The sequence below is a fragment of the Arvicola amphibius genome, chromosome 14 (genome assembly GCF_903992535.2).
Source record: "Arvicola amphibius chromosome 14, mArvAmp1.2, whole genome shotgun sequence".
NCBI classification, from domain to species: domain Eukaryota; kingdom Metazoa; phylum Chordata; class Mammalia; order Rodentia; family Cricetidae; genus Arvicola; species Arvicola amphibius.
The window spans coordinates 15,185,169-15,256,644 of NC_052060.1; the positions used below are offsets into that span (position 1 = coordinate 15,185,169).

The following is a 71,476-nucleotide window of genomic DNA, read 5'->3' on the forward strand; positions in this document are numbered from 1 at the left end:
ACCTGACATAAACTATCTAAAAGGGGGAAAGATATAGTTTGGGCTATAGTTTCAGAGGTCTCAGTCCATGGTGTCTTGACTGGTCACCATGGGCTTATGTTGAGACAGAACATTGTGGCAGAGAGCCCACGGCAGAGGAAAGCTGCTTGCCTCATGGGAGGCATAAAGTAGAGAGACAAAGAGGAAGAGTCAGAGACAAGAGATATCCTTCATAGACATATACTCAGTGGCTTACTTCCTCCATGTAGGTTTTATCTCCTAATAGCCCATTCAGCTACAAACTCATCAATAGATAAAGGCACCCTCATGATCCAACCACCAAGGTGGAAACCAAGCCTTTGAAACATGACTTGCAATGGAGGTGTCATATCTAAATTATAACAAAAATAAGTAAAACTTTGCTGGGCAACAACTTGAGGGAGATGAGGGAGCCATATGAGTGCCTGTCTGAAAAGAACACTCTAGAAAGAGAACAGGTGACGTGAAGGCTGCTTCCCACACTGGGGTAACTGCAAAGTTAGTAGGTGAAGGTGGCAAATCACATGGGCCATGCAGAACACTCAAGGAACTGTGACTTTTACTCTGAGTAAAAAAAACCTTTGGAGAATTTAAACAGAGAGCTAGTGTGATCTGATGCAAGTCATGCCCACTGCAGGGCCAGGACTGTATGTTTGTGGAGCAGAGAGGAGCAAGGGAGGAGCAGGAGGAATGCTCAGGAGGCTCCTGCAGTGGCTCAGAGAAGACACAAAGGTTTCCTGGACAAAGGTAGTGTGGAGGCGAGAAGGTGAAAAGTGGTAAGATTTAGGATTGTCGGCAGGCAGAGGTCACAGGATTTTCCAGCAGCGTGAGTGGAAAGGGAAAGAAAAGAGAAAGGACTAAATTCTGGCCTCATGACATGCACAAACTAATGTCGGCACTCAGGACGCAGAGGCGGATGTCTCTGTGAAATGGCAGCCAGCTTGGTTTACATAACAAGTTTGAGGTTAACAAGGATTACACAGTGAGACCCATCTAAAACAAAACTGTTATGTTATTTTTTTTTTGTGTGTGTGTGCTTTGACAAATAAAGCTTGCCATTAGAAGGTGGAGCTAGCCCCTAGTTAACCATAGAAGCCTAGAATATGGCAGACTTTTCTGTGAAGCAGGATATTGTCCTTATACTGCATATCTGTTTCTACTTTTGCTTAAAGTATTACCTATACAGCTCATACCTATAGAATTTGCTTAATTATGCAATATGAAGTTTTAGTCCTTAAAAGCTATTCAGGATAATAAAGAAATACAGGCTAATAGTCACCCATATATATCAAACTTATAGTCATGTTAGTTAGGTTTTCAAGGTAATACAGAGGTATATTTCAGTTAGATAGATAATCTTCAAACACTTCAAAGACCTACAGAATATGGCATTTAAAATGTTTTAATAACTTAGACTTTTCTGTACATGAGACGTATCTGCTCCTGGCAGCACCAATTACTTCAAAGATGATGATGGGCATTGAAGAAACTTGTTATGGAGTTTGCTTTCAATGTGGCACGGCTAGCCATCTGGGCAAGAAACTGCTCTTTCATGGACTGCTTGACAGAATGCTGTATAAACGACATACAGGACCCATAGAAAAGTGACTGTTAAACTTTGTAAAAACAAGGCAGGATGGTCCTTCAGGGTTCCTGTTTCACAAAAGAAACTGCCAAACATTCTGCAAGACACAGAGAAAAGAGACTGATGAACTTTATCAAAATAGGTGGGACAATCCTTCAAATTTCCTGATTCACTGGAAAAGTCTGCCAGATACTGTAGGCCTGTAGGCTGAAGATGGACGCCCCAATGTTACAGAAGAACTTTGGGTGACTGTCCAGGCAGCCAGTTGTTTTTGTCATTTCTAGAGTTTTAGAAGTTGCTTGCTTGCACTTCCTGTATACTCAGGTAATATATCTTTCGGAGGGTCTCTGATGGAGTTGAATACTGGATAATTATAGTTTTCCTTAGTTATGATAAAAGATAAGTTAGATATGAAACTTTAGACTCCTAAATATAGGAGAGTTGATAGAGTATTTTAATTTTGCCAAATACAAATAGACTAAATATTATAACTATAATTCTTGCTTGATAACTGTTTTGTTATATGTAATTTTAGTAAGTTAAAGTTAAAATTTTCCATTTTGATTAGATATAAAAGGGGAAATGCTGTGGAATGTCTTTCTGTATGCTGTGAATATGTGTTGCTCTCATTAGTTGATAAATAAAACTGCTATGGCCTATGGCAAGGCAGGATAGAGCCAGGTGGGAAATCCAAGCAAAGATACAGGAGAAGGGCAGAGTCTGGGATCCACCAGTCAGACACCAAGGAAGCAAGACATGTAGAAAATTAGGTAGCATCACAGACACATGGCAATGCATAGATTAATAGAAATGGGTTCATTTAAATATAAGAGCTAGCTAGTAGTAAGTCTGAGCCAGAAGTCAAACATTTACAATTAATATTAAGCCTCCGAATGGCTATTCAGGAACTGGTGGGTGGGAGAGAAACCCCCATTTACACAAAACCAAACCAAAACAAAACAAGACAAAACACCAACAACAACAGTTAATGAATTCTGGAATAGAAAGATGGCTCAATGGTTAAGAGCACTTGTTGCTCTTACAGAGGGCACAGGGTCAGTTCCCAAACCCACATGGCAGCTCACAATCATCTGAAACTCCAGTTCCAGGGGATCCAAAGCTCTCTACTGCTTCCCATCAGTCACCAAGTACATATGTAATACACATACACACATGCAGACAAAACACTTATCTTTTTACTTTTTTGAGAGAGGCTATCACTATATAGTCTGGCTGGCTTCAAATGCACAGAAATACTCCTGTCTCTGCCTCCTGAGTACTGGGGTTAAATTCATACACCACCATGCTTGGCCTAAAGTTAAAAAAATAATAATAATTTCTTTTAAAGTGAAATAAGAAATGGACCCCATTAGAGAAACATAATGGGATTTGTCAGCAGTGTGGAAGGTCATGTTAGTGTATGAGATCATGACATTAACTGGCCATGGTAGTATGCTTATAATCCCAGCACTCAAGGGGCTTAGGAAGGAGGATCATGAGTTTGCGACAAGCCTAAATTGCATAGTGAGATCCTTTATCAAGACACAAACAGAGGGAAAGAGAGATGGCTCAGTAGTTAAGAGCACTGGCTATTCTTCCAGAGGACTCAGGTTTGATTTCCAGCATCCACATGATAGCTCAAACCATGTGATATTCCATTTCCAGGAGATCCAAACCTTCCTCTGGCCTCTAAGGGCACCAGGTATATTTGGGGCATAGACATATGGGAAGGCAAAATACCTAAGCTAGCTATATTGGTGCCCACTTATAATGTCTCCACTTAGTAGCCTGAGGCAAGAGAACAGCAAGTTCAGGGCCAGCCTGGGCTTCATGGCAAGACTGGTGTGTGTGTGTGTGTGTGTGTGTGTGTGTGTGTACACGTGTGTGTATGTGTCTGTCCGTGTGTATACACAAACGTGGAGGACAGAGGTTGATGTCAGGTGTTTTTCTCAATTTCTTGCCATCTTATTTTTGAGACAGGATTTTCCACTGGATCTGGAGACTGGGCATCCAGCAAGCCTTGGGGATCTGCTTGCATCATCTCTCCAGCACTGGGGTTACAGGCACATGTTTTCACAGTCTACATGGCTTGGGTGCTGGAGTTCCGAACTCAGGTCTTCACGTTCTCATGTCAGGTACTTTCCTGACTAAGTCACCTTCCAAGATCTTGCTTTAAAATAAAATGAAAATAGCCTGGATGAGTCATTTCTCCAAAAAACATACAGCTGCTCCAATGAAGGCAGAATAGACAGTATGATTTATCCAGATGTGGGGTTTTTCAACACAAGACTGTTTTTGTAAGAGAGACTAAGGGAGTGGTATTATCTTGATGGATCATGGGGATACAGTCAAGTAAAGGCAGGAATTGAAGCTTACAGAATTATGAAAGCAAAACATTGGCCATGCAGGTACTTGAGCAAAGTCAACTGGGAGAAAGAATAACTTCGAGTTGAAATGCCAGGTGCAGCACAATTTCTGGTAATGACAGGGTGGCAAAGACAGAGATTAAAGCTTTAGAGATGAGAAGTCAAGGAACCTGGGCATCTGCAGCACTGACATCATCTAACAAGATGACAGAGTTATGAAGGAAAAGTTTTGAGTCAGTGACTCGGGTCTTAAACTGGGAGAGGCAAGGATGGTCTAGCCAGATGGCAGCCATTATCACAGGCAGAAAAAGGATAACAGGAAGCAGCAAGAGGAGCAAGGACCTCAACCTCACTTCCATACCTTAAGCACTGGGGAGAGAAAAGTGGCTTCTACAAGCAGGTCAGGCTGGCCTCAAACCTAGTGTGTGCAGAGTATGACCTTGAACTCTTGATCTATTGCATCCACCTCCTAAGAGCTGGAATTACAGGAATGTTCCATCAAGTCTGGCAAAGTAGCTTGTCTTAGGCTTGCCAGAAAGCACTGTGCTCAGAGGTCAACCTGTCTTCAATTTAGCAATGGGAGATAATGGAGACTGTAAGACACTAAAGACAGGAATTTGCTTATCACAGACTTAGACCTGAGAGCCTGGTGAAGGAAGGAAGAGATAGGTGAGGATAAGACCTTAAAGACTGAACTCCTGAGTGCCCGGGGTTAAAATTGAGCTGCAAAAGACAAAAGTATTCAATTCTGACATCCTTGGGATGAGCATGAGCAATCAGACTTTTTTCTGTTTCAAGGGTATTGCTTCATGGTGTCATGGCTTGGTACTCTAGATTTCTTCCTAGGGCTTCATATGTTGCAACCGTTTGAATCATAAAGGTTTGGAATAACCACCGAGGCATATGGAATAGGGATCAAGGACACATGGGAATGAAAAGCAGCTTTGAAGATACCACAGGCTAAAATTTGTGGTGAAACTCCTGTGTTCTTTTCCAGTGAGTGGTTCTACCTTCTTATGTAGGAGCTGAAAAGAAAGCCAGAACTGATTCAAAGCTAATGATTTATAAAGATGGCGTAGGACCAAAATCAGATCAAACAGATCACTAGCCCCACTTACCTTCAATATTCTAAAATGCTCGCCCCAGACTCCTCTGCTGTGTAACTAGATTTGGGCCCTCTGATCTACCACTTGTTCTTCTGTTGGCCCCTGGCCTTGTCTGAGAATTTTCCAGTTAAACTTACCATAACACTTAAAACTAACCATTCCATGCCAATCCTTTCCACTAGGACAAATGTATCCTTGGATGCTTTGGCTAACCGCCCTTCTGGTTATAATGACTAACCTAAACCCAGCCAGAAATTTTCTATGATTGAAAGGTGATTCATAAGCCATCTGTCTAGAAATAGAAACAAGGTCAAGATTTGGGGATATTCTTGTGATCTTGTGGGCTTCAGACAAGAAAGCGGGGGCTGGAGAGATGGTTCGGTTGTTATGAGCACTTGCTACTCTTTTCTAGAGGACCCCAGTTCATGTCCAGAGCCTATGTTCTGCAACCCACAGCTTCCTATAACTCCAGTTCTAGGGACTCCAGTGCCTCTGGCCTCTGTGGGCACACATACACACATACCCATGCACTGGCAAATAACATAATTTAAAATACAAAGGAAAATAAAGTTAAACACAAATAGTTAAAGTAGAGGGGCATCGTTAAAAAAACACGCTGTGGTCAAAAGAGAAACTGAACCATTCTGTGAATCCCTCGAGGGCAGTACAAACTGATGAGAAATGAGAGAAGCACCTCCAGTACAGGTATAGGTGGGATGTCCTGCGGAGGAGAAAGGGGAAGCACCTGAACCCTGATAGAAAGTTTCTGCTAGGGTTCTTTGGGAGGCAAAGTAGCAGCAAAAACGTGCGTGTGAATCCTCACACAGAACTTCTGCTTAAGAACTACTCAAGAACCGGGTGTGGTGGTACGCACCTTTAATCCCAGCACTGGGAGTGGGGGGCAGGCATATCTTTGAGTTTGAGGTCAGTCTGGTCTGTTCCCGAATAGCCAGGGCTACATAGAGAAACCCTGACTAGAAAAACAAAACAAAACAACCACTTCAAAAATGCAAAAAGAGATGCTGGAGAGTTGGCTCAATGATCAAGAGCACTTGCTGTTTGCAAAGGACCCAGGTTCAATTCCCAGCACCCACTAACTCAGGCACCAGGCACACATGTGGCACACTGACATATATGACATATGGCAAAACACTTATACACATAAAATGATACATTTTTAAAAATGCAGAAAGAACTGTCTCTCTTGAAGTTGCCTTGGAGAACCTAGGTCAGAGGCTCTTTCCTAAAAAAAAAAAAACACAAAAGCCAACTCACATGTCTCCTATTTCCCACCACGAAGGGCAATCTGGGTCAGTAGTGAGAGATGGTCCTTCAAAGCCTGCCAGGAAGATCCCCTTCCCCCACCCTATAAAGGGACTTGAGCCTGTGGAAAAATACAAGATCTCCACTGATCACGAAACAAGTCACTAATGAATCTCTAGGGAACTTTCCTCCAGGCACCTTTCAACCTAATTGAAAGACTGTCATATATTGGGGGTGTGGAGTGTCATGTTTAGATTCTAAAAATAAGGTCATTTTAATTGGTGGCTTACAGACAGATGGGACACTGTTACTACGTAAGAGTTCTGCGAAATCAAAGCAACTGCCCATCTCTATGATGTCGGAGATTTTTATCCAGTAAAACGGTATGGGGTCGTCTCATTATTAAAGCATAAACATACTGCCAAATGCTGAATTCCTCAAAGCTTTTCCTTCTGCTCTCAGCTGCGTTCACAGAAACACTTCAAGGAACATGTATGACACAGCATGTGCCGAAAGCAGGCAGGCCCCTTGCTGCTAGATGATAACAGCAATACGGTGGCCCTGATGCTAGAACCAGCTTTATCTCTTCCAGCCACCTGTGGGGGAAGGGCAGCACTAAGTGTCATTAAACTATTGCTACTAAACATTAATCAACACAAGAGGAATTGGCACATGCTAATGTGTCATTCTAGTAATTTCATCTGACCTTGCTATCATCTTCTGCAGAAATAATGGGAGGCTTTCCTGATGGGCAATTTGTCATAATCTATATCAAGAACAGAAAACAATAATTCTTTAATTATTATAAATTAATATAGATATAATACAAATACATAAAATATAGAATATAAATATATAAATAATATAAATATAAATAATATAAATATAATTAAATTAATATAAATTAACATGTCAAGATATATGCACAAGTATTTTCCTTGAGGGCTGGAAATGTGGCTCACTGGCAGAGCATTTGCCTAGCATGCTCAATGCCCTGAGTTTGATCCCCAGCATTGCCAGGAGAAAAGTTCATTGTAATATTCATAATTAAGAACAGTATAAAGGCGCTGGAGAAATGGCTCAGCAGTTAACATTTGTTGCTCTTGGAGAGGACCCCCATGTCCAGTTTCCAGCACCCATATGGTAACCCATAACCATCCATAAATCCAATTCTAGGAATTCAACACTCTATCCTGACTTCCATGGACACCGGGCATGTATGCAGTCCACATAACATTTACAAAACAAAACACTTACACATAACATAAATTATCTAAAGATTTTTTAAGGTATGTAAACGTTGAATAATTTGTTATAATTTCTAATAATTTAGGTTGAGAATGGCTTATTAACATATATCCACATGACATGACCCTATTAAAATAGGCTTTTTTTTTTTTGGTTTTCCGAGACAGGGTTTCTCTGCAGCTTTTGGAGTCTAGAACTAGCTCTTGTAGACCAAGCTGGCCTTGAACTCACAGAGATCCGCCTGCCTCTGCCCACTTCCCCCCACCCCCAGTGCTGCGATTAAAGGCGTGCGCCACCATCGCCCGGCAAAATAGGCTTTTTATATTGGCATTTTGAATCCCATTTAAAAAAAACACGGCATTTAAAGCCATATACAGTATTATTCTCAGCCCCCTACCCTGCCCTTAACTATTGTTTGTGTATAGGCATGCATGCCAGTCAGCTGGAGGGTAACTTTACAGACTCATTTCTCCTTTTCCACTTTGATGTGGGTTCTGGGGGTCGAACCCAGTTCACCAGTCTGTGTGGCAGGTGCCTTTATCCACCGTCATCCCCGTGGCCCCTTTCAAGTCTTTTTAAAAATTATTTTTATTTGTGTATTGTGCGAGGCTGTGCGAGTTTATATGCAGTTGTTTATGGAGGTCAGAGAGCATCAAACTCCCCCGAACCTGAGTTACTACAGGTGGTTATGACCCACCCCATGTGAGGGCTGGAGACTGAATCCAGGTTCTCAGGAGCAGTGAGATCTCTTAACATTGAACCATCTCTCCAACACCCTTTACGTTTTAAAAAAATTATCATTGTGTGTGTGCATGCATGCACATGTGTGAATTATCTTAATTCTGAAATGCATTTACATTTAACATACTTAAATCCTCAGAAAGACCAGAAAAGGACTCAGTCTACAAGGAAGAGTTTATTTTGCATTTTTTTGGGGGAGGGATGGTTCAAGAGCTCCACCGCTGCTTCTGTGATTAAAGGCATACACCACAACCACCTGGCTTACTTTGTATTTTTAGAGGTTGTTTTTTGAGACAGGATTTCTCTGTAACTTTGGTACCTGTACTGGAACTAGCAGAGAATTGTTTTGAAGACAAAAGAGAATCAAGACTTTGTTTCATTATTTTATTATTATTGGTGGCACTCAGAACAGAACTCAGGGTTTTAGCTTGCTAAACACACATCTTACTAGTGCTATACCTTTAGCTACAGAAACCAATATCTGACATACTGTCATGTCCCAGAGACAGAGCTAGGGAATTTCACCAATAATCTAATCTACATAGCAATCATGGGAGATAGGCATCTCAGCCCCCACTTTACAGCTGAGTAAGGCTCCTCTATTTAAACGATTTGCCAGGTGCCCTGGATTCCAGCCCAGACGATGTCCAGGTTTCCTGCTGAACCACATACCTCACCTGCTGCAGCTCCTACGGGCCCTTAGAGGTTATAGGAAGGTCACTGACAAGAACAGCACAGTACGGTGTGTTCACGAGCAAAGCCTTATTTCGCTCTCTAAATTTCACTTCTCCTTCCCAAGGGTAAGAGACCGCCATCTTCACTGCTAAGGCTCAAGGCTCCATGCTGAAACTGCTTATACTCCTATGCTCAGTTCCTCGCCTACGCCCTCCCTGAGCACATTCCTCGGGGCTGTGCTATCGGCTGCCTCGCTTACAGACTTGGCATTTTGTTAGGTTATGGGCAGAACAGGGTAAACTGCACATTCTGACCCATTCCAGCCAGCGGGCTCCTTGGTCTCTCCCCTAGATACTAAAACAAGCTCTGCACTCTGGCTTCCTAACTCAGATTGGTGTGTGTGGGGGGGGGGGGAGGGGGTGGTCCCAGCTATGTGAGCCATCAGAGGAATATCTGGCAGCATATTTTTCTTTTATAGCTTTAACAAAGTAGTGTCTCCAAGTATCCAGTAGCTCGGACATGTTCTAAGCCTTAATGTCAAGTTTATTCCGGTCCAGGTCCCTAACCCCCAAATGGCTCTGTTCCAGGTGGATTTCTCGTGACAGTTACTAACCGCCTTCATGAAAGAGGAAGGTGTTATTTTCTCAACAGTTTCAAGACCTCTTCATGGTTTCCTGTTCCCTCCCTGAGGCAGAGACAGGAAGTTACCTGGATAGGGTCACAGCAAGTCAGTGACACTCAGAATTAGAACATGCTGCCCAAGCTACCACTTTATTCTCAGCACCATGGTTTACAATTTGAAAATAAATAACCCAAGGACTTTTTATCTAGGAATAGAATGAAGGGGACTTGAGGAATATGACACATGGGACAAACCTGGTTCATTTTTTATTCAGATTCTACCTTTTCCACTAAAACAAACAAACAAACAAACAAAAACCCTGCATGTTGATAAAAGTTTAAGAAAAACTCGGTTAAACCAAGTTGAACAGATTAAGTAGCTATGGGACTAAGAACTTTTAATGTGCTTATGAACACTGGATATTTTATAATAAAGACGTTAAATATAATAAAACTAATATAAATAATAATTATCAGCTATAAAGCTAGGGTTTTCATAGGCACCAGGACTCCATCACAACCTTTGGAAGAGTCACCCCAGGGTGTAAAGGAAGACACCCAGCTTTTGCCACTGGCCATCACCCACTGTTCAGCACCGCAGTGATCCATCAGGACTGTCACACTGAACTCTTCTGGTACTTTTCCACTTGCTGGTCAAAGTTCCTAGAAGAGAAGCCTGCTCGAAAGAAATTCACTGGGGTAAGAAGGTATTTTAGCGCCAGGCCCCAGGACTCGGCAGCTGGATGAGTGTCTTTGCTAATGTGAGACAGGGGAGAGACTCTTTGGTTCCCTCGAGCTGGTGAGCCATTGTCTCCCCTAGGTATCAAGGGGGACCCTAAGTCAATGTCCCCCCTGGTTTCTGCAGAGATAAACTCATCTACAGGCTGCAATTGCGCTGAAAATTCCAAAGTCGCTGACTTTTTGGAGTCACAAAGAAGGAGCAGCTCTTCACACTCTTTCCTGGAGAAGTCTGGGAACAAATGCTTCCTGGCCTGCAGAGGGTGCGGGCAGAGCTTCTCAGGGTCCCCAGGCCAGGGAGAGAGGTTTTCTTTCTTGTGCTTCTTTGAGTCTCTGTCAACTTTTGCCTGGTCAGCTTTTTCCTCAGGGGATTCAAACACAACACCCTGCATTCTTGGCCTCTTTAGTCTCCTTTCTAACTGCCAAAGCACGTCTGTTTTCCCAGGGGAGGAACACATGTATTGCTGCACCGAGTGTGGAATCAGGGGTACAGAGAGCCTAGGACTCAAGCTGTCCTCAAAGAACTCTCCACAAGGCTGCTGACGGACAATGGGCACCACCTGGCAGGGCCGCAGAGCCGCCACGAAAGCCCGCAGCTCAGAGTAAGACGAATGGTCCGAGTAAGGGATGGTGTAGATGCCTGGATGAGTGCTCCGTATTTGCCGGCTTGTGGGAAGAATAGCAATGGTAGGGTGAGTCTGGTTCCACTGGAGCATGGCAGAACGGCAGATCTCCGTATGGTCTACAGCATGGATGCGCCCAGCTTCTTCCTCAACTGTGAACACATCGGCAAGGCCCAGCAGCTGTACCAACTCCAGACGTCGAGGATTCAATACCACCCAGGTCCGAAACTCAAGGGCGAGTTGCTCCAACAGTGATTCCTTTCCTAGGCTATAGAGTCCTAAATTACGTTCAAAGGGTATGGAGAAGAGAAGATAATGAAGGTATTAAAGACTCCTGATCTACCAGAGGCTTAGCAAAAATATGCAAAATCTACGCGGTAATCCAGGAAGTGTATCAAGAAGGAAATGCATTTAGGATATATAGCAGACGCAGGCAGGGCGGTGGTGGCACACACCTTTAATCCCAGCACTCAAGAGGCAGGTAGATCTCTGAGTTCAAAGTCAGCCTGGTCTACGAAGTGAGTACCAGGATAGCCAGAACTGCTACACAAAGAAACCGTCTTGGGAAAAAAAAAAATTAGCAAATGTGGGTATGGAGCACACAAAAATCCATTTATTCTTTCAGTTCAACAGGACAAAGTGTCTACCAAGCATTGGGCACTGTGAGAACAGACAGATTAGGAAGGTTCCAGGAGTACCATCCACCTGCAGACTCAGACACAATGCAAAGAAAGGCAATGGCACGCACAAGCATACAGTGTTATAAAGGCACGGAGCTGATGAAATTAAGAAAAGCATCTATAAAGTGACAGATGACAATTGAGCCAGGTCCATTTTTTTGGTAGGTGATGGAAATTTTAAGTGTTTCTTTGGGGGAGAAAACAGCATACTTAATTAAAAACAAAACAACTCACTTGTGCTCACTGCGGCAGCACATATACTAAAACTGGAATGATACAGAGAAGATTAGCACGGCCTCTGCACAAGGGTGACATATAAATTCTTGAAGCATTCTATTTTAAAAAACAACAAAAACCTTGCTTGTATGATCTAGAGCCGATTTGTTTACTGACCTGTTCTATATGTCCTTTCACTCCATACAGTGCTCCATATGCTCAAAGTCCTCTTGGCAAGAACCTTATCTTTAACTTGCTTGTTTACAATGCCAAGAGCATTCAGGGTAATGCTAGTAATTGTAACATTTCCTTTTTGAACAGAACCCATTCTCTTGATGTTAATAATATCCACCTGACTGAACATTCACATATATGCAGCCAAAGGAATATCTCCATGTTTTCCAAAAGGCTTAGAGACTATACATCAGGTAAATTTCCTCTTCTCCTTTGTGCTTGTCATTTTGGCAAATTAATGGAAGATGATCGTTCTGGCTCAAAGGAAACTGAGTTATATCTTAAAGGATAGATCAAGGTTAACCAGCAAGGAAAGGGTATAGTGGAAAATATTTGAAGAGGACCCACCTCAGTGTCACTAAAGTGCAGATGGTTAGTGAGCTATGGCACTAGAAAGACAAGCCAATGTCATTTATTTTGGGTTGTGAGCCTAGCCATCTCTCCAGCCCAACCAATGACATTTATTAGTGGGCCTTCCAAGTACTGAAAAAGAGAACTGCCAGGCGGTGGTGGCGCATGCCTTTAATCCCAGAACTCGGGAGGCAGAGGCAGGCGGATCTCTGAGTTCGAGGCCAGCCTGGTCTTCAAGAGCTAGTTCCAGGACAGGCTCCAAAAGCTACAGAGAAACCCTGCCTCAAAAAACCAAGAGTGAGAACCTCATGCTATAGATGAAGAGGGGCTGTTGAGCAGTGTGAGGTAGAAAAGTATGAATTCTAATGATCAGAATACTACGATCAAAACATGACAGAGCTATTAAATGTGGAAGTTCCATTTGGAAGGCCAAAGGTATGCACACAGAAGAACTGCAGATGTGAATTTTAGCAATGGCTATGGTTAGAGATACATGAGAGGCTATTCAACCACTGTTCTCAGACTTTACAGCCTTACAACTAAACCATGAACTTAGAAGAAAGTTTGCTGTATATCTACTACCCTTGATTATGATCCAAATTTACCTTTGAGCAAAAGGTTTTCTGCTCTCTATACATCTTTTTCCTACTTTGTGTCCTTCCTTATAGACAGGAAGCCCTTACCGCCAGACACCATATTTTATTTAGATTTATATCCCCACTGCCTACTGTATATGTGGCATATTACAGGACTAATTATATTTTTTGGAAAATTAATCAAGCTCTACCACAGGCACTCTCCTAACCAGATGTATTTCTCTGAGAAAATTCTGCATGTCATACTTCAAGAATGGCCAGAGAGCATTTCTTCATGAATAGTTAAGTAATCCTGAGGGTGGGGGATATTTCTCAATCAGTTTGGTAGTTACTGTGGAAGGTATGTAATTTTTTTCATTATTTTTACTTGAGGCCATTTTGAATCTCCTCTCAGAGTTGGGGCATATGCTTTAAGATATATTCATCTTCCAGCCGGGTAGTGGTGGCACATGCCTTTAATCCCAGCACTCAGGGGGCAGAGGGGCAGAGGCAGGAGGATCTCTGTTAGTGTGAGGTCAACCTGGTCAACAAGAGCTAGTTCCAGGACAGCCAGGGCACCACAGAGAAACCCTGTCTCGAAAAACCAAAAAAGAGATATTCATTTTTCTCTTTTGAGGACCTATAATTTTAGGAGTAACCAAAGAACTTATTTAGAACAAAAGCTAGTTTTTTTTTTTTAAAGTTGATTTTTATAAGCTATTTCTCAAAAAGCAACTTTAAGAGTCCCCAAAATGGTCAGGCGGTGGTGGCACATGCCTTTAATCCCAGCACTCGGGAGGCAGAGGCAGGCAGATCTTTGTGAGTTCGAGGCCAACCTGGTCTACAAGAGCTGTTCCAGGATAGGCACCAAAGCTACAGAGAAACCTTATCTTGAAATCCCCCCCAAAAAAGAGTCCCCAAAATATTGTGTACTACTAGGGAGTCACCAGAACAATCAAACAGCTGTTTTCTCAATGCACCTATTTAAAGCACACCAACCTTCTTATTAACCCACATGGCAAATATTTATTGACTACCTCTTTCTCATTATGTAGGCACTTAGGATATAGCGACAAGAAGTAAAGAACCTTGTCATGGTAGAACCTACATTCTAGCAGAAGAAGCAGTAACAGTCAGAAGGACTACATGTAGAAACTATGGAATATATATCATGAGACAAGCGGAAAACTGCTTCTCTTTCACTTGAATCATTCAACAGCTCATCACTGAGTTGAGAATCAATTCAAAATGGCTAATACCGAGCCGGGCGGTGGTGGTGCACGCCTTTAATCCCTGCACTCGGGAGGCAGAGGCAGGCGGATCTCGGAGTTCGAGGCCAGCCTGGTCTACAAGAGCTAATTCCAGGATAGGCTCTAGAAACTACAGGGAAACCCTGTCTCAAAAAAAAAAAAAAAAAAAAAAAAAAAAAAAAAAAAAAAAAAAAATGGCTAATACCACTCCACCCCTCTTGCCTTCAGCCTCCTTGTATTACGTATCTGTCGCACTGCCTGCTGCCTCTCTGACACACAAAGCTTCCTCTTACATTTTTGGGGTTTCTTTTCTTTTTTTAAAAAATACCTATTTATTTACTTTATTCTATGTGTATGTATGTGAGCCTGAGTGTATGTCTGTCTGGGTATCATATGTGTGCAGAAGCCTTTAGAGGTGAGATGAGAAATTGGATCCCCTGGAACTGAAGTTATAGGCAGTTGTGAGCTGCCACGTGAGTGCTGGGAATTGGACCTGGGTCCTCTGAAAGAGTAGCCTGTGCTCTTAATCACTGAGCTGTCCCTCCAGCCCTCTTAAGGATTTCTTGAAGCACAAATAATAAAAACTCAGAGAAACTGGGGTTCAACCTAAAGATCCAAAAAGCAAAACAGCCAGCCACTGGCTCTTACCTCGACCTCAGTCTGAAATGGCGATTCTACCTCCAGGAATGTCAGAATGAGATTGTCTGAGAGCTGTCTCCTCCCGTTTTATAATCCTCTCTAGGGCTGGGATTAAAGGCATGCACCACCCAGTTTCTATGGCAACTAGTATGACTACTGGGATTAAAGGTGTGTGTTACCACTGCCTGGTCAGGAAGGCTGACCAGTGAGGCTGTTTTATTCAGCTCTTTAGGTAGCTTTATTTATTAAAATACAATTAAAATGCCACTACAATTTCTTTTCTTCCTTCCCCCTGCCAAGGGTTTCTGTGTAGTTTTGGCTGTCCTGGAACTCACTCTGCAGACCAGTCGGCCTCAAACTCTTCTAGCCTCAAACTCAGAAATCTGCCTGTCTCTGCATCTCAAGTACTGGGATTAAAAGTGAGCTACAGTTCACACTGGTGTGTGTGTGTGTGTGTGTGTGTGTATGTGTGCACTTTATCAGGGATACAAGCAACAGCACATTTAAATATGTGGGACGTGACGGGTACTATAAAAATGAGTAAGTTTGGGGCTAAAGATGTAGTTCAGTCGACAGAGTGCTTGCCTGGCAGGTACAAAACCCCTGGGTTCAATGCCAGCACTATACAAACTGGCTGTGTTAGTTTGTAATCTTAGCACTAAGAAGAAAAACATTTTAAAGAAGAGGGTTCAACGGTACAGTACTTGCCCAACATATGTGAGACCCTAGATTTAATACCAGAGCTGGGGGAAGGGTTGAGAATGATGGTGGGCAGGTTCAGTTGTTGTTTGCTTTTTAGACAGGGTCTTTCTTACTGGAACTCACTATGTACACCAGGCTGCTTCTGCCGCCTAAGTGCTGGGATTAAAGGTCTGAGCCACAAAGCAAACTGGGAGATTTAATTTTAAATTAGATTATCACAGTAGGTTTTACAAGGTGAGGCCTGCACAAAGGCTTGAAAACAACGAGAACCATCAAGGAAATTAGGTTCACTAAGCACGAACGAGAGAAAAAGGGAACCACTCACCAATCTTTATGTTATGTCGCGGGAACCGCCGAATGAGCTGGACAATCTGGCGGGTAGCTTCTTGTCGGGAAGGAAGAACCAGGGCTGGATTGCAATTGGTGTTGTCGAGATATAGAGTATCAATTTGTTTCCCCAGTGTCAGGGCAGGCTCCTTCAACATGGATGGTGTATATCGAAAATCACCTGGAAGCGCAACATAGGAGGTGGGAGAAGGGGGCAAAGACCAAAGGATAGAAGGCAAGCCCCTCCCACCTTCAGCAACAGATGGAAATTAGGTACTGGAATTTTATGTTTGTTTGTTTGTTTTTAAGATTTACTTATTATGTACACTGGGGTTTTCCCTATGCAAGAATGCCAAGCCGGGTGGTGGTGGCACACGCCTTTAATCCCAGCACTCGGGAGGCAGAGATAGGTGGATCTCTGTGAGGTCAGCCTGGTCTACAAGCAAGAGAGCTAGTTCCAGGACAGCTAGGGCTGTTACACAAAGAAATCAAAAACAAAACAAAACAAAAAAGTCAGATTCCAGTTGGATGGTGGTGGCACATGTCTTTAATCTCAGCACCTTGGAGGCAGAGGCTGCCGGGATGAGAGGCATGTACCACCACTACACTGAGCCTGCTCTTGTGTTTTTACTTGCATATTCTTTTTTTGTTTTTTTTAAAGATTTATTTATTATGTATACAACATTTGGTCTTTTTGTATACCTGCAGACCAGAAGAGGACACTGGATCTCATTACAGATGGTTGTGAACCACCATGTGGTTGCTGGGAACTGAACTCAGGACCTCTGGAAGAACAGTCAGTACTCTTAACCTCTGAACCATCTCTCCAGCCCCTACCTGCATATTCTTAACAAGGTTTAGATGGTCAAAGAGTAGGAAATCAGTTGGAAAGGGTCACTGTGACTATATGGGATGAAGCTACAAGGCCAATCTTAGTGAAGGCAGCTTCAGCTATGACACAGCTGGAAAGAGAGACTCTTGGGGGAGACTCACCTGTGTAGAGGATTGTTCCAAAGTATCCTTCAAAGAGAAACATGACAGAACCAGGACAGTGATTGGCATCTATAAGGGTTACAGTCATGGTTTCTTGCCCAATTTCGTCGAGAGGCAATACATGGCTCTCACCAATCTCCAGCGCTCGGATCCACTGCTTAGACACCTGAGGAAACAGTTGGCCACCCTATTAACCACAGACTCCACTCCTGGATCAGGAACTAACAGCCATGAAGGAAACCTGAACGACTCCTGAAACATTCTCATGTAAGCTGTAATAGGGGTTCCCAAAAGATCTGTCCTTCCTCTTCTGGCTCCCCACCCTTTGAATCGATTTAAACTCAGAATCTGAAAACAATCTAGATAAAGATTCTCAAACTTCTTCTATCATAATCCCAACAGGGGTGGGAGACAAGTGTCCGGGAAAATTCCAGTCAGGCTGTCAGGGCTCATACCGGCCATGCCTACTGAATCAGACAAGAACAGGAGAGGTTAGATAATATGATTTTTATCTAGCACAATAGATGAGTTACTGGGGATGGGCAGTGTTGGGGATCTAACTTAGGGTCTTGCACATGTGTATCCAATGCTCTAGCAATGAGCTACCTCCTCAGTCTGGTGGATTCTTAAAGAAAACCAGGGATGTACTGGCCTAGTGTCTATGAAACGATAGGAATAATTTCCTTGTCTAAATTTACAGCTAAAAATCTTCAGTTAGCTAGCTGGAGGCTAGCTTTATTCTGGGATCAACTCCCACATTTGTAAAAATTCAGTCTTCAAGGCGCCCACTCTGTGATCTCCAAACTGTGACAGGTCGTAAGTTCCCACCCAGATTCCTGAAAGAGGTCTCAGAGGCCAAATCTAGCCCCAATACCTGTAGGTGACGATGGAGGAGGTGGGCAGTGATTGGGGAGCAGTAGAGGGGCCGTGCCCACGTGCTAGACAAGCCCACCGTGTGGTCGGAGTGCATGTGGGATAAGAAGAAGAGCCGCGCGGTACCAGCACGGCGCAGGCTCCAAAAGTCCACAGCAATGGGCGTTTGGGGGATCACGACCCCGTTCATGGTGGCAGGGTTGGAAAGCCACCAGCGGGGTCTTCGCAGGAACAGCACTCCCGCGTGAGGCTTCCACGATTGCGGCCCGACGACATGCGAACGCAAGGACAAGGGAAAAGCAACCCAGGAGTGGACGAAGTCGAGAGTGAGCCAAAAGAAGGTGGCCGTGCTCGGCACGGCCAAAGTGAAAGAGCCCAACGCGGAAGAAGCCCCGGGAGCATCACTCACACCCGGGCGCGGGAACCCAGGGCCCACACTTTGACAAAATCCGCGCGGCGGCGAGGAGACAGACCCAAGTAGCCGATGGCCGATGGTCGGTCGCGGCTCCGGCACGGCAAGCTGCGCGCCGGCGCCGAGAGGTGTGTGCGTGGGGGCAGGGCGTCCTCAGGTCGGTCCCGCCTGCGCTCGGCGCTCGGCGCGTTGCAGGGCGAGGGGGCGGGATTTCCGCAGGAAGCTGGCTGGGGCGCTGAGTGATGGCCTCGGCGGCTGGGACTGGAGGGCAGGGGTGCGATAGATCTGCCATTCGCTGGTTTGGTAGCGAATGCCTAACCGGGCCTAGAGATAGTTGAGGACATCCGAGGGCAGAGCCAACAGCCTGCGGGGCTCCGGTCGGCGCCTGAAGGGCCGGGGCTCGCCAGAGGCCCGAGGGGTGACATTTGTGTTCCGCCCTGGGGAAGGCACTGCCAAGTGACACCTCGCCTTTAGGGTTTTCCCTGTCCACATTTCCTCTACTCAGGCTCCCACATCGGGACTAGAAGGAGTCCACGGATTCGCCACGGGTCTGTGGAAACGGTTCCGTGACTGTTGGCGAAGATGCCATACCTTGGCTCCGAGGAGGTGGTGAAGGAACTGAAGAAGGCTCTGTGTAACCCTCATATTCAGGCTGATAGGCTGCGCTACCGGAATGTCATCCAGCGAGTTATTAGGTATCACCGACCTTAGAATTCTTATTCCCACCCCCACCTTTCCCACCCTGCCCTACTTTTAATCCTCTTCCGGCACCCACTCTGAGAAAGTAAATGAACCTGCAAACACGGCAGTTGTCTCTTTTGGCCTTGAGACTGCATTTCTGGATTGTCAGTCACTTCAGTCTCCCTACCCAGCTGAGAGATATCCTTCACGTCACAGACTTCAGCAGTTATGCCCCTGGTGCCATGACTTAACCTAGTACAGTTTATTATTATTATTATTATTATTATTATTATTATTATTATTATTTAAGATGTAGACCTGTCCTGTTTATCCCTCTGCTTGCTTGGCATTCCCACCTGGATAGTTCTTCAAAGATATGACCAAATTAATACCAGCATTCTTCTCCTCGTCAGACCAGCTATTCTGCCTGTATTTGTGTTATGAATGTCACCAGGCATCCTACTAAACATGATAGTCAACTTTGTCGACACTGGTGTCAGATGGTTTGAAAAATTGTAAAAAATCCCCTCTTTGTTATCGAGACTGTAGTGTTGGCTGAGGCTGTCATAAGCCCAGCCTATGTGGTAACTTAGTAAGTGGCCTTGTCTCCCTCCCTTCATTTAGGACTTTTCTGCTGTATACATTTGAACACATAATTAATCTGTAGCTATAGCTCAGAAATGTTAGTAGGACACAAAAGTCCCTCGGGGTGCTTTTTAAAGAAGTGTGACCCAGGAAGTGACTCTGATTTCGTTAGGATGAGATAGAATCCAGGGACTGTATTTTTAAGAAACTTCTCAGCTGAGCCTATGTAGTAGTATGGTTCCATTTAGAAACCACCAGTGGTATGAAGTCCAAATTTTGTATCATGTCACCCAAGGAACAAAACAAAAGTTCAGTTCCTGTCCCCACTTTATAGCATGTATTATTAGCTGTATCCCATTTGCCTAGCAAACCGATTGTTTAGCCAGAGCATTCTGTGAGAAGTGTTTTCTGACTTCCATAGTAGCATGTGGATGTGGCTCTTCTTGGTCTGTGTTCTGTGCATCCATTCAAGTACTCACACCGGAGTTTTCAAATCAGTGATATTCTTGGCTGGCTTCTTAGTTGATCTTGAATTTCTAAACATCTGAGGCTACACCTGCCACCCGCTCTGTTTGGTTTTATTTTGCTTTGAGACAGCCTTGGCTGTTCTGGGAACTCACTATGTAGACCGGGCTGGCCTCAGACTCGCAGAGGTCCACCTGCCTCTGCCTAACAAGTGCTCAGATTACAGTTGTGCATCACCATGCCCAGCTTTCCATTTTTACTTTTATGTGTGTGAGCAATTTTCCTGCCTTGTAAGTAAGTGTACAACGTGTATGCCTGGTGCCTGTGTGTCACAAGGCTTCACATCCCCTGGAACTGTAGTTATGGATGGTTATAAGCTACCATGTTGGTGCTGGGAACTAAACTCAGCTTTTTTGCAAGAGCAACCAAATGCCAGTTACCCATTGTGCTCCCTCTCCAGCCTATACCTTCGAAAGATGTTGTCCCCTTATCATATCTCTGGAATGATAAAGTTGAATGTACCATCTCTGTGTCATTTCCTTGCAGGTGTTGAACACATAAGGCAACAGGTGCAGGCCCTTAATAGGAAGTTTTGTGTGTTGTAATAGACAAGGTAGACACAATTATAGCTCATTGAAAGATCATAATTTCGTTAGATAACCAGAACATATATAAATAAAATTCCTCTTACAGATTGGGGATTGTGTGTTTTACTTCTTTCTGTTCTATGTTTTACAGGCACATGACTCAGGGCTTGGACATGTCTGGTGTTTTCATGGAAATGGTGAAGGCCAGTGCCACTGTAGATATTGTTCAGAAAAAATTGGTTTATCTATATATGGGCACATACGCACCTTTGAAACCAGACCTGGCGCTCTTGGCTATCAATACACTATGCAAAGACTGCTCCGACCCCAACCCAATGGTGCGAGGACTGGCTCTACGGAGCATGTGTAGCCTCAGGTGAGCACTTTTATCCCTGCCTGGCCCTCAGTGGCTGATGGATTAGTAGATTTTTAATGAGGACAGCTCATTACTGTCCCTAATACTCCCTAATACTAAGGAAAGTACTGTTCTTCCTCAAACTCAGATTTTCAGCCATTACTTTGACCTTCTAAACTGTGTCTCATGGTTTTATTTAAAGGTGGTTTTCTTGGTAAAATAGTTCTGAGTTTCAGTTAAAGATGTTTAATAAGGCCAGGTGGGGGTGGTGCACGCCTTTAATCCTAGTACTCGGGAGGCAGAGGCAGACAGATTAGCTTGAGGCCAGCCTGGTCTATAAGAGCTAGTTCCAGGACAGGCTCTAAAGCTACAAAGAAAACCTGTCTCGAAAAACAAAAAACAAACAAACAAACAAAGATGTTTAATAAGCTATTACTGTAACAATTTGTGCTGCCTCCGAAGTAGTATTCCAAACAAAAAATCAAATTATAGCTTTTTAAATTTGATAGAGGCTTTCTCCAATTTCTTGTGATCTGACAGATATACGTTCAAATATGAATTATTAAATCATACTTAAATATGTCAAAGCTGGTATTTCAAGATCTGCCTGACTCTAGAATGCGTTTCAGGATGCCTGGTGTGCAGGAATATATTCAACAGCCTATTCTTAATGGTCTGCGGGATAAGGCTTCCTATGTCAGGAGAGTGGCAGTCCTTGGCTGTGCGAAGATGCATAATCTTCATGGAGACTCTGAAGTGGGTAAGGTCATCTGCCATGTTCCATATTTATTTGTGCCTCTATGGTGTGTATAATTTTGGAAGAAAAAAATTAATATTGCTTGGTAGAAGACGATAGTGTGTCTCATGACTGTGCATGTCTCTCTAAATCAGATGCTTGTTTTTATTCCAGCTCCTTTTCAGTCTTTGAAAGAAATTTTTCAATTTGTATGTCCTATCTGATACCCAAAATGATGTTATTTGTTGTTGCTTTTGGTTTTGGTTTTGGTTTTAGCAGAGATGTGGCTTTGTCTGCCCAGAGCCATTACTGTCCCTGTGACTCAAGTTTTTCTCTGTTTGTAATCTTTGGTCTTTGTTTTAGATGGTGCTCTAGTCAATGAGTTATACAGCCTCCTGCGTGACCAGGATCCAATTGTGGTTGTGAACTGTCTGAGGTCTCTAGAGGAAATTTTAAAACAGGAAGGAGGTGTTGTCATTAATAAGCCCATTGCCCACCATCTCTTAAATAGGTTTGGATGCTCTTTTTATTATGAAATATGAATCATGGTACGATCTTGTTGATGAATTAAGTTGTCTTATTATTGTGTATGATGGGGGTGGTGATGTGGGTTTGGTTATACGTGTGCTACAGCAAAAGCACGAAGGTCAGTCAACTCAGGCGTTGATTCTCTTCTTCCACTTTTATGTGGGTTCTAATAGAATTCAAATCATTAGGCTTACACAGCAAATGCTTTTACCCACTGAGCCATTTGCCAGCCCAAAAGTAACTTCAAGTTTATTGCAATTATTAATTTCCTCATATTTCACTGGGAGAATTTCTGATGTATTTGTCTTGATATGTAAAGACGGGAGAAACAAGCTATGGAGATAAATTCCTTCTTTAGTACCTATGATGTCCTCGAAACTAAGTCATTTATCTTAAAATTAGAAAATCTGGGCTCTTGTAGAGATGGCTAAGTAGCTAAGAGCACTGACTGTTCTTCCAGAGGACCCAGGTTCAATTCCCACCTTCCACATTTTTACTCACAACTGCCTATGAATCCAGTTTTAGGGGATCCAACACCCTCTTCTGACCTCCTAGAGGGTCGCATACAGTACACTTTAAATGTAGACAAAATACTCATACACAAAAACAAATAGACCTTGGGAAAAGTATAGCAAATTTGTCTGTGTTGTGGACTGTAAAGATTATGTTTTAGAATGTAAAAAGAATTTGATCATGGCATAATCTGTTTTAAGAATTCTCTCCCCCTTTTGTTATGATGAATCTCTACTTGGTTTATGGCAGTTATATGTAGAATATTCCATTTGTTATTTAAATAGTGCTTTTGTTTTCATTTTGGACAGAATGCCAAAACTGGATCAATGGGGCCAGGCTGAAGTATTGAACTTTCTGCTCCGCTACCAACCCCGCAGCGAGGAGGAACTGTTTGATATTCTCAATTTGTTGGACAGCTATCTCAAGAGCAGCAGCACAGGTGTGGTGATGGGAGCCACCAAGCTCTTTCTGACCATGGCAAAAGATTTCCCCCATGTACAAACTGATGTGCTTGTACGAGTCAAGGGGCCCCTGCTAGCTGCCTGTTCTTCAGAGAGTCGTGAGCTCTGCTTCGCTGCTCTCTGTCATGTCCGCCAAGTCTTGCATAGTTTGCCAGGTCACTTTAGCGGTCACTACAAAAAGTTCTTCTGCTCTTACTCGGAGCCCCACTACATCAAGCTTCAGAAGGTGGAGGTGCTGTGTGAGCTGGTGAACGACGAGAACGTGCAGCAGGTGCTAGAAGAGCTTCGAGGATACTGCACTGATGTGTCTGCCGACTTTGCTCAGGCCGCCATCTTTGCCATAGGTAAAGTACCTGTGCTTTTCTTTCTTGGGACCCATGTCAGCCAGCTAAAGACTGTAGTCAGGAACACCATGGAGGACAGTAGTAAATGAATCTTGTTTCAGAGACAAAGTATCATGTATTTTGGGTCAGTGATTACATGCAAGGGAAAAGAGTTGTTTTGCTTTAAATAAAGGCAGATGTTTCTCAAGGTAAACAGTATATGTAAGTCAAACAACAATACTTAAAATTTATACTGTCTTTATGTTATCGTATATCCAAAATGTTTATATATCAATCATCTTATGGTCTTGTAAGGCAGTCAAGAATAGTGGGTATTTTAAAGACAAAGAAAATTAGGTACAGAAAGGTTACTAAGTGGCCAAAAGATCTTATATTTTTCAAACTGAATGGAACACAACTCTTTTGACTAAAAGTCCTCTGCTGTAATGGGCTATATTATTTAGTATATAGTGCTAAGTGTAGACCAACAGAGTAATCCCTTAATTTTAGAGATGTTCTGACTGCTCAGTCTGGAATCTAAAAGGCTTGAAAGACTAAAAGAATGAAAACAGCTGACAAACTAGAGTTGAGAGGGCTAAAACTAGATGAGGATGAGGAGCCCTATGTTTGAAATAAAGTTTCTAGAGGCAAAAAGACACTAAAATCCTTAAACTAAAAGATTGATCTCACGTATCTCCAGCAGTAGTATTCCTATTCAGGTGTGTTGCATCCAGAAGGGTGCCTCAGTCAAATGTGGTATGTGCCTGTGATTCCAGCACTCAAGACCGAAGCAGGAGAGTCACAAGTTCAAGACCACCCTACGTGATACAGCAAGACCCTGTGTCAAACAAACAGACCAGAAACTGCTTCCCATCCTTCATTATTTGTGCTTTCAGCCTTGTGCTTGGGGACTTTTGTCTTTTCCATATGGTTTCTTTTGCTCATTTGAAAACAACTGAATTTATTTTAACCATAGTTCCCAGCACAGCAGACTTACTTCATTGTGATTAGTGATTTTATTTTCTTTTAAAGATGTCTTTGGTTATTATATTAGTTATTTTTCTTGTTTCTGTGACCCTAATACCTGATATGAAGCTAGTTGAGGAGATGTTGGCTTATAGTCTGAGGGGATACAGTCCAACATGACAGGAGTGTGAGGCAGCTGGTCTTACTGTATTTTCACTCAGGAAGTAGGGAAGAAAAAGTTTACTTCTTCCTGTTAATTCATTCTGAGATCCCAACCCACATGATGGTGCCTTCCACATTCAGGATGGGTCCCCTCTTTTCAGATAAACCTTTGTGGAGCACTCTTAGAGACATGCCTATAAGTGTGCTTCCATGATGGATATAAATCCAGTCAAGTTGACAGAGATTAACTGTCTTTTTTCTTTTTTTTTCATTTTTAAAACAGTCTTGCTGTGTAGTCCAGACTAGCATCTAATTTGTGGTCCTCCTGCTGCAGCCTCTGAACTGCTGGGATTACAGGTGTGCAACTTGTGTTCACCTCTGACTAATGGGAAATGGCTTTAGAATAACGTGCTAGAATTTCACCTTTCCATCCTCTGTAGGTAGCATTGCCAAGACTTACACAGACCAGTGTGTACAGATTCTAACAGAGTTGTTGGTGCTCCGACAAGAGCACATCACTACAGGTAATGCCTGACTTCCTAGAATTGTTTTCTTTCCTTTTTTTTTTTTTTTTTTAACCAAGTAGCTAGCTAACAGTAGTTGTTTAAAAAGTCTTTTCTTATTAACTGAATTTCAATTATATTGACTTAACCATGTCTTTGCGTCATTATCTGTTACCATCAGAGAAGATTAGCAGGGTAGCCTCTTCTGGCTGCCGGAGCGACAAGGCTGCTCTGTGGATAATGAAGGCACTAGGAAGAGCTCTCTTAGCTGTACCCTCTTTTCTCTTCATCCAGCTTCCAATGCTGGGCTGGAGTGAGGCAAGGAAGGCCTTATTCTCGGACTTATATAAGTGCCAGTCACATGTGTCCTTAAAGTTTGCAATTTAGGCACCTCATCTTCATGTCAAATTTATCTTTGTGTAAAATTCATGTGTCTCTTCTGTTTCTCAATGAATTAATAACTACCCCTCCAAACCCTGTTTTCCCGAAGTTCAGTGAGAAACCTAATCTAAACACACGCATCTACTTAGGACTTTTTCCTGCACGGACTCTAACCTGGCTCTTGTGTCCCCTCTGCTGTAGTGGTGGTACAGACTTTCCGAGACCTGGTGTGGCTGTGCCCTCAGTGCACTGAAGCTGTATGTCAGGCCCTGCCCGGCTGTGAGGAGAACATTCAAGATACTGAGGTAGAATGTAATTCTCTTTTCACTTGTAATCACAGAAGGGGTTATAGGACCTGTCTTCTGAAATGGCGTAGTGGTGTAGTATTTGTATTTGATAAATAAATCTTGCCTGAAGAGTAGAGGCAAAGCTAAAGCCACCAGAGGTCAGGTGATGGTGACACACACCCTTAGTCCCAGGATTTGGGAGACAGAGTCAGAGGGATCTCTGAATTCAAGGCCGCCCTGGGCTACACAAGATCAGTGCAGAAACAAACCCGGGTGGTGGTGGCTCACAGCTTTAATCCCAGCACTAGGGAGTCACACGCACCTATAATCCCAGCACTAGGGAGTCACACGCACCTATAATCCCAGCACTAGGGAGTCACACGCACCTATAATCCCAGCACTAGGGAGTCACACGCACCTATAATCCCAGCACTAGGGAGTATAACATGGACAGAGAGAGGTTTAGTCTGCTCAGTCTGCAGTCGCCCAGCCGTGCTAGAAGTAGCACTTTTCTTGTGGCGGGCTGCCTTCCTTTTCTCGTGGCGGGCTGCCTTCCTTTTCTCGTGGCGGGCTGCCTTCCTTTTCTGGTTTTCAGGTTGAACCCCAGTTTCTGTCTCTGGATTTTTATTATTCATGCTACAAAATGGAGTCTGTATCTGTTTGGTCTTGTGGTGCTGGGTATCAGACTCACACTAGGTATACACTTTTACCACTGAGAAAGTCTCTAGCCCTAAAATGGAAGCCAATTATTCTTTTTATCATCCTGTGTCCAAGTAGGACCTCAAGCTTGCTTATATCTCAGGTTATCTTTGGGACATATATAACACAAAAGTTATAAAAAGGAAGCTTATCTGTAGTTTTAATTACAAATTCTTTGATACCATTGTCCTCTTGAATAATTATGAGTCAGAGATTTAGACTATGGAATTTTTTGTTGTTGGTGGTGGTGGTAGTTTTTTTGTTTGTTTGTTTGTTAACACTTACATAGCCCTGGCTGGTATGGTACTTGGTGTGTAGACTAGACTTGCCTGCCTCCTGAGTGCTGGCATTAAAGATGTGCTCCACCATGTCTGGCCTGTGTGGTACTTTTTGTTTGAGATTTTTACAGAAATTTATTTCCTTCCTCCCCACAAAGTTTGCTGAGTTAAATATCTAGGGGTGGGGAGATCTAGAAAGATGGGCTTTTAAGAAACATCACAGATGATTCTGATGTATCTTCTAAGTTAGTAACTACTTTCATAAAAAGATTTCAAGAAATTCTTTGAGTAGTTTTTATTGAAACATGAAACCTCAGTACACACCTTTGGTTCCAGCACTTGGGAACAGAGGCTAGTGGATCTCTGAGTTTGAGACCAGTCTGGTCTGTATACTGAATCCACAACAGCCAGAGCTACATAGTAAAAAACAAACAAATAAACAAAAAACAACAACAAAAGAAACATTAAATGTAGCATGAATTCTAATTGTTCTTAATAATAAAAACCTGGAGTCAGGTATTGGGTTAAACCTGAAGGAACAGAGAAGCAGAATGGCCAGCCACTAGAATTCTTTCCTCTACCAGTGCTCAGACCAAAGGGTGATCCTGTCTGTACAAATCTTCAGACTTCTGCTCTCTATGAAACCTTAGACTGCATCCTCAGACTGCACCTATCTCTATGAATTCTCAGACTTAATCCTCAGACTGTATTTGAGCTCCTGTCTTTTCCTGCCTTCTATTCTTCTCTCTGCTCAGCCATATCACTCCTGTCTCCACCTCCCTAGTGCTGGGATTAAAGGTGTATGATCCCAAGTACTGAGATCACCTTTGTGTGAGTTCTGTTTCTCTTTTAGACAGATTCAATCTCATGTAGCCCAGAGTTGCCTTGACTCACAGAGATCCGTCTGCCTCTGTCTCCCAAGTGCTGGGATTAAAGGTGTGTGTCACCATTGCCTGGCCTGTGTGGCTGACTAGTGGTTTAGCTCTACACTCTGATCTTCAGACAAGCTTTATTTGTTAGATTACAAAGTATCACTACAATTAAACCTTAAATTAGGCAAAAGGCCCCAAACCAAGAAACCTTTATTTATTGCTTAGTCAGCATAGCTTACAAAAGTTTTGAGTTTCCATTTATACATTATAGTGTTTTTTCCTCTCTCTCTCTCTCTCTCTCTCTCTCTCTCTCTCTCTCTCTCTCTCTCTCATCTCACATATAGCCCAGGCTGTCGTCAAACTCACTGTGTAGCTGACTTTGACCTTGGACTCTAATCTCCCTGCCTCCATCAGCTGAGTGAGGAGTTATAGGTGTGATCCTCACACCTGACAGGGTTTCTCTGTGTAGCCCTGGCTATCCTGGAAATGGCTCTGTAGACCAGGCTAGCCTCAAACTCAGATCTACCTGCCTCTGCCTCCTAAATGCTGGGATTAAAGGCATGTGCCACTCCTGCCTGGCTTTTTTTTTTTTTTAAACCTCACACCCAGTTTTTTGATGCTGGGCATCAAACTCAGGGTCTTAAGCCTGCTGTGTCGGCATTTTGTCAACTGCACAGCATCCCTAACCCCAATCCCATTGCAGTAGAATTTCATTCTTGTTCATTTTCAAGAAGTAGTGGAGCAAGATGTACAGTGCACGTTGATACCAATGAAAGGGTATAGTTTATCTCTTGGCACTAGGGGAAAAGCTAAACCCATGACTGCCTTCTGTTTCCTTGTTTGGGCAGCCACATTTTAAACATCTATTATTTTCCCAATCCTAGGGGAAACAGGCACTTATTTGGTTACTTGGGGTCCATGGGGAAAAAATCCCCAATGCTCCTTATGTGTTGGAGGACTTTGTAGAAAATGTGAAGTCGGAGACATTTCCTGCTGTGAAGATGGAACTACTGACTGCACTAATGCGCCTTTTCCTCCTGCGCCCTGCGGAGTGCCAGGACATGCTGGGACGGCTGCTCCATTACTGCATAGGTAGGTTTCCTGCGGAGTGCCAGGACGTGCTGGGACGGCTGTTCCATTACTGCATAGGTAGGTTTCCCAGAGCACAGCACCTGCTGAGACTCAGCTAAAAGTCCTCACAGCCTTCATTGCTGGTAAATCATGTCTGGAACTTGGAAAGGAAATGATACTTTCTAAAGTTTCTTGCTTTTCTCCTCTTATGGTTGGCACAAAGGTTGGAGGAGAATAGGGTGTCTATTTATTTGTTTAACTCAATCCATTGTTTTCTCTCAGAGGAAGAAAAGGACATGGCTGTACGAGACCGAGGTCTCTTCTATTATCGCCTCCTGTTAGTTGGCATTGATAAAGTTAAGCAGATCCTGTGTAGTCCGAAGTCTGACCCTTCTCTGGGACTTTTGGAGGATCAGCCAGAACGACCTGTGAATAGCTGGGCTTCAGATTTCAACACACTGGTGCCAGTGTATGGCAAAGCCCACTGGGCAGCTATCTCTAAATGCCAGAAGGGAGAGCCTCATCGCCTTGAGCTGCCTCCCAATGCATCCTTGGCCACACCAGGTAAGAATAGTGTTTACCTTCTATCTTGTCCTGGTAAAGCTTTCCACCACCCCTTGTGGTGGAAGTAAAATACTGTAGCTAAATTTTAGACTCTTGTCTGAATTTGAATCCTTTGTGGGCATGAGGAGATTTCGTCATTGGCTATTTAACATCAGTGGGTATTTAACCATTTATCTGAAGACAACACTCACCGAGTATGTGTTTTGCTTTTGATGTTTATGAGCTACAATGGCCTTGAACTGGGTGTGTACCCAAGGCTTCCCTTTCAGCCTTGGTCCTCCTGCTTTCACCCCCACCCCAAGTACAGGGAGTACAAGTAGGTACCACCGTGCTTGGCAACACATTGGGTATTTTGGAATTGGGTATAAGATAAAAATGTTGCTGAGAACATCTCTTATAAAAGTCTTCTAACTGTTTTAGGTCACTTGATTTCTGAAGAGAACAAAGAAGGAATACAAGAATCTCCTGATCCTGAAGCTCTCGTGCTGGTCCCCAATCTCCAGCTTACTGCTGAGTATTTTGAGAAAACATGGCTTAGCCTCAAAGTTGCTCATCAACAGGTGTTTCCTTGGCAGGGAGAAGTCCAGCCTGACACTCTCCAAATGGCTCTAAGAGTAGTGAACATTCAGACCATCGCCATGAGCAGGGCTGGAGCAAAGCCCTGGAAAGCCTACCTCAGCGCTCAGGATGACACCGGCTGTCTCTTCTTAACTGAGCTGCTGCTGAAGCCTGAGAACTCAGAAGTGCAGACCTCTGTGAAGCAGAGCGTGGTGAGGACTGAAGCACTGCGTGGGTTCGTGTCTGTGTTAGAAACTGTGATTGGAACCGTCGGAGACATAAAATCTTAACACTGTCTCGCTGCCTGCCTTGGGGTGAGATGAGCACTTTCAGAGTTCCTTCACTTTCTTACAGAGCTGCTGTGAGTCCAGCATCAGATGCAGAAGACAGTGGGCAGTCTGGGAACCCCGGCTCTTATTTTTACCCGAAGTCTCTTCCCTTGTTCCCTTCCAGCCTGTCAGGGATTGGTCCCATTTTTAAAGGAGAGTGTTACACAGTAGTATTGGTAAGGGGTAAGGATAGGATGGGGTTGTTTCTCTGATCGTTTTAGAGATTATAATTATTAAATATACCTGGTGTCTGTGGAAATTGGTAGCTGTCACCATTTTTGAGGGTCTCTTTTTTCCTTTAGTAAACTGTTCTTGTATTTATTTCTAGGCTGCTTTTTAGGTTAGGATCCAGAAGTCCTTAATGTGGTCATAAGTACCTCTTCAGTGTCGTGAAACAACCTCTCTTCTGACACAGTGGTTTACCAAAGAAGAAAACAAAACACTGGTTTATTGTAATCTCTGAGTGCTCTTTTATCCCGGGCCTTAACATCTATTTTTTGCCTAGAGCAGTTCCTTGCTCTCACGTCTCAACACGCAGTGTGTCTTTCTTAATTATGGGCCTTTTTTGTGACACTCTCTGCCTTAATTAGGGCTCTGTACTCAAGCAGTCACAGCTGCCAGTCAGGAACAGAGGAGAAAGCTCAGGTGGTAGAGTACTCGATTAGCATGCACAGACCCCAAGTTCGAGCTATAGTACCATATAAAGTGGAGTATGGTGGTGCATGCCTGGAATCCCAGTGCTCAGGAGCTGGAAGCAGGAGGATTAGAAGTTCAAGGTCAGTGTCAGCTTCAGTAGGGTGCTTGAGGCCAGTTTGGGATACACCAGACACTGTCAGCAAAAAAAGGGGAGTCCTTGTGAGATGGCTCAGCAGGTGAGGTGCTTGCTACCAAGCTTGCAAACCTGAGTTGATACCCTTGGCCCACATTGTTGAAGGGGTGACACATATTTATTCTCTAACATCTACCCACACATAAGCTGTGGGACAAAGTATGCTCCACTACATTCAATAAATAATTTTTAATTTTAATTTTTCAAAAAACTATCTTCTCATTTTACACGCCAAATCCATTTCCCACTCAACAAATAAATTTTTAAAATGGAAAGGAAAATGGAAGGATCTCCCCTGCTCGTGGATTGGGAGGATCAACATAGTAAAAATGGCAATTCTACCAAAAGCAATCTATAGATTCAATGCAATCCCAATCAAGGTCCCATTAAAATTCTTCACAGAGATTGAGAGGACAATAATCAACTTTATATGGAAAAACAAGAAACCCAGGATAGCCAAAAAAATCTTATACAATAAAGGTACTTCTGGAGGCATTACCATCCCTGACTTCAAACTCTATTACAGAGCTACAGTATTGAAAACGGCTTGGTATTGGCATAAGAACAGAGAAGTTGACCAATGGAATCGTATAGAAGACCCGGATCTTAAACCACAAACCTATGAACACCTGATTTTTGATAAAGGAGCCAAAAGTACACAATGGAAAAAAGAGGGCATCTTCAACAAATGGTGCTGGCATAACTGGATGTCAACCTGTAGAAGAATGAAAGTAGATCCATATCTATCACCATGCACAAAACTCAAGTCCAAATGGATTAAAGACCTCAATATTAATTTGAACACATTGAGATTGATAGAGGAGAAAGTGGGAAGTACTCTACAACAAATGGGCACAGGGAACCGTTTCCTATGCATAACCCCAGCTGCACAGACTTTAAGGGCAACATTGAATAAATGGGACCTCCTGAAGTTGAGCAGCTTCTGTAAAGCAAAGGACATTGTCACTAAGACACAAAGGCAGCCTACTGACTGGGAAAAGATCTTCACCAACCCTGCAACTGACAAAGGTCTGATCTCTAAAATATATAAGGAACTCAAGAGACTAGACGGTAAAATGCCAATTAACCCAATTAAAAAATGGGGCGATGAACTGAACAGAGAATTCTCAACAGAAGAAGTTCGAATGGCCAAAAGACACTTAAGGTCATGCTCAACCTCCCTAGCTATCAGGGAAATGCAAATCAAAACAACTTTGAGATATCACCTTACACCTGTCAGATTGGCTAAAATCCAAAACACCAATAATAACCTTTGCTGGAGAGGTTGTGGGGTAAGGGGCACACTCATCCATTGCTGGTGGGAATGCAAACTTGTGCAACCACTTTGGAAAGCAGTGTGGCGGTTTCTCAGGAAATTCGGGATCAACCTACCCCAGGACCCAGCAATTCCACTATTGGGAATCTACCCAAGAGATGCCCAATCATACAACAAAAGCATATGCTCATCTATGTTCATAGCAGCATTATTTGTAATAGCCAGATCCTGGAGACAGCCTAGATGCCCTTCAGTGGAAGAATGGATGAAGAAACTGTGGAATATATACATGCTAGAATACTACTCAGCGGTAAAAAACAATGACATCTTGAATTTTGCAGGCAAATGGATGGAAATAGAAAACACTATTCTGAGTGAGGTAACCCAGACCCATAAAGATGAACATGGGATGTACTCACTCATATTCGGTTTCTAGCCATGATTAAAGGACATCGAGCCTATAAGTTTGGGATCCTTGAGAAGATAATAAGAAGAACCTTCACCTGACGATAGATGAAGAAAATGACAGAGCCCCACCTTGGAGCACCGGACTGAGCTCCCAAGGTCCTGATGAGGAGCAGAAGGAGAGAGAACATGAGAAAGAAAGTCAGGACCGTGAGGGAACCTCCAGCTGGCGACAGATGGGGAAGGTGACTGAGCCCCACATTGGAGCACTGGACTGAGCTCCCAAGGTCCCGATGAGGAGCAGAAGGAGCGAGAACATGAGGGAGAAAGTCAGGAACGAGAGGGGTGCGTTCACTCATGGAGACGGTGGGACAGAACTAATGGGAGATCACCAACTCCAGTTGGAATGGGACTGATGGATCATGCGACCAAACCCGTCTCTCTGAGTGTGGCCAACAGCGGGGGCTGACTGAGAAGCAAAGGACAATGGCTCTGGGCTCTGATTGTTCTTCATGGACGGGCTCTGTGGGAGCCTTCTCAGCTTGGTCGATCACCTTCCTGGACCTGGGGGGAGTTGGGAGGACCTTGGTCTTAGCATAGAGTGGGGAACCCTGATGGCTCCTTGGCCTTGAGAGGGAGGGAGGGGAGGTATGGGTGGAGGGGAGGGGAGGGAAGGGGGAGAAGGAGGGGAGAGAAAGGGGAGAAGGAGGGGAGGGAGGGGGGAGGAGGAGGGAAGGAGATGGAAATTTTTAAATATAAAAAAAATAAACCATGAGAAAAAAAAAAAAATTAAAAAAAATTTTAATGGGGGCTGGAGAGATGACTCAGCCGTTAAAGGCTAGGCTCATAACCAAAAATATGAGGGTTTGGTTCCCAGCACCCACAGCTGTCTCTCAAGCCACAAAAGTAAATAAATAAATAAATAAATAAATAAATAAATAAATAAATAAATAAATGGTCTGGTATGATGACTTAGTGTGTAAACTACCTGTCACCAAGCTTGATGACCTGAGATCAATCCCCAGGACCCACTGGCTCCCAAAGGTTGTTGTCTGACCTTCATTCATACACTATGTCATGTGTGTATGTGCCTCTCCCCCCAAATAAATAACTTAAAAATGTTTTAAGTTGACATTCATACTTCTAGCAGCTCTATTGCCATTGTTTCTTATTGTTTATGCTCAGTTTTTATTTTATTTATGCTTGACTGTATTTTATACAGTGATATCACTAACGCTGTAGATGCATCAGAATAACAGCAATCTGTGTTAAGACTCAGCTGTCCGGAAAGGAGAGAATGAAATATCAGTTAATCCCAGTGTGTTGGAGTGGGGAAATAGATGTTTACAGAGGATAGAACTGAGACATTAGCCTCAGATTTGGCTTTAAGAACAATTTGCGCTTTCTCCTCAACTGCTGCCGAGGTGCTCGGTCCCTCCAAGGAACCTGAGGCCACACTGGGGTGAGGCCCTCACTTCATCCAGCGACTAGCACTGTGCCAGCCATCCCCACCATGGCCTCCACCTCTGAGCTTGCCTGTATCTACTCTGCCCTCATCCTCCACAATGGCAAGGTGGTGGTCACGGAGGATAAGATCAATACCCTCATTAGTGCAGCTGGCATCAATGCTGATCCTTTCTGGCCTGGCTTGTTTATAAAGGGCCTAGCCAATGTCAACACTGGGAGTCTCATCTGCAAGGTAGGGGCTGAAGCCGCACCAGCAGGCGGTCCTGCCTTCACTGCTGCCCCAGCTGAGGAGAAGAAAGTGGAAGAAAAGAAGACTCCAAGGCTTCTGATGACGGCATGGGCTTTGGTGTTTTTCATTAAATATTTTGTTAATATGCCTAATAAAAAGATGAACTTGTAAAAAAATGATTTGGCAGTCAGAATGAAGGGAAGCATTTCTTTGTCATATTTTTTTCTTACTACATTGTGTGTGTGTGTGTGTGTGTGTGTGTGTGTGTGTAGATGTGCCATGGTACATGTGTGTGGAGGTCAGAGGACAATTTACCTTGTGGGTTCTGGGTATCTTCAAATTTTGTAGTAATCCTATTTGACCACTCGGCCATCTCTCCAGCTCTGCCATCAGATTTTAATTTGTGAGAGAAACGTGCATGTATTTCCGTGGGTGACATGAAGTGATAGGTCCGGGATCCTCACAGGAAGTTAGTAAAGAGTTTCATATGACATTTTCCTTATGGAAGCAGAGAGCATAACAAACTGAGTTCAAGGCACATCTCTGAGGGCTCATGGTAGCATTTCACCAACTCGCTTAGCTCAAGAATTTCTGTCTGGATATGAAAATTGCATGGTCGGCGTTATTTTTGTGTTTTTAAGACAGGGTCTTAATGTAAAGCCCTGGCTGGTCTGGAACTTGTTAAGTAGACTATTCTGGCCTGAAACTCATCAGAGACTCTCCTGCCTCTGCCTCCTAAGTGCTGGAATTAAAGACTCATGCCATCATGCCTGGTTAAATTATCTTAACAGATAATTTTTCACTCATGATTTCTCTAACTAGGTTCTTCATAGAGTGAATGGTAGGTAGTATTGACTTATTTAATAGGGAAGAGCCTATGATTTGGGAGCTGCTTATCAAGGAGTCTTCCCAGCTGAATAATTCTAAGGGCAGTGAAGGTCTTGTTACCCTTATGTCTACAATACATTCACCATAATATTTCTTAGTGAATATTTGAATGAATAGCTGTAAGGAATTAACAATGGTATTCTTTTTTTATTATTTATTTATTTATTATGTATACAATATTCTGTCTGTATGCCTGCAGGCCAGAAGAGGGTACCAGACCCCATTACAGATGGTTGTGAGCCACCATGTGGTTGCTGGGAATTGAACTCAGGGCCTTTGGAAGAGCAGACAATGCTCTTAACCTCTGAGCCATCTCTCCAGCTCCAACAATGGTATTCTTAAAATGTTTATTTTGTGCATGTATGTGTGGGGATGTGAGTGCCAGGGTGTATGTTTATAAGTCAGTACAACTTAATTTCTCATTCTGCTGTGTGGGTAACAGAAATTGAACTCAGGACATCGGGTCTAGCATCAGGCAGCTTTACTCATTGGGCCATCTTATTGGCCCCTAGACTAATCTGAGGTTGATGTCTGAAATATGTTTTATTATAGTCTATTAACTATACAGAAAGTAATGGAATTCCATTTAGACCAGAATTTCTTTTTTCTTTTATTTTTTCCTATTTGTTTTTGTTTCTTTTAGACTGGGTTACTATGTTGCTATGTAAACCAGACTGACCTTTAACCCAAAATCTCCTGCCTGCCTGTGCTTTTAGAGTGCTGGGATGATTTTGAACCACCATGTGGGTACTAGGACTCAGACCCAGGTACTCTGCAAGAACAAGTGCTCTTGACCTCTGAGCCATCTGCCCCACTCTGAGAAATTGCTTTTGGAAGATGTACTTTATTTAGTTCTTTGTCTCAGAGTCACAGGTCCTGGCTGTTATAGGTATGCATTACTACACCTGACCTGGGAGTGTACTTTAAATTTTTAAAAAGTTTAATTATTCTTAGTGGGGAGTGGTGGCAGGGAGTGGGAGGGGTGTGTATGTGCATCTCAAAGGATGCCGGTGGAGATGAGAAGACAGCGTTTGAGAGGAGGTGCTGTTCTTGCACTGAGTTCTGAGGATACAACTCAAGTCTTCAGGCTTGCTCAGCAAGTGCTTTTACCTGTTAAGCTGTCTTATCAGCCCCTGGAAAGTGTACTTTCCAGATGGTCTCAGGGTACTGATTTTTCCAGTTGCTTGGCTTTGCTAATTTGTAAACAACATGACCATGCTGTGTACCACGAACTTACTAATTCCTAGTATTTTTCACCTTAGGAGCTCTGTTTAACTTCTGTGAACAAGTGGCTTGATGATGTAATATAAATGGATGCTTGCTTTTCTTTTAAAATCCCAAGGGCACCTCATCCTGTCTTCTAAGAACAATGGCCCAGTCTCAGCCTCAGTTGATAGGTAAGCATTATGTAACCACGTAATGAGAACTTAAGAAAAACATTGCCAAGGCAGTCATTTATATCTTAACGGACCATAGTTTATCGCTATGAACTAGTAACATCTATCTGGATGTGGGTTTTGATTATTTTTTTTTCTTAGCTACTGGGTGTTTGGGGGAGAAAGGGAACATGACTTATTTTTTTAGAGGTTTCCATACTAAGAGAACTTACATCTGGGAGATTCACCCATATACACTTCGTGTTGCTGATGAAAGAACACAGGCTTTGGGCCAGGATCCTATAACGAGACAAGACTTTAAGGGGACTGATGTCTGCTGTTGTGGTTAGATGGTGGCAAAAACCCAACAACAACAACAACAACATGACTGTAAAGTATTATGGCCTTATCATTTCCCAGTAGAAAATAGGAACATGATGTTAGGACTGAAGGGAGGTGGGCTGCAGGGAAGAGATTGTTTAGGAAGGAACTGCATTGAAAGTCCAAAGAAGTAAATAAGGTGTGAAAATTTATTCCACAATATTCCTGGGGGCCTATACTCTGTTTATATAACCTTATTTATTATCAGTATGTTAATTATGCAAAATAATACAAAAGTTGAGACTACATTCCAAAAGATAACATTTGCCCATAAGCATATCAGTAGTGAAATGGTGGTTTACTATTATGAGAAAAACTTGTGTTTAAGGTAAGACAGACTTTTATTATTTTATTGTTAGTGTGTGTATATGTGTTTGTCGGTACATATGTTTGTGTATACCTGTTGAGGCCAGAGGTTAATATTAGATGTCTTCCACCTTACCTTTTAAAACAGTCTTTCACAGAACCTAGAGCTTGCTGCCAGCCAGCCACAGGAATCCCCTTTGTCTCTGCCTCTCCAGTGCTGAGGTGACAGCTACATGTCATGTCTCTGCAACTGCTCCCATTGGTTGCTGGATGGCACCACCGTGATGCCAGTTGGGCTAGGCACCAACCGGTGAGTATAGTGGAATACCTTTAGGATATTTTTAGGAATCATTTTGTTGACTTTTTTTTTTTTTTGCCAGTTATGTCTAGGTCTATCCTGGTTCTCTGGTATGTCTTCCCTCTGGTTCCTGGCCATCCAGGCAGTGTCAGGTGCTTGGGCTCCCTCTCACGGCATGGGTCTCAGGTTGGACCAGTCATCATTGGTAGGTCCCCAACACAAGTTCCGTATCACCATTGCCCTCGCATGTCCTGCAGGGAGAACAGATTGTAGGTCGAAGGTTTTATGGCTGGGTTGATGTCACAGTTGCACTGCTAGTAGCCTTGCCTGGTTATAGAAGATGGCCATTCCTAGAGTCACTCTCATAGATTCCAGGGAGTTTCCACTGCCCTGTTTCTACATCACCCTCCAAATACCCCCCTATTCCAGTAGTTTCTCCCAGTACTCTTTCCCTCTGTCTCTCCCCACCCTTCTGTCTGATTTCCTCCTGTTATCTTCCCTACCCAGCCCCAGTCCACCTGCAAAATCTATTCTATTTGCCTTTCCCAGGGATATCCACTTGAGCCTTCCTTGTTATTTAGCCTTTCTGGGTCTGTGGATTATGGTATGATTGTCTTTTCCTTTACAACTCATCTCCTCTTTGGAGTGTATGTATACCATGTTTGTTTTTTCATGAGGTCTGGGTTACCTCACTCAGGATGATCTTTTCTAGTTCTGTCTATTTGCCTGAAAATTTCATGATGTAATTCTTTTTAACAGCTGAGTAATACTCCATTGTGTAAATGTACCACATTTTCTTTATCCACTCTTCCATTGTGAGACATCTAGGTTGTTTCCAGTTTCTGGGTATTATGAATAAAACTGCAATAAACAAGGCTAAAAAGTGTCCTTGTGGTATGATGGAACATCCTTTGAGTATATGCCCAAGAGTGGTATAGTTGGGTCTTGATGTAGATTGATTCCCAGTTTCCTGAGGAACTACCACGTTGATATCCATAGTGGCTGTACTAGTTTGCACTCCCACCAGCAATGGAGGAGTGTTCCCCTTACTCCACATCTTTGCCAGCATGAGCTGTCACTTGTGGTTTTTAATTTTAGCCAATCTGATAGGTTTACGATGGTCTTTCAGAGTCATTTTGATTTGCATTTCCCTGATGACTAAGGACATTGAACATTTCTTTAAGTGCTTCTTGGCCATTTGAGATTCCTTTGTTGATAATTCTCTATTTAGATCTGTATCTCATTTTTAAATTGGATCATTTGGTATGTTGATATCTAGTTTCTTGAGTTCTTTACACATTTTGGGTATTAGCCCTCTGTCAGATGTGGAGTTGGTGTAGGCTGCTGTTTTGTCCTGGTGCCTGCACTATTGGTGCTCTGTTTAGGAAGTTGTTTCCTGTGCCAAAGTGTTCAAGGCTTTTCCTCACTTATCTTCTATTAAGTGTATCTGATCTTTGATCCATTTGGACTTGAATTTTGTGCAGGATGATAGATATGAGTCTGTTTGATGTAAGCAGAGACTGTTCTTTCATTCCTGGCCACCCAGACCCAAATAATCACACAAAACTGTATTAATTACAACACTGTTTGGCCAATGACTCACGTGTATTTCTTACTATCTCTTACATCTTAAATCACCCCATTTCTATTAATCTATATATCACCACGAGGCTGTGGCTTACTTGGTAAGGTTCTGTTCTGGCATCTTTCTCCTTTGACTACATGGCATCTCCTTGACTCCTCCTACTCTTTCTATATATCTCTGTTCAGATTTCCTGCCTGGCTTTACTCTGCTAAGCCATTGGCCAAGGCAGCTTCTTTATTAACTAATTGTAATAAAACATTCACAGCATACAGAGGGGAATCCCACACCATCTTCATTCTTCTGTCTAAATAAAAGGAAGGTTTTAACTTTAACATAGTAAAATTACATATAACAAAATAGGTATCAAGCAAGAATTACAGTTACAACTTATATACCTAATTTATCTTTTATCATAACTAAGGAAAATTGTAATTATAACTATCTGTTTTCAACTCCATCAAAGGCCCCAGAAGGATATAATATTGCCTAAGTAAACAGGAAGTGCATTGTAAGCAACTTCTAAAACACTAGAATTAAAATTGACAGGTACAACTCACTGCCTGGACAGTCACCCAAAGTTCTTCTGTAATGTTGGGGCATCAATATTGAGCCTACAGGCCCATAGTATCTGCCAGACTTTTCCATGAAGCAGGAAACTTGAAAGACTGTTTTGCCTATATTGGCAGTTTGTCAGTCACTTTCTTCTGTGTCCTTCAGAATGTTTGTCAGACTCTTTTATGAAGCAGGAGCCCTGAAGGACTGTCTCACCTTCTTTAGAAAAGTTCAGCAGTGATTTTTCTGTGGATCCTACATGTCCAGTTTATACAGCATACCATCAAAGCAGTACAGGAAAGATCAGTTTCTTGCCCAAATGATTAGCCCTTTCACATTGAAGGCAAATTTCATAGCAAGTTTCTTCAATGCCCATCGACCTCTCGGAAGTGTTTGGTGCTGCCAGCAGACATGTTTCACTGTTGAGAAAAGTCTAAATTCTAAATTTTAAATTTTAATTTTTAAATTTTAAATGCCATATTCTGTAGGTCTTTGAAAGGTTTGAAGAGTACCTGTCTATTTGAAATATATCTCTGTAAATATAGAAAACCTAACTAACATGATTACAAGTTTGACTGTTATAAATGACTATCTATTAATCTATACCTTTTAATTATACATTATATTTTTTATACCTTAAACAAGAGTAGAAATATACATATAACAAAATTGACCTTAAATTTAAATCAATAAACCAAGATCCATACCAGTGCAAAGTATTTATTTCTTTATTATATCTCCTTTATTTTTTTTTTATTTTTTTTTATTTTTTTGGTTTTTTGAGACAGGGTTTCTCTGCAGCTTTTTTTTTAGAGCCTGTCCTGGAACTAGCTCTTGTAGACCAGGCTGGCCTCGAACTCACCAGAGATCCGCCTGCCTCTGCCTCCCGAGTGCTGGGATTAAAGGCGTGCGCCACCACCGCCCGGCCTCATATCCCCTTTAAATGAAAACAAACATTTATAAATAATCATTTTGGGAATTTGGGCATTGTTTTCTCCAAACTGCTTCCTGATTTTTTTGTTGGGCAAAGTATTTTTAGGGTTCATGGAGGTCTTTCAGGGAGTCTTGTTCCATCAAACAACATTAACTTGGAAGGAATCCACAGGTTCTCATCTTCTGTGGAAACAAAAACAGAATCTCTTTTCCAAAGTAACATATTTATTACAACGTATATATTGGGCTGGAGAGATGGCTCAGCTGTTAATAGCACTGACTGCTCTTCCAGAGGTCCTGATTTCAATTCCCAGCAACCATGTGGTGGCTCACAACCATCTGTAATGAGATCTGGTGCCCTCTTCTGCCCTACAGGCAGAATACTGTATAAATAAATAAATCTAAAAAACAAAACAAAACAAAAGCAAAGTATATATTTAGACTCAGGGGTGGGGGTTGGCAGGGCCCACCTTTAAAAGGAAACGTAATACCTGAATGTGCACAGGAGGTGCTCTAGTGGCTGCAGCCGAGGACATCTCCTGTCCGAGCCCCAAGGGCAGTACAGATGTCTGAACACTAACAGGCAGGCTTGCTGTGAAGTGGCCACAGAACCATCCCACTGCCACCCTCCCCGTTATCATTTGTAGTGTTGATATAATTTCAGACTTATGAAGAAGTACAAGAAATTCCAAGAAACCTTTAGTCCACATGAAGCATTTTGGTCTGCCTTATGTCTTATGATCTCTTTTTCCCTATAGTATTTACACAAGTGCCATACATAGTCCTGTGTTTGTCTATTTTTTCTGAACTACTCGAGCTATGCTGGAGATACACTCTCCGCTGGTGTGGACAGTCTTCCTAAGAATGAAGACATATCCATGTACAGTTCCAGCACAGTTAGCAGACTCAGGGCCTTTAGTATTATTACAGTCCCATCCACAGGACACATCCCATCCCATCTCTTATCTGTGCTTACATATTTCCCTAGTCAGGATCTAATTTAGTTGTCATAGCTCATTAGCTTCTTTTATACTGCAATAGTTACTAACTCTCTCCGTATTGCTTGACATTAACTTTTAGCAGTGGGGCTTGGAATTGAAATTAAATTTAGGGCATGCTAGGCAAGAGCCATATATATCTCCACCCACCTACCCCCTTTCTTTAGATAATGTCTCGTGTCATTCAAACTGGTCATGAACTCATGCAGTCCTCCTGCATCAGTCTCCTGAGTTGATTATAAGCTCGAGTCATTATGCCTAGCTATCCACAGAGTGTGTAAAGGCTTCAGAAATTTTGGTTCAGAGCTAAAGAGGTGTTTCAGTTTGTAGATTGCTTGCCTAGCCTGCAGGCAGCTCAGGGTACTATCTTTAGCACTATGTAAAGCCAGGCATGGTAGCACATGCTTGTAATCCCAGACCTCAAAAGGTGGAACATAAAATGTTCAAGAAAACCCTTGGCTGTAAAGTGAATTAGAGGTCACCCTGTCTTCAAAATGTGAGAGTTTGCCAGTAAGAGGCTAGAGCTAATGGGCCAGGCAGTGTTTAAACGAATACAGTTTCTGTGATTATTTCGGGGGTAAGCTAGCCGGGATCCGGGCCGCTCCTATCACTACACCGTCTCAAAAGAGAAAAGAAGATAAGGTTTCTTTATATAGTCCATATTAAAAACCACACTTCAGGAGAGAATTTGATCACTCAATAGTGGCTAAATCTCAGGTGGTATAGGTATAGGTATATGGTATAGGTGGAATTCAGGAGCTGAATTCCAGATCTAATATTTGCTAGCCCTCATTAAAACAATAACAACAACAACAACAATAACCACACAAAGGCCTAGGACCTCCACAGCCAGTCTATTGAATGAGCACAATGATGCTGATGGTAACAGCACCCATAACATCTTTTGCTGGGTTCAAAACGTGTTACTCAAATAGGATACTCAGAGTCAGTGTTGTGGGTCATGCCTGTAATTCCAGCACACAGGTCAGCCTGGGGGAGGGGGCAGACTTAAAACAGTTTTGGGGACAAAAAAAAAATTGCTCAGTGTTAGCTACTATCACTTATGATTGAAAAAAAAAGTCCTAGTGAAACCAGAAGTGTATATATTACCCTGACCTGAGAAGACAATCAATGTTTTGCATCTTTTTGTTTGAGGTCCTTGTTTGCTGATAAAGTAATTGAGTAGGACTTAGGCACAACGATGTAAAAAAATACAGAACTGGGGAGATGAAGACCTGTGTTCCAGCTTTATATTAGTCTAGAAGTTTCTGTGTGATCTCTGAAAATTCCCTTGATGTCTCTGAGCCTCTATTTCCTCACATGAAGAATTATGCATACTGGGTACTAAGATTAACTAGGCTGGCTTTGGGGTCATGTAAAAACTGACCTTGGAACTAGAAAGATGGCTCAGCAGGTAACAGTACTTGCTGCTCTTTTGGAGGGCCTGGGTTTGACTTTCAGGGCCCAAGTGCAAAGACTTAATATCCACCTGTAACTCCTGCTTCAGGGGATCAAATGCCCTCTTCTGGCCTCTGTGTGCAGTGGGCCGGCATGGCATATACTCACACATAGAAATAAAGAAAAATAACATTTAAAATAATTAATAACTGGGTCTTAATTGTGACCTTTTCACTTAACGTACAAGCTCCTCACCTACCTCTTCTAAAGGTACAGACTCCCAGCCAGGTAGGGTGCTACACACCTGCAATCCCTGCACCCAGGGGAAGTTCTAGGCCAGTCTGGATAACTGGGGCCTTATCAGAAATCAACAAAAAGGCACAAATCCTATCATGTTCCCACTCTCACGACTGCATCTGAATCTAAATCTGCCTCCCAAAGACTCTTTTCAAAAAGTCCTCGAATTTATTCCATCTTTGATGTATGCCATTTGTAGAAATGCAAACATTTATTGCAGAAGGAATCCAAAGATGTGACTACTAGGACACCCACTGGGGGTCATTTGCAAAATGGCTGTCACAGGAAGAAATTGGATTTGACCTACGGTGATTGGACAGATGAGGGGACAGCCTCAATCTAGGCTGCTGGGCCAAGAGTTACATATTGCCAAGCGTTATTAAATGCTACCAAATCGTATTAAAGGCTGTTAGAATTGTTTGTTCTGAGCTTTTGTTGCATCTTTATTATAAACACCCTTTTAATGTTTCTGGGAATGGCTGGACAGCGGAGAGTTGGCTGTCTGTCAGGCCCTTCCCTCGTGCCCTGGTCAGAGAACTGTTACCTGAGCAGCTCCTCGGCTGGTACCTGGCTGGACTGCCCACATGGCAGCCTGGTTGTTTTGGGGACTTTTTGATACTCAGTGACCAAGGTCCATTCCCACCACAGCTGAACACGTGCTCCAGTCGTGACTGTTCTGGACAACACCAACTAAGAAAAAACGCTCTATGCAGTAGAGCAACCCCTGGAGAGCCAGGCGTGGTTGTGCAATCCTAGGACTCAAGAGATGCATAGGAGGGTCAGGAATTCAAGGTTAGCCTCTACTGTGATTTTAAGGTCATCTTGGGCTACATCAGCTCTATCTATAAAAAAGATCAGTCAATAATAAGATAAGTGTTGGTGAACTTGACACTATGCTGGTTACTCTTCAGCTGTCTCGTTTAGATCAGAGGGAAGGAAAGATCTCCATCGCAACCCCCACCTCCATTCCCTCACCTTTGCTCTGGCCCAGCAGAAAGACACGGGCTGTTGTAGGTGGTAACCCTTCATTTGCACGAAGAGCTGCATCATGACCGGTGCAGGCATCCCTGCCGCACACACCACCTGGTAATGGAACCAGACTTTCCAGCTCGCTATTCAAGTCAGCTGGGAGCTGCCTTCTCTGCTGCTCCCTGGAGTTAGAAAAGCATGAAGGCTCAATAAATGGAGTGTGGGGGTTTGAAAGAAAATTTGGCCCCCCCTAGGGAATGACACTATTAGGAGCTGTGGCCTTGTTGGAGGAAGTATGTCACTGTTGGGGTGGGCTTTGAGGTCTCCTATGCTCAGTGTCACGGTTTCCTTCTTGTTGCCTGCAGATGTAGAACTCTCAGCTCCTCCAGTACCATGTCTGCTGCATGCCGGCCGACATATGACGATAATGGACGAACCTAAGTTCAGCCCCAATTAAATGTTTTCCTGCATAAGAGTTGCTGTGATCATGGTGTCTCTTCACAGCAAGAGAAACCCTAAGTCAAATGGTCTCTCCCAAATTGTCTTTTCTTTCTTTCTGTCTATCTCTCTATCTCTCTTTCTATCTGTCTATCTCTCTCTATCTCTCTCTATCTCTCTATCTCTCTCTATCTTCTATCTATCTATCTATCTAGCTAGCTAGCTAGCTAGCTATCTCTCTCTCTATCTTCTATCTATCTATCTATCTCTCTCTCTATCTATCTCTCTATCTATCTCTCTATCTCTCTATCTCTCTATCTCTCTCTATCTCTCTATCTCTCATTTTAAGTCAGACTCTCACTATTTAGCCCTGAAAAATATGTAGACCAGGCTGGCCTTGAACTCACAGAGGCTCCCTAGCTTCTGCCTCCTGAGTGCTGAAACTGAACTTTGCTGATTTTTGATTTCTGTCACCTACAGGCCGAGCTGCTGAGAGGAAGAGAGACAGCAGAGGAGCTACCACAGCAGCAGCAGCGGTGAGAGAGCATCCAGAGTTCCCAGAGCAGAACACAGACAGCGAGCTGAAACAGGACTTGGAGATAGAGAAGACATTCTCCAAGGCCCTGGGGACTAGAAGAGCTCCAGGAAGCTGCTAAGCCTTAGGAGCTGAGGGTCCTTGTCCCTATGGCAGGAGAGATAGAAGATGTAGAGCATACAGCTGAGGTTTGGGAACTCCAACACTAGGTGATAGTTGCTGTTGCCGCTGCTGCTGCTGCGAGTCTGAGATTACATTGGCTGCTATTGAGAGCTGCGCACAGCCCAGAGAGAGATAAGCCTCTGACCTGAGCACCTACAGCCATAGGTCTTCGGACCCAAGAGCCTGGCACCATAAACCTTTAGTTCTCAGGACTTAAAGCTATAAGGTCCCAAGTCTGTCAGCACAGCCACAAGCCTTTGGCACTCAAGGGTCCCGGTCTACTAACATTAGACTAGCTACCTCTCTCTGAGGGTTTCCACATGAGAGGAGCAAAGGCACCCAGTCAGCTGACTAATAGCACAAGATGCCTCTTGATTAAAGACTGGCAAGATGGCTTAGGATGTAAGGTGCTTGCCCCAACCCTAAGGACCTGAGTTCAAGTTCTGGGGTCCACATGGTAGACAACCTGCTTTCTCAGGTTGTCCTCGGACCTCCACACCTCCCGTTAGGTACATAAGCACACACATGAAATACATATTAACAATTTTAAGTACAATCATAGCAATATGGAGCAGCATCATCCATTTTACCGTCATATAAGAGCGCAAAGATACTAATAAACATGGGAGAGGCAGATAAGGGGGAGAGAGATACTGCTACAAAAAATGCATGAGACAGGCATGGTGGTCCACACCCATAGTCCCAGCACTGGCAGGCTGAGGTGAGAGGACTGCCCCAAATTTGAGGCTGCGCTGAGCTACATGGTGACTTGGAGGCCAGAGACAGTGAGGGAACTGACATTATTCAGTCTTCCATACCAGTCTCAAGATGGGCTCGCTTTGCCTGCCACCCTGGATAAATAACAGTGACCTTTAGTCTTGGGAGAGTTGCAGTTTCTGGCTGAGGTTTTACCTGTGAGAAGGTGTGGGCACCAGCAGAACCAGCCTGGGAAGAGACCAGTTCTTCCCACAGGTGGACTGGAGCTTTGCTTGGCCCTCTGCCAGCCTGGGGACTGTGGAGACGAAGGGCTGTCAGAGATCACACCTGTCCCAGGGCCACTGCCCAGGGCCAGTGGGTGGTAGGGAATGGAAACTCATTTCTTAAAGCTACACCCTAGGACTCAACACCATGTTGTTTTCTTTATAAATCTTTCAGCATCATCAACTCGGAGAGGAGAGCTGACCAGTCTGTGTCTCTGTTGGACATGAATGCATCTAGTAAATCCGTACTGAATGCTTACTGTGTGTACTGGGAACACAGCCCTGCACACAGCACACAGCGCTCCATCCCCACGAGGGAAGGCAGTGGTGGGACCGGGCCTTAGGCAGGAAGTAATCTGACAGACTTAAACGGGGTGGGCAGACAGGAACTCACTGTGTTTGTGAGTGGCAGTCAGAGAAGACCTGGCTGCCTTCGAGCAGGGACCTGAGGATGTGGTGGGGACGGCAAATGGAAAGAGCCTGGGGCGGAGCTGGGCTTGGGGGCTCTCGAAAATAATCTCATTTTTTGTTTTGAGACAGAGTTTTTCTGCAGCTTTGGAGCCTGTCTTGGAACTTGCTACTTGACTTCAGGTAAGTTATTTAACTCCTCTGGGTCTCAGTTTACCTACCTGTAAAGTGGGGTTCATGTTAATTTATTGATTGTGAAAGGCAGCTCCTAAAATGATTCCTAATAGTTGTGTGTGTTCATACCTACCCCCCGTGAATGTGAACTGAAGTAGTGGTTCACTTCTAATTCATACAACCAAGGCTGGCTTGCTCATTTTCTACTGATGCTGTCACAAACCTCCATAGACGTGATGGCTTAAAGTAATCCGGTTTCCTATTCTGCAGCTCTGGGAGCCACTCATTTAAGTGGGTCTTGCTGAGCTACAGTCAAGGATCAGCAGGGCCCTCCCTCCCTCCATGCCTTCCTTCCTTTTCCTTCCTTCCTCTTTCTTTCTCCCCTTTTCAACCGCAGGGCCTTGCACATTCTGGGCACACACCCTACCCACTGTTTCTCCAGGTGTGTGGCTTCGTTCCTTCTGGAAGCTCCAGGGAAGAATCTGTTTCCTTGGCTTGTCCATTCAATCCAGAGACTGCTTGCGTGGCTTAGCTCATGGTCTCTTCCTCCATCTTCCAAGTGCATCGCTCCAAATTCCTGCCCATCACCCCACCTGTCACTCACTTTGACTCTCTTCCTGCTTAGAAGGATACCCATGACAAGACTGAGCTCACCTGTGCAGTCTAGAACGCTCTCCCCATCTCAAACTCCTTCAAAAGCGAAACCCCGAGCCATGGAAGCCGCTTTACGAATTGTGGCAGTTGTGTGAGGCACGTTTTGAGGGGGAGGATTGTGAATTCAGTCCGCCGCAGACAGATACATCACATTTGCGACTGGGCAAGGAAAAGACAGCGGCTTTTCTCTTGGGGGGGGGGGGTTCTGTCTCTAACTCATCATTTTGGGGAAAGCCAGATGCAGCAAGAGGCAGCTGCATGGAGGGATCCATTTAGCTAAGAACTGACGCTTCCACTAAAGGTCGGTCCCACACTGGGCTGCCAACCATCGTGAGTAAACCCTGAAATGGCTTCTGCACCCAGCCCTGGCCAACAGCTGGATCTCCGTCTCAGGGGCGAACCTGAGTGGCCATGCAGCTATGCACCCCCCCCCCCCCCGCCCCGATTCCAGACCGCAGAAATGGTGTGAGAGGAATTACCTGGAAGACGTTGCTAAGCTCGGGGTCATTTGTAATGTAATAAGGGACAGTTACATCCATTTAGTTTATATCTACCGAGTGCCTGTGGTGGTCTGAAAGAAAATGGCCCCCAAAGAGAGTGGCACTATGAGGAGCTGTGGCTTTGTTGGAGGAAGTGTGTCACTGTGGGGTGGGCTTTGGGGTCTCCTTTGCTCAAGCTTCCCTCAGTGTGACTGTCAGTTTCTTCCTGTTCCCTGCAAGATGCAGCACTCTTGGCTCCAGCACCACGTCTGTGCGCACGCTGCCATGCTCCCCACCAAGATGGACTGCACCTCTGAAGCTGTAAGCGAGCCACCCCTAACAAAGGTTTTCTTTATAAGAATTGCCGTGGTCTTGGTGTCCATTCATGGCTGTAGTAACCTGGACTAAGACAGGGACTATGCCACGTGTCAAGTTTTACTTGATGTATTGGGGAGTAGCCGTGAATGACGCTGAGAAACCCCGTTTCTCACAGATGTTAGACCAGCAGAGGAGACAGATGGGAACACAGTGTATGGGCCATAGGACATGTCACAAGCTGACAATATTTTGTAGGGTTTTTTGTTTTGTTTTGTTTTGTTTTGTTTTGTTTTGAGTCAAGGACTATGTTACCTTGGCTGGCCTTGAACTCACAGACATTCACCTCTCTATGCCTCCTAAGTGCCGGCATTAAAGGTGAATGCCACCATGCTTGGTAACACAGTAAAGGATGGGTTTACTGAAAAGCTGGTGTTTGAACAGAGACTTGAAGATGAGGGAGGAAACCATTCATTTTGAGGGAAGAATATTCTAGGTATAGAGAGTATCAAGTGCTAAGGACTTGTGGAGAGAGCCTCGCTCTTTTTATACTAGGGGGAAGATTTACTTGGCTCTTTATTCTGGGAACTGGGTCATTTCCTCTCAAGCGTAGACTGTAGGATGGAAGGTGGCTCATCTCATGAAGGGAGGAAAATTCCAGGATCATTAATAGGAGGGAATGGAGATAAGAAAACAAAACAAAACAAAACAAAAAATAAAATCCCTTAGGATGCAGGACAAGCTCTGTTCTTCCAGCTCAGCTCTTCGGGAGGAGCCCTCAGCAGTGCACCAGCGCCCCCTGGTGGTCACCAGGAAGACACATTTAGCTGCAGTCTGGCAGTGTGTGGAGGGCTCTGAGCAAGTTTTCCTGCCAGCCAGGACGTCCAATGTTGTACCCTGTTCAGTTGAGATCCATCAGCTTAATTACTCATTTTTTAGGGATTTTTGTTTGTTTTGTTTGAGCAATGCTGCCAGGCAGGCCTCAAGGTCACTACATAGTAGGAGAATGACTGGTGCTACCTCATCCTCGGCATCCTGGAATTACAGGTGTGTCCCACCATGCTTGTCCTAGCCCTGGGTACTTTAAAAAGTACTTTTCTGTTTGAGGCCCTGTGCTAAGTACTTTGCAGGGACCCTCATTAATCCTCTTAGTCAGCCCTGTTAGGTGGGGCTGTGGCAGCTCCCAGTTTACAGGATGAGGGTGGGAGGAGACAGCTAGCTAGTGTCCACTAACTCCAGGCCCTCCTGTTTCTGAAAGGACAAGAAGCATCTGAAAGTGCTGGCCATAGTCACATATCATGCAAGTGCTAGCCCACATGCATGGGGCTATTAATGTGTCCATTTGCTAGCAGGGGAAATTAATGTAGAGGGCTTAGGTATTTGCCAGAGATCATAGAGACAGCAAAGAGGACCAAGCAAGAACTGGGAACACGGGGACTGAAGAGAAATAGGAAAACATTGAGCAGCTTTGGCTTGTCCCTTTGTTCTGTTTCTAAATGCTAAGTGTTTGTCTAGGAGGTGCTGGTTCCTGTATGCAGCTCAGTGTGAGGCATGCAGAAAAGAGAGAGAGAGAGAGAGAGAGAGGCAGAGAGAGAGACACAGAGAGAGAGAGAGACAGAGAGAGAGAGAGAGAGAGAGAGAGAGAGAGAGAGAGAGAGTGAGAGCTCATCTACAAAATGATTTCCTGAACACAGGAGCTTTAAGGAGCACGGAATGGTTCAAACCCTGTCCCAAACAGAAGTAAATGTGAACAGGTGACCCTGCCAGGGAAAGGAAGGAAACACCTTAAGTGAACACAAACTTTTAACAGTGAGACTCAGCAGTTGTAGCACAGGAGGCCCCAATTTAAGGCTTAGCTGGAAAAACCACTTTCAAAGAAAGCAAGGTAGCTGCCGTTCTCCTGAGACATTTGGGAAGGAGTAACTCCAGGGAAGGGTATTGAAATCCCAGGTGTGAAGAGGAGTCTGGCAACTCAGTATAATTTTGAGGGGATGCCCAGCAACAGACATCTACTACCAGCTCTTCTTACTCCAAACCTCTGGCCTGGCTGTGCATCAGACTCCCAGGAGTGGCCATACAGGGTGATTGATCCCAGCCACCACACTGGCTAGGCTGTTCCCTCCCTCCGACACAGGCCCTGCAGACCACTGTCAGAGACTTGCTCTGCCTGTATGTTTGAGAAGCGGCAACCCAGGAGGCCCTGCATGGTGGGGTCTTCAAAGATGCCCTGCTGTGCCTGAGACTGTATCAGCACTGGAGGAACTCCATCGCACACTTCCTCCCCAGGATAGACTATTTTTTTTCAGCATCTATAGGTAAATCAGCTTTTGATTACTAATGCCTGAGATACTCATCTTTAAGGGAGAAAAGCTTATTTCTTTTAATTAAGAATTTTTTATAATACAATCTTTTCTCATTTTACATACCTACCCTCGTTCTCACTCTCTCCCGTCCTCCCTCTTCCTCCACTTCCCCCCCCCCCCCCCACCTCCCTATCTACTCCTCAGAAAGAGTAATGCTTCCCATGGGAGAGTCAACAAAGTCTGACACTTTCAGGCTGGCAAGACCAAAGCCGCCCCCCCCTCCCATCTAGGCTGAGTAAGATCTCCTTGTAACAGTATGGGAAAAAAAAGTGTTTTTTTTTTTCTTTTTAAATTTCCCAGTTTTTAGTTTTTAGGATATGTGTTACATTTGGGAAGAGATTTTGCTTTGGATTCCACAGGAGAAGAAAGGCTAGGGATACCATCAAAGTTGAAAAAGATTAGATTCAAACAGGAGAAAATTCATGACTCGAAGAGGTGATAGTCCATGAAACTGTGTCACCATTCAAGCTAACATATAAGACTAACAACAGCCTTTCATAGAACAATACTCAAATTCATACAGAAAAACAAAACAAAACAAAAAACGGAGGAGCCAAATCAATCATGTAAACAAAAGAACTTCTGGAGGTATCAAAATCCTGGACCTAAAACTCTACTATGTAGCTAAAGTGATGAAAATAGCCTGGTATTGGTATAAAAACAGACAGGAGAACCAATGGAATCGAATCAAAGACCCAGATATCAATCCATACACTTATGAACTCCTGATTTTGAAGAGGAAAAAGTATAAAATGGAAAAAATGCATATTTATCAAGTGGTGTTGGCATAAGTGGATATCAACATGTAAGAGAATCCAAATAGATCAATATCTATCCCCATGCACAAAACAAGTCCACATGGATCAAGGACCTCAACATAAATCCAGCCACAGTGAGACTCTCCCAGAACCAGGGTCATCTGCTTGGGGAAACTGCTAGGCCCTGTACAAGCAAGCTGTGTGAACACCATGACCACAATTTACATTATGAGAAACAAACAAGAACCATTTATTAAAACCAATATTTGAACTAACAATATATGAAAATATCCAGAAAAATTAAAAAAAAAAACAACAATGACTCAGGGGAGGGGAAGTGGCTGGGGGTCTGGAATTGAAATCAGGGGGAGATTCTGTGGGGAACAAGAGGACTGGTGCTGTCTGCAGAGCAGAGAGATGAGGGACGCCGAGGGGAGAAATGGGGCTGGGCTGTTCCCGGGGGAGTTAACCCCAAGTTGCACTGTGTCTGCTGACGGGGAGAGGTCGAGCGGCTGGAGCATCCACGGCTGATGGCAAGAGTGGGGACCCGACTGCTGCTCCAGCCACACGTGGCACAGATCTTTCTCATGGGTTTTCTGCTCCCCGGCTCAGTGCACAAGATGGGTCTGGCTCAAGAGTAGCTGTCTTCATTGCTGGTTAGATCTGTCCATGTGCGGCTCTCCCTGCAGCTCTGCGGATCTAAGGATGGAGACAGATGTGCTGCTGATGCAAGCATCTCTAGAAGGGGAAGTAGCAGTGGAGGGACAGGAGGGGACCACATGCCCAGGATGAGACCTCTTAGCATTTGCAAACACAGGGGAGACCATGTCTGCCTGGATTCCCAGATCCTATCCCGCAAAGGGACATGGTCTTAGGCTAGTGTCCATTGACTGCTCCTTCAAAGAGGAGCCTCTCAGTGATGCCCCAATCATTCCAGGTCCTCAAAGGGTGTCAAGCACCTACCTATGCTTACCTCAATTGCCCTCCCCGAATCACTGGGCACTTGACTCTGACTTGGTGTGGCGCTCATAGGCACTAACAAGCATATCTGTGTAGAGCATGTTCAACATCAAGTATGTCTTCACTTTCTTCAGGATTGACAGCTCTGAGGTCTTCGAAAAATCCTCTGGGACCTCGTCAACCCATGTGTCCAGGAGGGTGCGGATGATGCTGGTGGAAAGGGACAGACAGCACAGTCAGGGCCCTGGACTTTCCTCTTCCACCCCTCGGTAGACTCTGTGCATGTGAGACTGCAAGGGAGAAGATATCCACCTTATGCACATGAGTACAATGAGCAGGGCTGAGAGCTCCATGTGAGCAGGGAGCTCCACACAGCCCATGCTCAGGCTCTAATGAAGCACAGCTGAGCAGGCCCTTCATGACATGGACTGTGATGATGGAAGAGTCCCACCGGTGCACCAGAGGGCACCTGCTTTTCCCATATCCCCACTTGTAAGAAACTTGCCCATGCCTTACTCATTGCCCTCTAGGTAATGCTTAGACATCCATATGGTAGTAGAAATCAGGCGTGTAGAAATCAGGCGTGTGAGACCCAAGTATCGGCCATCCCAAACCCTTAGTACCCAGAGAGCCTGCTCTGCAGAGCCAAGGCCTTTCTCATGTTGTAAAGCCCACTTACTTCTTTATTTCTTCATCCTCTTCACAGTCATACCTGTGGGAAGACAGGAAGGATGTTACCTGTGGAGTCCCAGGTCTCCACCTAAAAGACATCTAGGGGGCCCTATAGATTTCTGGAACAGAATCAAATTCCAGAGCCTAAAAGTTCTGTCTGTTCTCAGGTTATTAGTTCACTTCCGTTAAGTGGTGCTTCAAATATTTTTGTGTGGTGGGTAAGCACACGTATGTCTACCCAGGCGTCTGTGGACACGGGTTCCTTTGCGTTACCCTCCATGATAAACTCAAGACCCATCTCTATTCAGTGCTCCAATATGAATTCTAGAATCTCCTTTTCAGTCAGAGAAGTGCTTTGACCAAGGCTTCAGAAAAACTGGCCAAGAATAGGGAGCTTCCTGAAGGTGCAGAGGACACCACGCTCATTAGGGTCTCAGCTGTGGACACGGCAGTCCCTAGGGCACATCCTGGAGGAAGCTATGTCTGACTTTATGTTGCTGGCTTCTATAAGACTAACAACAAAGTGACTCAGAGTAAGGCAGAGTTTTCCCATTAGGAACAAAAGGATCTGAGGTCTCTGAACTTGGAGGTGGGCACTCACCCCCTGAAGAGCAGGTCCAGCACCTGCTGGATGGTGGTGTTCATTGAGGAAGTGCAGAGGAAGGCTATGAGAGAATTGCGGTCTTCATCCTGCATGGAGGTTAGCATGTTATCCACCAGCACATCCAGCGATTTGAAGGGGGACTTCTTTGGGTCCCTTGGGGCCGACTCCATGTCTTTTGGAGCAGACTCCCTCGGGTCATTTAAAGCATACTCCTCTGGGTCCTTTGGACCAGACACCTTCAGGTCGTTTGAGACAAACTCCTTCATGCCCTCTGGGGCAGCTTCCTTTGGGACCTTTGGGGCAGACTCCTTCTCCACCTGAGGAGAGATCAGGGTGGATGGTTCAAACAGGTACAGGATTGCAACGTTATGATTGGTTATTATCATTCCACATTTTCTTGATCCTTTACACTGCCAAAGACCAAGAGTGAAATTTGGGAAAACTAAGATTTCAGAGTGGTTACCTGGTCTATGTGGTCCTGGCCCTGGCTGCCCTTACTCAAGGGTTTTTCTTTCTGGTGAAATGGCCAGATGCGCTGTAGCCAGGAGTAAACCCAGCATCTCTGGGCACCACCATGGCCTTCATCGTGGCCTCTACTTTTCTCTTTATTGAGATCTGAGTCTCCACAAACTTGAAAACAACAAGAGAACATCCTGCTTTCTCTTCTGTCTGAAGACAAGTGAGCCTACTGGGCTGTCTCTAGGCAGTTGGCTGCCTGGTTGCAGGGTTCTGCATTGTGATGTCATCGTTAAGGAAGTGAGGTCACTCCTGGAGTCCCCTTGCTTGAGTTTTCTCCTCACACAGAGCTTTCCCAAAAGTCTCCTAGGTCCCCCCTCCTCCCAGGTGCACTACTTGACCCAGATACAAAGGTGCTTCCTATTCCACTGCTCCTAGGGATGTCTGGGTACAGGCAGCATCTCGGTTTTGCTATCTGAGCCCCTACTGTTGACCTGCATCTGTTACCCTGATTCTAAACTCAACCCCAACTGCCCCAGCACACCGTACACCTTGCCATGTTGCCTTGCTTCTAGGCTATGTGTGTGTTTTTGTGAATATGAGCACACATCACCTGTGTGTGTTGTGTCTTCATGAGCACTAGAGTGGGGCTTTTTTTTAAAATCAATTTTTCAAAAATTTTCTGTTTTGTATTGTTTTGAGACAGGATTTGTTTGTATAGCCTTGGTTGTTCTGGAACACACCCTATAGACCAGGCTAGCCTTGAACTCCCAGAGATTCACCTGTTTCTGCTTCCTGAGTACTGGAAATGAAGGTGTGCACCAAAACCAGGGCCCAAAGTGGGGCGTTTGTATAGTTAAATAAAATCACGTGCTCTGTTGAACTAATGTTCAATTGTGTTCAATCTTCCTTTACTCTTTGCAATTTTTTTTTATTTTTTGTTACAAAATCCCTCAGTTCTCTACACCTAAGCATCGTTGATGACACCTCCTTTATTCTGAAAGTTTGCCAGCATGGGAAGATGTGCAGGGAAGACACTGGGGTCCACTTCCCATCTTTCCCTATGGCTACTGCTCTTCAGTACTATGCCCGTGTGGATGGAGAGGACACAGCAGGTGAGAATACCAGTAGAAAAGTCACCTTCAGTGCAGTAGGATTCTTTTAAGAATAAGGCCTAAGGGGAGGTAGGAGAGAGGACTCAGCTCTGAAACACACTGGCTGCTATTCCCAAGGCCCTGAGTTCAAATCCCAGCAAGTACATCGTGGTTCACACCCATCTGTAATGCAATCTGGTGTCCTCTTCTGGTCTGGCATGCAGACATACATGCAGACAGAGCACTGTATGCATAAGAAATCAATAAATATTTAAAAATATTAAACTAAATAAATGTAAAACTTACAAAAACAAAAAGAACGTCAGGCTAGATTTCACTGGGCAAATTGAAATGACACAGCATATGCTAGAAACATGCACAAGTACTATATATATGTCAACTGAACATAAAAATGACTTGAAATGGACATTAAAAATCCTCAAAATAGCCGGGCGGTGGTGGCGCACGCCTTTAATCCCAGCACTCGGGAGGCAGAGGCAGGCGGATCTCTGTGAGTTCGAGACCAGCCTGGTCTACAAGAGCTAGTTCCAGGACAGGTTCCAAAGCCACAGAGAAACCCTGTCTCGAAAAAAAACCAAAAAAAAAATCCTCAAAATATCTAAAATATCTGAAAAAATATCTTTAAGCTATAAAATATTTTTGAGAACATGGAAATCTGCAAACACAGAGACCTGTTTCAGAGTTGACAAATTAGTTATTAAGAGGTCAGTTTCCTCAGATTCATTCCTGACAGGACACTGGTCCTGTTTTCCATAAATGTTCCATAATTCCCAGGAAAACTGCCATTTGAGCAGAGCACTTGAGTGACGTGGGCCAAGGCTACATCATTATCCTTGAAACAGAAACAAAAACAAAAACAAAAATATTCTTTTTTTTTTCACAGTGACAAACATGTTCTCATAAGGGAGCTAAGAGGAAGCAGGAGCCTTTCTTTTCCAATGTTCTGCTTCTGTGTTGCTTCTCACCAAGTACTTGGACGGGCTGCCTGTCCACCTCTGGACATCCTGCATGCCCAAGGACCATCGTCCTCGATGACCGGAGAACCAGCAGTCCCTGGCCACTGCGGAAAGCAGTCATTCTCGTTCAGACCACAGAACGCCCCTCTTTTTCAGGTCTCATCTGCTCTCCAAGATGTCATTCACACAAAGGCTCCAGAGTGTAAGTTGTCCCTGCACTCTGGTGACATCTCCCCTGCTGGCAGCCTTAGAGCTTTCTGAAGACTGTATCCTTTGAGACATCTGGACCAGTGTGAACACTAAGGTTGCTGTCACCCTGGTTCTAGGCAGAGTCACTGTGGGAAGCCAAGGAGCCTACAGATAACCTGCTGACCACTCCAGCGTCACATGTACAGCCTGCTGGAGGCTACAGATCAAATTGTCCCTTGCTCCTTGCGATCAAACCTAGGCCTTACAACAAGCCATTCCTGGCCCATTGTGAACACAGGATAAGCACCAGACTCCATGCCTTCAAGTCCCACCAGATTGTTCTCCTATGTGGAGTCTAAAAGCCACAAAATTATAGACCCAGGGGTTTGCAAGTACAAATACACCCATGTGGTCAGAACAGTTATATGACAGTGCTTGCTGTACACATGAACCATCCCGCCAGTGATATGACCTAGCAGGATCATCTGAGTGCTCGTACATAGTCAGATCCCTATGGTGGGTGAACATGGATCATGGACTTTCTTCAAAGCAGACTCATACCACAGCAGGAAGCAAATCTTGGACAGCACTGGGCTTTACCTATCGGGGATCTCAGGGCCCTGCAGTCCCAGAAAATCTCTCCTGATACCCAAAGCTTCCTCTAGCTGATGACCCTTTTAGCCCATGGGTGCAGTCACTGAAGGATGCCTTGCTGCCTGGAGATGCAATAACAAGAACTGTTGTCTCAAGCCTCCTAGGACATCAGCAAAAGCTCTTGCTCCCAGGCCTCCTGTCTCCTCAGTCTAATTACGTGTTCTCTTGATGTTTATTTCCTTCTGTTCAATTTGTATCGTGGTAGCAGATACTTTCATAAGCATCTATTTAGCTGAGATTTTTCCAGGCTGTCACACATTTTCCCACAGTGTGAAAATGCTGCTCTGAGAGGCCTAGAGCCAGCATCAGAGCCTGAGGGTGCTCCAGACAAGGACACGTCTTCCTTGTCTCCGTGATGCCCTCCTCCCTTCATATCACTGATGATATTCTCTGAAGCAGTCTCCAGGCCGAATTCCACATCGCCCGGTCTCTGGACTTAGATTCATATATCTTATATTGTGTGGGTATTTTGCCTGAATGTATGAACATCCACCGTGTTTGTACTTGGTGTCCCCAGCAAAGCCAGAAGGAGATGTCAGATCTGCTGGGACTGTAGTTTCAGACAGTGGGAAGCTGCTGTGTGGGTGCTGGGAATCAAACCCAGGTCGTTGGCAAGAACAACGAGTGCTCTCCGCCTCTGAGCCAGCTCTCCAGCCCTGTGCTCTCAGCTTTCTTGTTGATAGCCATTCTGACTGGGCAAAGGCAGTGTCTCAATGTAGTTTGTGTTGCTATTTCTCTGGTGTTTAGGATATGCAACACTTTCAAATAATTTTTGGCACACGGTACGGGAGAATTGTCTGTGTTCTGTAAATCATGTTTTAAAGAAACGCTGATTGGCCAGTAGCCAGGCAGGGAGTATAGGCAAGACTACCAGACAGGAAGTAGAGGCAGGGTAAGGAGAACAGGAGTATTCTGGGAAGAAGGATGCTCTTTCCGCAGTCCTGCCCAGACCATCAAAGAAGCAGGATGTGACCTACCCCGCTGAAAAAGGTACCAAGCCATGTGGCTAACTTAGATAAGAATAATGGGTTAATATAAGTTATAAGAACTAATACAAAGCGTGAGCTAATGGGCCAATCAGTTTATAGCTTATGGAGACCTCTGTGTGATTTTCTTTAGGACTTGCCGGCTATGAGAACTGAGCAGGACAGAAACCCCAACAAGCGGGCCCACCATGTTAAAGGCACATCGGTTGATTGGCGATTTTATTTCCTTGATATCCTTTTTTTTTTTTTTTGGTTGTCAATTTTTTTTCTTCTTTTATTTAGCTATATATTTTTTCTGCTCCCTTCCCTTCCTTACCCCTCCCCTTATGCCCTCTATGGTCCGCATGCTCCCAATTTGCAGGACCCTGCAGGAAGGACAGCACTAATTCTGCTAAGTGGAGGTTGGGGAGGAAGGGCTTGGCGCAGACGGTGAGTTGCTGGCTGAAGGCCGCGCTGAGGTTCTCAAGGTGTTTCTAGGCTACAACTGCCATGGAGCCAGCGCCACAAGGCCTCCGTCCGGGGGGCCTCCAAATCTATCTGGTCCCAGCAGTACCGTGCAGAGTCGCTTCTGCTGCTGCTCCGGCCACCGCCTCCCCTGCTGCCTCGGCCACCGCCTCCCCTGCTGCCTAGGCCTCTGCAGGAATCCATGATGTGGTGGTGGGGGAACCCCGTGTGGTAAAGAGAGGGCGGGAAATGGAGGCTGGGGCAGCCGACGAGAGGGGGGTGGGCAGGACGTGCTGACTCAGCGAGGACAGTAAGACAGAGGGGCCAGAGGCCGAGGACTCAGTCCTTGGCGTCTTGGGCGGCAGCTACAGTCCCGTCTTGAGACCCCAGCGACATCACCTCAACCCTTCTCATGTTTGTGAAAGGATCTTTTCCCACCCAACCCCAACTACTACTGCCAGCCTCACCGAGTTTCTTGTATTTACATAGGTATGTCCTTCTCCAATTTGGGAATATTGGTGTTAGTTCTTCTATGAAAATCTTGTAGAATTCTCTGCTGAAACAATCTGGCTCTGAGCTTTTTTTTTAGGTTGGGAGACTTTTGATGAACTGTTACTATTTCTTTAGCTGTTATATGTCTGTCTATTTAACTTGTTTATCTGGTCTTAATTTAATTTTGGTATGTGGTACTTATCCAGAAAATTGTCCATTTCCTTTCAACTTTCCAATATTGTGGAGTACAGATTTTTAAAGTCTGACCTGGTGATACTCTGGTTTCCTTTTTGTCTGTTGTTATAGCCCTCTTTTCCTTCCTGAAATCGTTAATTTAGATATTCTCTGTCTTTTGGCTAGTTTGGACAAAGATTTGTCTATCTTGTTGATTTTCTTGAAGAACCAGCTCTTGTTTCATTGTATTGTTTTCTTTGTGTCTATATTATAGATTTCAGCCCTCGATCTGATCCTTCCCAGTGATCTAGTCCTTCTGGGTAAGTTTGCTGCTTTTTGTTCCAGGGCTTTCAATGTTCTGGAATTCGCTATTATGGGATTTCTTTGGTTTCTTCATTTAGGCATTTAGTGCTATGAACTTTCCTCTTATCCCTGCTCTCATTGTGTTCCCTAAATTTGGGTACGTTGTGCCATCATTTTCACTGAATTCTAGGAAGTCTTTAATTTCTTTCTTTTCTCCACGTCAGTCAGCCCTGTCCTGACAGGCCCACAGTGGAGCATGCTGTTAGGCCCTGTCCCAGCCGACACTTGGCAGGGCATGTGTGCTGTTTCTGCAGCTGTGAGAAGTAGACCCCGGAGCTCAACAAACCCATGTAGGAGATTATGTTTTTATTTTTTATTTATTTAATTTGATTTTTTTCCTTGTTTGTTTGTTATTATTTTTCAACACAAGGTGCGGTGAACTCCCTGACCAGCAGGGAAGAACAACCACCAGTTGAGGATTCTTCTCAAATCACGCTTTATTGGAGCCTCTTGGTTAAAGGGAGAGCAGGAAGTGAGGGGCCCCGAGAACTAAACGGCAGCCACTTATATAGGGAGAGCGGACACGGGTCGTGCCTGCAGGAGGTTCTGTCTAGAGCCTTGCCTAATATGGAGTTGTTTACTCAACGCTGCAGGGGCTTGGCGCCATCTTGTGATGGTGGCCAGCAAATCGGCTCCCTGCAACAAGGTTTCTCTGTAGCTTTGGAGCCTGTCCTGGAACTAGCTCTTGTAGACCAGGCTGGCCTCAAAGTCACAGAGATCCACCTTCCTCTGCCTCCTGAGTGCTGGGATTAAAGGCCTGTGCCACCACAGCCAGGCTTAGGAGTTTACTGGGGAAGGGCAGGGATAAGGGGATGGAAATGTGGTTGACCAGTAGGCGCCAAGGCTTCTCATTCCAGCCCCAAGATGGCCATTAGCCGGAGTGGCCTCCTGAGAGAGCAGGCAGTCTCGGTTGGTACAGGGCGATCCAAAGGGTGACATTTCACAGGTGATCTGCTTTGGGGAGGGGCGGTGACAGTTCACCACCTGAGAGAGCAGGCAGTCCTCCTCCCTGCGCCCAGATCAGGAGGTCCACGACAGTTCACTGCAGGATCTGCTCCAGGGACTGTGCAGTGAGTCTGGGGAGTAGGTTGGCTACAGCGGGCAAAGAACTGCATTTCTGGTGTGGGTCTTGCTGCTGTGATGCCAGGGACCATTAGACAATTCCAGGGATTCTGAGTACATTGCAGCCCAATGCTCAGACTCATCAGTGAGTGAAGTGACTCTGGTGCAGGGGACAGAGGAGGGGCCTGGTGGCTGGAAGACTGTGGCAGAGGCTGCAGCTCTGGCTGCAGGCTCCCAGGCAGAGGGTCCTAGTAGAGGCCGACCTGGTCTCTGATTCAAGGTACAGAGACTGTGGAGGAGGAGAGCACTGAGCAGGAGCAATGCGGCCACTGCTGTCAGCCCGAGGGGAGCGGGGCCAGGATAATGAGGGAATCCTAACAGCTTGGTGAAGCCATGTCCGGGCACAGGTGATACCTTGTCCTGGCAATTGTTGGGGCAGCTGGCCCAATCCCTGCGTTCAGGGGCGTGGCTGCCCCAGGGGAGAAAGGTACTTTTAAAAAGAACCGGGTTGGGGAGAGAGCCCCCCCCCCCCCCCCCCCCCCCCGCTTGACCCTCTGCTTCGCTGGAGCCTTGGCTTTGTAAGTGTCCCTCTTTCTCCTTTTATTAAAACTGATTTATTCTAAAAGGACCATTTTTGGTTATTTCAAATCTCCCGCATCATTTTGGCGCTCCAACGTGGTGACTAAATCCACTTAAAAACCTGAAAAAGCTTTAAATAAAGGAGAGAGAGAGTTTAACACAGCTTTTTGCTGTTTGCTAGGACGTGCCGTAGAGAGATTTCCTGTTTCGGCAATAGTGGCAGAGAAAAAGCTGAGTCATTTTAAAACGCGGTTTCCTGGGGCTGTGCCGCCAGTGCAAACTCTGCCTTTAAAGCATTTCAATGGCTTTTATGGGCCTGGATGTTTGTGTGCCCGCTCGGGATCAGAAGGAGAGTGCTCTGAGACCGAGCCAATGGCTCCCTGCTCCCTGCCTGCACCTGGGCAGATGGCGGAATCAGGCTTAGGCAGGTGGAAGAGCATGGCGGATTTCTGTCGCCATATAGAGAGATGTTTCCAGGCTGCACGGTGCTCTGCGCATCAGATTTGGCTGTAACTTGGATGAAAAGAGTTTCTGTGCTGCACGCTCAGTCTCAGAATTAAAGTGCTGAGTGTGGCTCCTACCTGGCGGCCCCAGAGCTAGCAGAAAATGGTACATCCTCCATTTTGAAATTGGAGAGAGGTGGAGCCAACATCCAGAACAGCCCAGCGGCTCTGCAACTCAGAGGTGCAACTGATTCAGTCACAAGCGGCTCTGCCATGTTGGACTGGGCGTGGCAAGCTCACAGTACCTGTTTTTGACCCAGGAATGACACAGCTTAGAGTCTTAAGCGCTTAGCGATTTAAAGGCACAAATCAAACATGTTTCTGGACAGTAAAGAATTACAGATTCACAATAGGACAGATTCAGACATAAAAGACCCCAATACGGGTCACAATGTTGGATGAATGTACGTAGGCTTGAGAGAAAAAAATATAAAAAATAAAGTTAATGCCTTAAAAAAGGGTAAAGTCTTTAAAGAGACAGAGTACAGATAGTTATAGATTAAAAGAAGTAAAGTAATAGAGTAAAAATGAGCCACGTAAAAATGGAAAATTCACAGAGAGTCTGGATTATGTATTTTATTGTGTTTTCTTTGAAATTTTTGACTGTAAAGGATCTAAATACAGAGAGGCATTTCATTATATGGGCTGCCAGGCTAGACCAGAATGGACATCTTAATGGTATGACTTCAGAATTTGGATCTAAGAACATGATGCTTTGGAAAAGAGGGTCTTCTTTTGTTTTCACAGAGGATGACACAGTGTGGATTACTTCTATCCCAATATGGTATGATAGACCATGCCCTCCTGAAAGGTTGCTGTGAACATCTTCAAAAAATTACTTCACTCTACTGCCGACTGAGATGAACCTGGCACACAGGTTACACCATGAAAGATCTGATTAACAGCGCCCCCACTCAGCAGGAAGCAGTTTGGAAAAAATAAACTGTGCCCATATTCCCAAATATTGTTTATAAATGTTCTTTTACATTTAAAGGGGAAGATGATACAGATATGAATAATTTGCATTGGTATGGATTTTAAGGTCAATTTTGTTATATGTATATGTATTTCTGATCTTGATTAAGGTATTGTGATGTGTAGTTCATTTAAGAATGTAATGTATAATTAGGAAATATAGGTTGTTAATGGATAATCATCGATAATAGTCAAGCTTGTAGTCATGTTAGATTTTCTAGATGTGCATAGATATATTTCAGATAGGCATTCTTCATATCTTTCAAAGACTGCAGAATATGGCATTTAATGCTTTAATAACTTAGGGTTTTTCATGACAATGAGACATGTCTGCTCCTGGCAGCACCAATCTACTTCAAGAGGAAGATGGGCATCGAAGAGTCTCCTTATGGAGTTTGATAGCCATTTGGGCAAGAAACTGCTCTTGCCTGGACTGTTGCATAAACTGGACACAAAGAACCCGCAGAGAGAGGACTGCTGAACTTGCCTAAGGGTGAGACGGTCTTTTGGGGTTCCTGATTCGTGAAAGAGTCTGCGAGACGTTCTGCAGGACACAGCAGAAAGTGACTGAACTGTCTTTGGAATTTCCTGCTTCATGGAAATGTCTGCTGGAAACTATGGGCCTGAAGGCCAAAGATGGATGCCCCAACGGTACAGAGGAACTTTGGGTGACTGACCAGGCAGCGAATTGTCTCTGTCATTTCTAGAGTTTGAAAGTTGCATATTTCTTGTTTACTTAGGTAATATTATATCCTTATGGAGTCTTTGATGGACTTGAAGAATAAATAGATAGTTATAGCTTTCCTTAGTTATGATAAAAGATAAAATACATTTAAATATTGTAACTGTAATTCTTGCTTGATAACTCTTTTGTTACATGTAATTTTACTATGTTAAAGTTAAAGCCTTTCTTTTTTGTTTAAACAGAAAAAGGGGAAATGATAGAGGAGTGTCTATGTGTTACTTTCATTATTAATAAAGATACTGCCTTTAAGAGACAGAAAATTAGGTAGGCGGAGTAGACAGAACAGAATTGTGGGAAAAAGGAAGCAGAGTTGGGGAGACGCTTCAGGCAGTCGCCATAGTGAGTAGCCATGCTTCTCCTCTCTGAGATGGACGCAGGTTAAGACCTCTCCTGGTAAGCCACCCCTCGTGGTGCTATATAAATTACTAAATATGGGCTAAAGCAAGATATGAGAATCAACCAATAAGAAGCTACAGATAACGGGCCATGGGCCAGGCAGTATTTAAATGAATACAGTTTCCGTGTAATTATTTTGGGTGTAAAGCTAGCTGGCAGCCGGGTGGCAGGATGCAGCCTGCCGCTCCTTTCTACAAATTGCAGGAAAATTGCAGAAAAATTGCAGGAAGCACATGTGGATAGGGTGAATCCAGAACTCAGTTGTATTCTCGTCATATTACCTTCAAAAATTTCTCCTACAGGAATTTTAATCCAAAGAGATATTATTTTAGAGTGGATCTTTCTATCTCATAAGCCAAGTAAGAAAATAAAAACCTATGTGGAGAAGGTTTCTGAACTAATTATAAAAGACAAATTGAGACTTTGTCAACTAGCAGGCATGGACCCAGCAGAAATCATAGTGCCTTTCACCGCTGATGAGATAAGAAAATTATGGGAAGATAATGAACCATGGCAAAGAGCTTGTGCTAACTTTTTAGGAGAAATTAATAACAACTATCCAAAAAGCAAGAGGCTTAACTTTATAAAGAGAACTTCTTGGATTCTTCCTCGAATCGTCCGTGATGCTCCAAATAACTGGAGCCCGCACGTTTTATACTGATGCTAATAAATCAGGGAAGGCAGGCTACAAATCAGAAGACTTGAGTAAGGTGGAACAAAGTCCTTATGATTCTGTCCAAAAGGCAGAGTTATTTGCCATTCTTATGGTGCTAAGGGATTTTAAGGAACCTCTTAATATTATTACTGACTCACAATATGCAGAAAGAGTTATCTTACATATTGAAACTGCTGAATTAATACCTGATGATACTAAACTAACCTCATTGTTTATCCAGGTACAAGACATGATCAGGAACAGACTTTGCCCTATGTATATAACACACATCCGATCTCATACGGGTCTGCCAGGTCCTTTAGCACAAGGTAATGCAGATATTGATCAGTTATTGATTGGTAGTGTGCTGCAGGCTTCTGAATTTCATGAAAAGCATCATGTCAATAGCAAAGGCTTGAATAAAGAGTTTTCTATTACATGGCAACAAGCTAAGGAGACTGTAAAGAAATGCCCTACTTGCTCTTTCTATAACCAAGCACCACTGCCTGCAGGGACCAATCCAAAGGGCACTAAAAGGAATGAAATCTGGCAGATGGATGTGTTCCACTTCGCAGAATTTGGCAAATTAAAATATGTACACCATACCATTGACACTTATTCAGGATTCCAATGGGCAACTGCTTTAAGCTCAAAAAAGGCCTATTCGGTAATCACTCATTTGTTAGAAGTTATGGCCATCATGGGTATACCTGCACAAATAAAGACGGATAATGGTCCAGCTTATGTCTCTAGGAAAATGAAACTGTTTTTTGCTTATTTACAACATTAAGCATGTTACAGGTATACCCTACAATCCTACAGGTCAAGCAGTCATTGAAAGATCAAATAGAACTATAAAGGATATGTTAAACAAACAAAAGGGGGTGGAAAATACCCCCAAAAATAGATTACATAATGCTTTACTAACCTTGAATTTTCTCATATGTTAAACAAACAAAAGGGGGTGGAAAATACCCCCAGAAATAGATTACATAATGCTTTACTAACCTTGAATTTTCTCATCACTAATGAGAAGGGGACAACGGCTGCAGAAAGACATTGGATAATGAAAAAGTCTGCTGAATTAAATCAACCAGTTTATTTCAAGGATGTGCTGACCTCACAGTGGAAGCCAGGGGATGTGCTGCATTGGGGAAGGGGTTTTGCTCTTGTCTCCACAGGAGAAGAAAAATCGTGGATACCATCAAAGTTAATAAAGGTTCGGTTTGAAGAGGAGAAGCCCCTTGGGAAAGAAGAATAACAATTCATGCACAAGGATGGTGAGCATACTGATGGTAAGAGAACTATAGTTTGGGGGCAGGGTTCTTTTCTTATCTCCACAAAAAGATGCTCACCTTCAAAGGATCCGAGGGTCCCTGGATATCTTAAATACTGATGGATGGAAACCAGTTGCAACCCATCAAGGATCAACATTAACACTGGGTAAGCTCCGTGAGTATAAAAAACAATTTTTTGAATGTGTGTCAATATGCATTTCTTTATAAATATTTAGAGCTGGTTTTTTGGAGTTGGACTCTGGCCCAGTCCCTCTCCAATTCCAAGCTTGTTTATAACAGATTTCTCAGATTTTCTGTCTCAGGTCAGGAGCCATGTTATGAGACAGAATAATAATAATAATAATGTTAATAATGATACTAATATATTTGCCTTCTTTGCCTTCCCTCATATCTATGTCTGTCTTTAATGCACCTTTCATTGAAGATATGCACATATATGTCTGTATATGTCTCTGTAGATAATGCTTATCTTTCTTGTAACAAACAACAAATTTTTTCTTCAGTAATCTTTGCAGTTTCCAGGATGAAGATGGGGCCCCACAACATCAACTCCAACTGGTTATTATGACGTCATGTTTTTGTAGCGCTAATATTTGGCCTGTTTTTTGGTACCAATTGCACAGAACACTTTTGAATAGTGCACATTTTTGACAACATTCTGGCCGGATCTCCTCAAAATATTCAGAGGCTAGACACATTCTTCCTAGATGAAATGTTACCCTGGGTATTTTACCATCATTTGCTTTCACAGGACCCTCTAAGAAGAAAAGTCGCCCCATGTCAGCTGGAAACAATCTTAGATGACGACGCCACCCCTCCCAACAAAGTTTACCCTCAGGTTTAGGGACACTAATTGGTGGCTGGTATAGGGTTGAGGGGTTGAGGAAGGCTTTATATGGACTCAGGGGTATAAACTACATATATATATATATGTATATGTATATATATATTTCAAAAAAAGGGGGGGAGGGATTAACTGGTAGTCTGAAGGAATATTGATTTTTGTGAGTTATTGTTTTTTGAAAACTATATGGGTGCTGATTCTTGTATATTGATATATTGAACATTGTATGAGATTATGATCCTACCTCTGTTTGAAACAATTGTTATATTGAGATATATAACATATTGCAATGTATATCTCTGCCTCTGATATTATTTATGTAATGACATTGTATACCATATTACAATGTACATCTCTACCTCTGATATTATTTATGTAATGACATTGTTTACCATATTGCAATGTACATTTCTACCTCGGATATTTATGTAATGACCCTGTTTACATTTGGAAATCATTGTCTTCATTTATTGCACAGCTGTCTATTTTATTAGTCATACAGTTAGATAAGTGTTGAGAATTATATGTTTTTCATATTTTTATTTAGGATAATCAGGTTTTTTAGACACATAGAGATTATATTTAGTATAGATAGCATAATCTTCGACCTCTTTGAAGAGCTGTAGAACATGGCCTTTAATCTAACCTAGAGTTTTGTACTTATGAGACACAATCACTCCTGGCAATAATGCTCTACTCCCGAGAGAACGTTGAGCACCAAAGACACTCCACTGGGAGTTTGTCTTCTACTTGGCAGAACTGGCCTTTGGGCAAAGAAAAGCCCATACCTTCACTACTGACTAAGATACAAAATATCCGTAAGCAAATAAAACAGAATTGTCTTATCTTGCCAAGACAGGATAGGATAGTTCTACTAAAGGTTCCTTGCCGTTGAATAATGGTATGTCAGGTTATATCAGGCCTCAGCCAAAGTTGGTTGCCTCAACATTGCTAACAAGATTTTGTGTGGTTGTCCAGGTAGTCAATTGTCTCTGTCATCTGTTGCACATTTTGGAAGTTTCTCGTTGTGCTTCCTGGTTGCTTTAGTAATATTACTTCCCTTCTCAGATCTTTGATGGGGTTGAAGATTAGATAATTGTAGCTACCTTCTACATTATTTAGACTTCCTGAAGTAGAATGTTTAGTAAAATTTTTGTTATATGTTCCTTGCCTAATATTGTTTGCTTCTTGTAATTTTATATGATCTATTCCCATTGTATATAGTTGTATTTGGTTTCTAAATCTGCCTTATTTAGACAAAAGGGGGAGATGTTGGGGCAGCTGGCCCAATCCCTGCGTTCAGGGGCGTGGCTGCCCCAGGGGAGAAAGGTACCTTTAAAAAGAACCGGGTTGGGGAGAGAGGCCCCTGTTTCCCCCCCCCCCCGCTTGACCCTCTGCTTCGCTGGAGCCTTGGCTTTGGCTTTGTAAGTGTCCCTCTTTCTCCTTTTATTAAAACTGATTTATTCTAAAAGGACTATTTTTGGTTATTTCAAATCTCCCGCATCAGGCAATGGCCTCAAAGTTTTGAATATGAGCACATGTTATTATAAACGTTCATCTTCTGGATGTCTTGAGGTGTCTCAGATTTTCTTTTTATTTCCTTTTTTTTTCTTTTTTGGGTAACTTTGAATTGGAGGGTGAATCACGTCTTCCAACAAGGCCAGGCCTCCTAATAGTGTGCCTTCCTAAGTGCCAAGCAAGCACACATGTGAGTCTGTGGGTCCATAGAAAAGACAGGACTTACTGCACCTTACACTTCCTGGTAATAGCCCATCACTGAGAGAAGTCAAGGCAGAAACAGGCAGGGCCTGCAGCAGAAGCCATGGAGAAATGTGGCTCACAGGATAGCTCTCCATGTCTGTTCAGGCTGCTTTCTTATGCATCCCAGAACCACTACTCCCAGAGGACTGGGCCCACCTTCTTCAGTTTTGCCTACAGGCCAATCAGATGGAGACATTTTCTCAACTGTCCTTTCCCTTCATCAAGACCCACTAGTGACTGGGACCAAGGGATTGATGGAAATGATTTGAGATTTGACAGACCCAGGGGACTCTGAATGATTATTGTTCCATGGCCCTTTACTGAGCTTCTCTGGAGCTTTTATCTCAAGACAGCTAGAGGTTGAGAGCAGGGATAGAGAAGCACTGGTAAACATGCAGAGTGGTTGTTACTGCCACCAGCAGAAGTGCTCAAAAGTGTCACCGCTGAGTATGGAGTTTGTGAGTCACTGAAAAAATGCAGGTTAAATTGAAATCTGCTTCTACTTAGGAGTTACCCATGGTTCTAGAAAAAGCAGAAGCTGGGGGAACCGATGAGCCCAGCTCTACAGCCGACAGTCACGATTCTGTTGCTGTCTTCATGTAGTGAGGAGGCCAGCGGGCTGCATTCCCGCCTGGCTCCCGGCCGCCTGGCTAGCTTATGCCCTGAAATAACAACACACAAACTGTATTCATTTAAACACTGCCTGGCCCATTAGTTTCAGCCTCTTACTCACATCTTGACTAACCCATATCTAATAATCTGTATGCCACCACAAGATCGTGGCTTACCGGGAAAGATTCAGCATGTCTGACCTGGCAGCTGGCTCCATGGCATCTGTCTCGCTGAGGAGAGGCATGGCGTCTGACTAACTTCCCTCTTCCTCTCAGCATTCTGTTCTGTCTACTCCACCCACCTATGTTCTAACCTATCAGGCCAAGCAGTTTCTTTATTAATTAACCAATGAAATCATCAGATAGATAGACGACACACATCATCTTCATAACTGATGCAGCTGTGTGAGATCAGATGAGAGTTATCTCCAGTGTTGAAGAACACACACCAGGAAACCAATCAGAGTCCGCACAAAGTTTAGGCTGTAAATGATGAATTAGTGTCAGCTCGTGTTTGTTTGAAGTTCATTTCTTTTTTAAATCTCCCCTCACAGTAGCCATGTTATCAAGTACGAGCTCTTCTCATTACCTGTGCTAATGCTCACCTGTTCTCTCTCTCTCTCTCTCTCTCTCTCTCTCTCTCTCTCTCTCTCTCTCTCTCTCTCTCTCTCTCTCTCTCTCTCCTGATTCCCCTCCCCTTCACAGAATTAGAGAGACAGCCTAGATTGTAACTTTGAAAGAAATCTAGGGATAACCATGCTTGGGTCTGAAGTAAGTGGTCCATATCCCATTAAGAGCCAGGTTTACACTGAGCTGAAACAGGACGTGATAATATATATTTATGTATACATGTATTTAAATATTATCCATACCAAAAGGGCATTTGAACTATACTTCAAATGAACCTACAAAGTATCTTTACAACTAAAAATTAGAAACAAAAGCAAGGGTATCCAGGCTTGGTAAGGCCAAAGCAAAGGCAGACTACAGGCATAAGAAGGAATCCCAAGCACACAGAGACTAGAGCATCTCGGAGGAAGCAGGACTGGAGAGCGAATGTCAGTGCAGGCTGCTCTGTGCGCCTCTGAACACATTTGCTGTTTGAACTGAGTGTAGAGCCATGACATTCTCTGCTAGCATTGTCAAAGGCGAGCATTTTTTATTACGTCTCTAGTAGATCAGGCTGAGAAACAGTCTTCTCATGCCACAAAGTCCTGAAAGGAAAGAATTCAGCAGGTTCAAAAAAATCCTGGCCAGCTTGCCCCAGCCGTGGGGGATGGGTGGCCCTGTTTCAGTTATCCCTCTCGACTCTCCTATCGTACGTGGAGATGGAGGTCTGTAACACAGGTGGCTTGTTTAGCATCACTAAGTACCTTATCCAGAATCGGCTCCGATCTGCACATATTCCCCTCCTTAGGAAAATTATCATCAACTCTGCCTCTAAAGGGTTAGAATGAATTGGTCCTTCAGAGTGCCCCAGCTAGCTGTGCCTCAAAGTCCCCTTGCTTCTGGGCTGAGTCCTAGGGGTCGTGCAGAAGCACCAGCTCTAGGGATGCAGAGGAAGGAATGGACAGCAGAGAACCGTTCATCTCCTGAATGAGCAACAGAGACAAAGGAGGAAGGCAGGGCTCCTCTACACCGTCGCATTTCTGTCTGAAAGAGCTGCTGCCCTGTGGTGTCTCCTGCCACTGACAGGTCAGGAGTCGTTGGCCTCTCCCAGAACCAGTGTCATCTGCTTGAGGAAACAGCTAGGCCGCGTACAAACAAGCTGTGTGAACACCATGACCACAATTTATACAATGAAAAACAAGAACCATTTATTAAAACCAATATTAAAAACAAACAAAATAAAAACATACTTAAGAATAAAAAAAAAAAAAAAACCTATGACTCGGGAGGGGAAGCTGGCTGGGGTCTGGGAATGCTGCTGGGTGGAAATCAGGGGTGATTCTGTGCGGAACAACAGGACTGGTGCTGTCTGCAGAGCAGAGAGATGAGGGACGCCGAGAGGAGCAAGGGGGCTGGGCCATTGCCGGGGAGTTAACCCTCCCACCCTCAGACGAAGCTGCACTGTGTCTGCTGACGGGGAGAGGTTGAGTGGGTGGAGCATCCATGGCTGATGGCAAGAGTGGGGACCCGACTGCTGCTCCAGCCGCACAGATCTTTCTGATGGGTTTTCTGCTCCCCAGCTTAGTGCACAAGGTGGTTCAGGCTTGAAAGTAGCTGGTTAACAGGCTTCGATGCTGGAAAACAGCCTGGAGGTCTAGATCTGTCCATGTGCGGCTCTCCCTGCAGCTCTGCGGATCTAAGGATGGAGACAGATGTGCTGCTGATGCAAGCATCTCAAGAAGGGGAAGGGGCAGTGGAGGGACAGGAAGGGACCACATGC

The 71,476-nt window shown here is 44.0% G+C and overlaps 2 protein-coding genes, 1 non-coding gene and 1 pseudogene across 3 annotated transcripts; 3 read left to right on the forward strand and 1 right to left on the reverse strand.

Moving 5' to 3' along the window:
- Window positions 1-10,187: 10,187 nt before the first annotated feature.
- On the reverse strand, window positions 10,188-18,287 carry Dclre1b (DNA cross-link repair 1B). Its single transcript, XM_038311351.1, has 4 exons — window positions 17,826-18,287; window positions 16,952-17,117; window positions 15,957-16,139; window positions 10,188-11,262 (listed from the first exon to the last, which is right to left on the reverse strand). Exons 1-4 carry the CDS (start codon window positions 18,012-18,014, stop codon window positions 10,241-10,243), a joined length of 1,560 nt encoding a protein of 519 aa, XP_038167279.1. The 5' UTR covers window positions 18,015-18,287; the 3' UTR covers window positions 10,188-10,240.
- LOC119801552 lies at window positions 11,901-12,007 on the forward strand. The gene has a single exon (XR_005283235.1). It is a non-coding gene; the product is annotated as a U6 spliceosomal RNA (small nuclear RNA).
- A 178-nt stretch (window positions 18,288-18,465) lies between the features above and the next one.
- On the forward strand, window positions 18,466-31,238 carry Ap4b1 (adaptor related protein complex 4 subunit beta 1). The gene is made up of 10 exons (XM_038311799.1): window positions 18,466-18,931; window positions 20,706-20,930; window positions 21,539-21,669; window positions 22,009-22,156; window positions 22,995-23,491; window positions 25,039-25,122; window positions 25,684-25,787; window positions 28,503-28,710; window positions 28,972-29,253; window positions 29,674-31,238. Exons 1-10 carry the CDS (start codon window positions 18,819-18,821, stop codon window positions 30,099-30,101), a joined length of 2,220 nt encoding a protein of 739 aa, XP_038167727.1. The 5' UTR covers window positions 18,466-18,818; the 3' UTR covers window positions 30,102-31,238.
- Window positions 31,239-33,556: 2,318 nt separating this feature from the next.
- Window positions 33,557-34,539, forward strand: LOC119801113 (annotated as a pseudogene).
- The last annotated feature ends 36,937 nt before the right edge of the window (window positions 34,540-71,476 follow it).

Bases quoted from the DNA above. Each gene is read 5' to 3' on its own strand.
- Dclre1b (XM_038311351.1), bottom strand. From the start codon at position 18,014: ATGAACGGGGTCGTGATCCCCCAAACGCCCATTGCTGTGGACTTTTGG. The intron at 17,118-17,825 runs GTATTGGGGCTA...CTGTTTCCTCAG, and splicing joins TCCTCCATCGTCACCTACAG to GTGTCTAAGCAGTGGATCCG. The intron at 16,140-16,951 runs GTGAGTCTCCCC...TTGCGCTTCCAG, and splicing joins TGGAACAATCCTCTACACAG to GTGATTTTCGATATACACCA.
- Ap4b1 (XM_038311799.1), top strand. From the start codon at position 18,819: ATGCCATACCTTGGCTCCGAGGAGGTGGTGAAGGAACTGAAGAAGGCT. The intron at 23,492-25,038 runs GTAAAGTACCTG...CATCCTCTGTAG, and splicing joins GGCCGCCATCTTTGCCATAG to GTAGCATTGCCAAGACTTAC. The intron at 25,123-25,683 runs GTAATGCCTGAC...CCTCTGCTGTAG, and splicing joins ACAAGAGCACATCACTACAG to TGGTGGTACAGACTTTCCGA.